This window comes from Nomascus leucogenys, chromosome 10 (genome assembly GCF_006542625.1).
Source record: "Nomascus leucogenys isolate Asia chromosome 10, Asia_NLE_v1, whole genome shotgun sequence".
Lineage (NCBI taxonomy): Eukaryota > Metazoa > Chordata > Mammalia > Primates > Hylobatidae > Nomascus > Nomascus leucogenys.
The window spans coordinates 135983-196930 of NC_044390.1; the positions used below are offsets into that span (position 1 = coordinate 135983).

Genomic DNA, 60948 nt, shown 5'->3' on the forward strand with positions numbered 1-60948 from the left:
GGAGGTCTGCTTTGGGAGAGGGCTGTTACCCTCTTTGTTTTAAACTATAAACCATAAGGTTATGAACTATAAGTTTCTCTCAAAGTTAGTTCAGCCAACGCGCAAGAATGAACTAGGACAGCTTAGAGGTTAGAAGCAAGATGGAATTGATTCAGTCAGATCTCTTTCACTGTCTTAGTCATGATTTTGCAAAGGCAGTTTCAGTAGCTCATCATATGCACAGGTCCTGGTATTCACTTCCTCACCAATACCTGTTATTGGCACCCTTTTTTTTTTTTTTTTTTTGAGACAGAGTCTTGCTCTGTCACCCAGGCTGGAGTGCAGTGGCGTGATCTTGGCTCACTACAAGCTCCGCCTCCTGAGTTCACGCCATTCTCCTGCCTCAGCCTCCCGAGTAGCTGGGACTACAGGTGCCCGCCACCACGCCCGGCTAATTTTTTGTATTTTTAGTAGAGACGGGGTTTCACTGTGTTAGCCAGGATGGTCTCAATCTCCTGACCTCGTGATCCCCTGCCTTGGCCTCCCAAATTGCTGGGATTACAGGCGTGAGCCACCGCACCCAGCCTTTTTTTTTTTTTTTTAATCATAGTCATGTTTATGCCTTTTTTTTTAATTGGCAGGGTTTTTAACTTGCTATTTTGAAGGCTGAGAAATCCATCATGTCATATTGATGTGTATCTTGTTTGTTAACAATGCTACGAATACCAACCAGTGCTATGAACAGGGTGTGTGGTCATGAGCAAGGCAGGTGAAGCCCTGCCCTCATTAGTGCTGGGGTTTCTCTGATTACTGCTAGGCATATAATGCTAAGCATGTTATCTTTCTGGTCTATCAGCCTAGTTTCTTCTGATGTGTATTCCTGCCTTATAGCCTTTCTCCATGTTCCTATCATGTTTCAGTCCTATTCATATTTATTTCTAGTTAATTTGTTTTTTGAGATGGAGTCTTGCTCTGTCAACCAGGCTGAAGTGCAGTGGCATGATCTCAGCTAACTGCAACCTCCACCTCCTGGGTTGAAGCGATTCCCCTGCCTCAGCCACCTGAGTAGCTGGGATTACAGGCGCCCACCACCACGGCTGGCTTATTTTTGTATTTTTATTAGAGATGGGGTTTCACCATGTTGGCCAGGCTGGTCTTGAACTCCTGACCTCAAGTGATCCCCCTGCCCCGGTCTCCCAAAGTGCTGGGATTACAGGCTTGAGCCACCGCGTGTGGACTTATTTGGAGTTTAAAAATACCTTCTGGGTTTGTTGAGGTTTTTTGGGTTTATGTTTTCCTTCAATAGTTTGCTTATCTTTTATTTATGTTTACAGTGTCTTTTCACAGAGATTTAAGTTCGATTTATTAAACTTACCAGTTGTTTCTTTAGTCGTGAAGCAGAGATGGACAGATTGCTTGAGACTAGGAGTTCCGGGTTGCAGTGACCTATGGTTTCACCACTACACTCCAGCCTGGGCAGCAAAATGAGATCCTGTCTCAACAAAACCAAACCAAAACAAAACAAAACAAGGGCAACTATGCCATATGACATCATCAAATCACAGGAGTGATAACTCTTCAACAGGTCCTCTTCTGTACTGCCTAACCAATACTTGTTATTGGCAGGGTTTTAGTGGTCTGTATACTTTTTGCGTTATTATTTAATAAATCATTTTTGGCCGGGTGCGGCTGTAATCCCAGCACTTTGGGAGGCTGAGGCGGGTGGATCACAAGGTCAGGAGATCGAGACCATCCTGGCTAACATGGTGAAACCCCGTCTCTACTAAAAATACAAAAATTAGCCGGGCACGGTGGCAGGCGCCTGTAGTCCCAGCTACTCTGGAGGCTGAGGCAGGAGAATGGCACGAACCCAGGAGGCGGAGCTTGCAGTGAGCCGAGATCGCACCACTGCACTCCGGCCTGGGCCACAGAGTGAGACTCCATCTCAAAAAAAAAAAAAAAGAAATCATTTTCAACTCTTGAGGTCATAAAATTTTTACTTTCAGCCTGGGCAACATGGCGAGACCTCATCTCTCCCAAAAAAAAAAAAAAGAAGCCGGGTGCGGTGGCTCACGCCTGTAATCCCAGCACTTTGGGGAGGCTGAGGTGGGCGGATCACCTGAGGTCAGGAGTTTTAGACCAGCCTGGCCAACGTGGTGAAACCCTGTCTCTACTAAAAATACAAAAATTAGCCAGGTGCGGTGGCAGGCACCTATAATCCCAGCTACTTGGGAGGCTGAGGCAGGAAAATCGCTTGAACCTGGGAGGCGGAGGTTGCAGTGAGCTGCGATTACCCCACTGCACTCCAGCCTAGGGAACAACAGCGAGACTTCGTCTCAAAACAAAACAAAACAAAACCGAAAGTTAGCTGAGTGTGGGCCAGGCACGGTGGGTCACGCCTGCAATCCCAGCACTTTGGGAGGCCGAGGTGGGTGGATCACGAGGCCAGGAGATTGAGATCCTGGCTAACACGGTGAAACCCCATCTACTAAAAATACAAAATATTAGCCAGGCTTGGTGGCACGTGCCTGTAGTCTCAGCTACTCGGGAGGCTGGGGCAGAAGAATCACTTGAACCCAGGAGTCGGAGGTTACAGTGAGCAGAGATCACACCACTGCACTCCAGCCTGGGCGACAGAGTAAGACTCCGTCTCAAAAAAAAAAAAAAAAAAAAGAAAGAAAAAAGGTTAGCTGAGTGTGGTGTGTGGTGGCACGTGCCTGTGGTCCCAGCTGCTCAGGAGGCTGAGGTGAGAGGATGGCTTGTGCCCAGGAGGTCAAGGCTGCAGTGAGCCATGTTCACACCACTGCACTTCACCCCGGTGACAGAGCGAGACTATCTCAAAACAAAACAAAGTTTTACATTTTCCTGATATTTAAAAATAAATATCAGGCTGGGTGTGGTGGGTCAGCCCGTAATCCCAGCACTTTGAGAAGTAGAAGGGAGGATTGCTTGAGGCTAGGAGTTTGACAGTAGACTGAGCAATATTGAGACCCTGTCTCTACCAAAAAAAATATTTAATAAATCATTAAAAATATCCTAGTATTTAATCTGGAATTTAATTTTGAGTGTGTGTAAAGTGGAAATCCATTTTCTTTTGTATGGGGGAGTTCAGTTTTCTCCAATATTCAGTGAACATCCACCCTGTCTTCACTGATTGGTTGAGTCATTTCATGTATATCAAGTTCCAAAAGGTCTGTTCCTAGATTGACCCAGTTGTCCACTCCTGTGCCAATACTACATTTTTTTTTTTTTTTTGAGATGGAGTCTCACTCCGTCACCCAGGCTGGAGTGCAGTGGCACGATCTCAGCTCACTGCAATCTCTGCCTCCCGGGTTCAAGTGATTCTCTTGTCTCAGCCTCCCGATTAGCTGGGATTACAGGCGTGTGCCACCATACCTGGCTAATTTTTTTGTGTATTTTTAGTAGAGACGGGGTTTCACCGTGTTGGCCAGGCTAGTCTTGAACTCCGACCTCAGGTGATCCACCTGTCTTGGCCTCCCAAAGTGCTGGGATTATACACATGAGCCACCGTGCCCAGCCACCACACTATTTTAATATTATGTAACTTAACAGTGTTTTTATTTACAATATGACAATTCTTCCCTACTTGTCCTTTTTTCCAAATTGTCTTAGCAATTCTTGGACTTTTCCACATGCATTTTATTTTATTTTATTTATTTTATTTTATTATTTTTTTTGAGACGGAGTCTCACTCTGTCACCCAGGCTGGAGTGCAGTGTTGCGATCTCGGCTCACTACAAGCTCCGCCTCCCGGGTTCACGCCATTCTCCTGCCTCAGCCTCCCGAGTAGCTGGGACTACAGGCGCCCGCCACTGTGCCCGGCTAATTTTTTGTATTTTTAGTAGAGACGGGGTTTCACCGTGTTAGCCAGGATGGTCTCGATCTCCTGACCTCGTGATCCGCCCGCCTCGGCCTCCCAAAGTGCTAGGATTAGAGGCGTGAGCCACCGCGCCCAGCCTCCACATGCATTTTAGAATCCTTTTGTTGGATCATATAAAATGTTCTTCTTTTTATTTTTCTGAGACGGTCTCACTCTGTTGCTCAGGCTGGCACGATCATGGCTCACTGTAGCCTCTGCCTCCCAAGGCTCAGGTGATCCTCCTGCCTCAGCCTCCCGAGTAGTTGGGACAACAGGCATGCACCACCACACCTGGCTAATTTTTGTATTTTTACTAGAGATGGAGTTTCACCATGTTGCCCAAGCTGGTCTTGAATTCCAGGGCTCAAGCAATCTCCCTGCCTTGGCCTCCCAAAGTGCTGGAATTACAGGAGTGAACCACTGCACCCGGCTGAAATGTGGTATATTTTATTTGCGTTTCATTTGCTTTATAGATTAACTTGGGGAAAATTGGCTGATTGGTTTTTTAAATTTTTTTAAAAAATTTTTTATTGAAAAAAAGTAGAGACAGGGTCTTGCTATGTTGCCCAGGCTGGTCTTGAACTCTTGGGCTCAAGCAGTCCGCTCGCCTTTGCCTCCCGAAGTGCTGGGATTACAGGTATGAGCCACCACATGGGGGAAGGGGCCATAAGCTACAGAATAATTTTCCCCCTAGTGTTTACAGAAGGAATGCAGCCCTGCCAACACTTTTTTTTTTTTTTTTTTTTTTGAGATGGAGTCTCGCCCTGTTGCCCAGGCTGGAGTGCAGTGGTGAGATCTTGGCTCACTGTAGCCTCAACCTCCTGGACTCAAGTGATCCTCCTGCCTCAGCCTCCCAAGTAGCTGGGACTACAGGTGTGCACGACCACACCCAGCTAAAACAATTGTTTTTAATTGTGTTTGCTTTTTTTTTGTAGAGATGGGGTCTCACTCTGTTGCCCAGGCTGGTCTCCAACTCTTGGCCTCAAGTGATCCTCCTGCCTCAGCCTCTCAAAGTGCTGGGATTACAGGAGTGAATCACTGTGTCCAGCCATTGCCAACACCTTAGTATTAGCTTGGTGAGATGGTGTCTAACTTCTGGTCTCCAGAATTGTACAATAAGTTTTTACTGTTTTAAGGCAAAAATAAATCTCACGTTCCCTGTAACTCACCAATCCCATTTTGAGAAATTTTCCTACAGAAATAGCCACAGTAGTATCCAAGTGTTTACTCAAGAGAATTAATCATAGCACTGGGTACCGTGGGATGAGGAGGGAACAAGAAATTCTTTGGTCTTGGTAGAAATGATGGTGCCAGCCAGAAAATGGAAGATTCATCCAGGCAAGAAAAAAAAAAAAAGTTCAGTGCTCGCTCACTTCTACAGCACATCCACTAAAACTGGAATGATTAGCGTGGCCCCTGTGCAAGGGTAAACACAAATTTGTGAAGCATTCCATATGGTGGGGTCATCCCTCTCCTATTTTGAATATTTACAGTTATTTCATCCATCATCCCTCCCTCTGACCTACCCTTCCGTCTCCCATTTCTGTATTTTTTTTTTCCAGACAGGGTCTCATCCTGTTGTCCAGGCTGGAGTGCAATGGTGTTATCAGTGCTCACTGCAGGCTTATCCTCCTGGGCTCAAGTGATTCTCCCACCTCAGTCTCCCAAGTAGCTGGGACTACAGGTATGCGCCACTATGCCTGGCTAATTATTATTATTTTTGAGACAGGGTCTCGCTCTGTCACCCAGGCTGCAGTGCAGTGGCGCCATCTTGGCTCACTGCAGCTCTGCCTCCCGGGTTCAAGTGATTCTTGTGCCTCAGCCTCCCAAGTAACTGGGACTACAGGTGCACGTCACGATACCTGGCTAATTTTTGTATTTTTTTTTAGTACAGTCAAGGTTTCACCATGTTGGCCAGGCTGGTGTCGAACTCCAAGTGGTCCACCTGCCTTGGTCTCCCAAAGTGCTGGGAATATAGGCATGAGCCACCATGCCCAGCCTACTATTATTTTTAATTTTTTTTTTTTGGAGACAGGGTCTCACTATGTTGCCCAGATTGGTCTTGAACTCCTGGTCTCCCAAAGTGAAACAACATAAGTTGCCTTACAAGAAACTTTACATTCAAACACTTCTGTATGTAAACTTCTGGAGTAAGCACTGCCATGAGACAGTTGAATTAGGGACCATTTTCATGATCTTCTTTGCCATCTTGTATATTTCAGATTTTTCTAAGTGAGCATAAATTGCTTCTAAATGTGAAAAAGTTTATTTAAAAACTGCCTTCACCCCCTGCAGCTTTTCTTGCATGATCTGGCCCTTTCACAGCCTTCTATACCCTGACTCTCCCTTCTGGGCTGCGGCCTAGCTGGAGCCCCTGGGTACTGCTCTGTCTTCTTCCTCTCTGTCCCCAGCACAGCTCTCGCCTCCTGCTTGCTCACAGATCACCCACCCCCACCTCCATCTCCAAACTGGCCCTGCTTCCGGAGCCCTGCATATGGGAGCAATGGGTTAGAAGGTCCTCAGAAAAGGGGATGGGGAAGATGGCCCTCTGAGGAGGGCCTCCCTCTCCCAGCTTCAGGCTGCAGCAGGGTTCCTGCCCCCTGTCCCAGGGAGCCCCTCCTGGGGTAACCACAGCCGCGGCTGCCCTCAACATCCACCTGCAACTTGTACACATGCTGCACATACCAGCAGCTGGCAAGGGCTCCTTCCGAGAGCACCCATTTCCTGAAACCATCCCCTGTGAAAATGCCCCTTGTTTTCAGAGTAGGAAGGAGAAGAGTGCTGAATCAAGGCCCCCAAAGATTCCCCATTCCAATCCCCAGAAGCTGTGAACATCTCATACGGCAAAAGGGACTCTGTGGTGTGACTAAGTGTGCAGGTAGGGGACAAGATATGATGAGGCTGCTTAAGAGAAGGAGGCCAAAGGATAGATTGGTGTCAGAGAGCTGGCAGCCTAAGGAAGACGTGACCACCCATGGCTGGCTTTGAAGATGGAGGAAGGGACCAAGAAAAAAAAGGGGGGAACGTGGGCTGACTCTAGAAGCTGGAAAAGGCAACAAAATGTGTGATTCTCTCCTAGAGCCATCAAGAGGAACCAGTCCTGTTAAAACTTTGATTTTGGCCGGGCGCAGTGGCTCATGCCTGTAATCCCAGCACTTTGGGAGGCCAAGGTGGGCAGATCATGAGGTCAGGAGATCGAGACCATCCTGGCTAACACAGTGAAACCCCGTCTCTACTAAAAATACAAAAAAATTAGCCGGGTGTGGTGGCGGGCGTCTGTAGTCCCAGCTACTCAGGAGCCTGAGGCAGGAGAATGGCGTGAACCTGGGAGGCAGAGCTTGCAGTGAGCCGAGATCGTGCCACCGCACTGCAGCCTGGGCGACAGAGCGAGGCACCGTCTCAAAAAAAAAATAAAACAGAACAAAAACCTTGATTTTAGCCCAGTGGGACCCATGTCAGAGTTCTGACCTTCAGAGCTGTAAGAGAATAAATCTGTTGTTTCAAGCTGCCAAGTTTGTTAAAGCGGCAACAGGAAACGAATACGGTGCATTGGTGAGTCCCCAGTGACTGCCCAGAGATCCGGTGCTTCCCAGGGAGCTGACCTTTTGCCCTCCTGCTGCATGACTAGCTAACTATGGAGGGTGCAGCCTGACCTAGAAGTACCCATGGCCTTGGCAACCCGTTTGCAGCCCCTCTTCTCAGAGGTCCCCCTTGTCCACGCGTACTTGGAAAGGAAATCCCCTTTGTGTCTCTCAAGCTGGGACTGATGAGTTCCAAGGCCAGTGAGGCTGGTGAGTGATGTGGGTGGCAAGGAGCAAGGGAGGCTGAGGACCTGGGACCTGGGTTCTGTGGCAACAGAGGTTTGGCTGTTCTGGGCTCAACTGCCCTGTGGCTCCAGCTACTGGGCAGAGACAGCAAACTGCCTATTTCCCGACCAGCAGAAGCCAGAACATCAGGATTCTTATTCAGAAACTCTGTATTATGAAAGTGGAATTTATGTTAAAATTCTAACACACACATGGAGCAGGAGAAACAGAAGCCAACTGTGCTTTCCTGGGTCTTCTGCTCTCCACGCTGAGACCTCAGGCCCAGCCTCTGCACAGACGGGTGGGAAGGCACAGTTTTTGAACACCCACCTGAGGCAAGGAGGTCCCAGGAGAGGGAGTGTTGTCAGCCCAGGCCATGTCACGGGGAGGGAGGGAGCCTGGTGCTTGGCAGTCACCCCACAGGCACTGGTCAGCCATAGAAGGGAACCCAGACCTCCCTCTAGGAGGCAGGGGCAAGAAGAGAGGGAGCAGCTCCTTTTCCTTGCACCCAGGTCTTTTGGGGGAGACCAGACCAGGGGCAGGGAACTGGCTTGGGACCCCTTGTTCACTCTGGCATCCCCTGCTGCCTCCAGAGTCTTCTGCTGGTGCCCCAGAGGCTGCATCCAGGCCCCGAGAACACTGAGGCCCCGAGAACACCGAGGGACTGTGCTGTCTGGCTGCTCATGGAGCCTCCGGCCGGTGGCCCTTGCGATGGATGACCAGCTGAGACTTCCAGTCGAAGGCGCGGCCACAGTCACTGCAGAAGTGGCGCCGCTGGCCTGTGTGGCTCTTGCGGTGGATGACCAGCTGCGACTTCCAGCTGAAGCTGCACCCGCACTCCTCGCACGGGTAGCTCCGGGGGCCTGTGAGTGAACGTCGGGGGTGGCGCGGAAAGGCCAGCTCCCCTTGTAGTGGCTTCTCTGTGCCTTCCCCGGTGGCTAGCCCTGGGGACTGCGCACCTGGCCCACTCGTGTGTGTCCGGTGGTGGATGACGAACACTGACTTCCAGTCGAAGCCGCGGCCACACTGCTCGCACGTGTAGGGCTTCCTGGGGGTGGCAGCCGGCTCCAGTCTCGTCTCTGCAGGTGTGAGCTGAGTGGGCACTGGTGGTGTCCCTGGGCGCACAGTGGGGGCAGGAGTGGCAGCCCCAGACAAGCCCTCCCAAGCTGCAGGCCCTGGGCCCTGGGGCGGCTGGGCCTCTGGGCAGCCGGGTGGACCCTCACTCTCATTTCCTGGGGGCAGGGGCAAACCAGGTGAGTCCCGGCACTCGGCACCCCCTCCCTCAGGCTTGTGGCTGTGGCACAAGCTCCCGTGTCCCCATGAGTGGGTGGCTCAGGTCCCACCCATACAGGAGGGGTGATGGTGTGGGGCACTCACCCGAGTGCAGGCTTCTGCAGACGCCTGTCCCCGTGAGCAGCATCCCCAGCTCTGACTGGGCTTGTGCCTCTGGCTGGTGGGGCGGTAACCCTGCCCAGGTGGGGGGCACAGTTAGGCGTGGGGTTTGCATGAAGGAGGGGTGGGGTCGGTTCTGGTAGGTGACAGGGTGTTCCTCTGGAAGGTGGGAGAGCTGGGTAGGGCTGGTAGCACAGAGGCCCTGCCCAGCTAGGCCTGCTGCAGGGTGGGTGTAGGCCCCAAGGAGAGGGGCGGGGTGGGGCTGGCTGGTCCTCACCCAGGGAGACCACCGTGCCGTACTTCTCCAGCATCGCGTCCCAGTACAGTTCCTTCTGTGACCGGTCCAGCAGCCCCCACTCCTCCTGCGGATGTGGCCCATCACTGTAGGCGTCCTTCCACCCCTCCCCTGCCCTGTCTGGTTCACATTCTTACCTATTAACCCGGGGGTGTCAGCAGGTTACCTAGGCCTCATCTGCCCCTCCTGCTGAGAATGATCTCGAGGTGGGTGTTTGTTAAGTGCTGGGTTCTCCTTCAGACCACCTGACCAGTGCTGCTGCCAGCACTCATCCCCCTCTACTACCCCCTCCTGCTGAGAGGGCAGGCTTGGCAGCATCACAGGGACCTGAGTGACTTTATCGAGGAATGAACTCCCTGATTGGGGGTCAGCCCTCCTTGCTGCCTGAGTCCCATCATCTGGGGCTTTGCTGGGTTGGGAAAAATAATACTGAGGGACAAGCTGTGGCAAGTCCAGGGGCAGGAAGGTGGCAGCTGTGAGGAGCCACAGCTAGAGATGGTGCTGGCTGGAGGTGAGGACACTGGCAAGTGCAGCCTACCCACCCTGCCTCACTTTCTGACTGTGCCATGGGGCTGTGGAGGGAGCCTGGAAGGACTTCTTAGCCTCGAAACACATCTCAGCCAGCAATGTTGCTGCTGAAGCTCCCCAGTGAGGTTGTCAGAAGCAGAGGAGCCGGGAGAGGAAAAGACCTCGCTACCCACACTTGGGAACCAAGTGATCCAGGTAGAAGGGGCCTCAAGCTGAGCTTCTAGGCCCACAGGTGGCCTCCGAGGAAACCCCTGGGAGAGAAGGGACTTAGGGCATTTCCCAGGGAGAGTGTCTCCATCTGGTCTCAGGCGTGGGGGCAGTCCTGCCACAGCTGGTCGTCTTGTCCCCTCCCCAGCTACACACGAAAGTTCAAATCCCCAGGTCTGGCTCAGGACCTCTGGGAGCAGCAAACCTCCCAAATGACTTCTCCGGAGGTGAGGAAGCCCACTAGTTCCAGCCACTCTAAACTGGGTTTCCATGGCTTGAGGCCCAAATCCTTTTTTTTTGTTTTTGACACAGAATTTTGCTCTTGTTGACCAGGCTGGAGCGCAGTGGCATAATCTCGGCTCACTGCAACCTCTGCCTCTTGGGTTCGAGCAACTGTGCTGCCTCACCCTCCCTAGTAGCTGGGATTACAGGCACCTGCCACCACTTCTGGCTAATTTTTGTATCTTTAGTAGAGACAGGGTTTCACCACACTGGCCAGGCTGGTCTCGAGCTCCTGACCTCAGGTGATCTGACCACCTTGGCCTCCCAAAGTGCAAGGATTACAGGTGTAAGCCACCATGTCCAGCCCCAAATCCTTTTCAATAATAGATCACCAGTCTGTCCCTCTGCCCCAGGTCCTGTGGAAGGGTACAGCTGTTACAGACTCCACTTCTGGGAAGCAAAGAGCCACTAGTCAAGGAGCCTGGAAAACCACCAGGCAGAGGGCAGCCATGGGGACAGTCCTTTCCCACACCTGGGGCCTACACTTCCCACTTGGGGCTGCTCACCTGCATCCTGGGTGGGTGGAAGGATGTGGAGGCTGGTTCTTGGTGTCCATGGTGCCCCTCAGGGGACTGCGCTGCAAGTGGAGGGCTGGAGGGTGCTGAAAAGTGGGGCAGATAGAAGGGTGGTGTCAGGGGCTGCCCACATGAGTCATGGCAGATGAGGAGCTCTTCTGCTGTGTGACACGGCACGTAGCCAGCCCTTGGCTCCTGCCTCCCAGGTCCCCATCCCAGACAGGGACATCCACATTCACTTCAGGAGTCCCAGCCTTGACACACCTCTCCTGGGACTCCCACCCTAGCCAGGAATGTCCACACTTCCTCCAGGAGTCCCTCATCTCTGGTGGGACCCCAACCTCACCCACTTCCTGTCCATCGACATTGGGCTCCTCCTTCACACTGCAGCTGAGCTGGACAGACCCCTCTATTCTGGTGTCCTGGGGACCCTCCCCAGGGGACTCCACTGTCCCTGAGGGGTGGGGGCTCCCCAGTGGTTCCTCTGTCTTCTGGGCTGCAGGGAGCACCTCCCGCTTCAGGACATGGGCTGTGATCTGAGGAGAAGAGGTAGGTCACAATGGCTCTAGCCAGGGTCTATCCCTCCAAGAAGCTGACGCCAGCCACACTCACCCAGCCCAACAGTTGCCCAGGGTCATGCTGCAGTCCTTCGACTAGGGCAGCGGCCTCCTCAGGACTGCCTGGCCGCTGACCGCGCACCCAGGCCTGGATCTCGGGAGGCAGTGTGCCCAGGAACTGCTCCAGCACCAGCATCTCCAGCATCTGCTCCTTGGAGTGTGCCTCAGGCTGCAGCCACTGGCGACACAGCTCACGCAGCTGGGCCAGGGCCTCTCGGGGACCTGCCACCTCCTGGTAGCAGAACCCTCGGAAGCGGAGGCGGGCAGTCTCAGGCTCCTCAAGGGTGGTCTCTGGGTCCATGAGGGGCAGGCATGGGGGACCCAGAGGGGATGGCATTCTTGCTCAAGGGGGTGGTCTTGGAATCGTCAGAATGGGCCTACAGAAAAGGAAGGGTCAGAATGTCAGCCAAGAGAATCTGGCCAGGGGAAGGCTGAGACCAGGACCAAGTGTACTCTGCGGCCAGAGGAGGTAAGGCCAAGAAAGCTTCATGGAAGGAGGAGGGTCACAGGACCTAAACAATGATGGCAAATGAGAGCAGGAGGAAGCCTCAGGGACAAACGCTTGGACGCAAAGTGTCCAGGGAGCTTCCTGGAAATTGCAAACAGTTGGGTCCAACAGGGGACTGCTGGGAGATGACGGTAAAGAGGTGGAGGACAGTCACCACAGAGTTCCAGCACCAGGCTGAGGTGCCACAGTGTCCAGCCGAGATGCGAGGAGAGTGGGCCAGGGCGGGCGGGTTCCCTGAGGGTGGAGGAGGCAGCGGGTAGAAGGTGGGGCCAGGCTGTAATTACGGGGACGAGTCTCCCTCCACAATCTCGGGGATGATGACTGGGTGGGACCTCCTTTAGGACTGGCTCTGGGGAGGGGGCACGTGGACATCGTGCTCGCTGACCACAGCGAACCGTGGACGACTCACTGCCGGGGCCCGTGCATGTAAAAACGAAGCGCAAAGGCCAAGAAAAACGGGGCCAAAGCTCCACGTTGCGCGGAGTCGAGGGATGGCCACAGCATCCCGGCCCTGAGGGTCTGCAGTGAAACACGCCCACCTGGACGGGCCTGAGACCAGGCCTGACACCCGGCCTCTCCGAGGGATGCTCGAACTTCGGGATCTGTCCCCAAAAGGGGAAGGCAAGAGGGAGGCGTTCCAAGAGGACGTGCTTGGCCCGGCCCCCCGGAACGGCGTTGAGGGGAGGAAAGGCCTGAGCGAAGGCTGAGGTGACGCGCGCGGCCTGTCGGGAAGGGGGCGGGCGGGCCCTCCAGGGCGCCGACAGCAGGAGCCGCTCAGGCCCCAGAGGGCGGCCCCAAGCCCTCCCACGGGGTGGAAAGGCTGCGCCCACTCTGGCAGCCTGCGCTCACCTCAACCCGGAGCCGTTGCTTGGGGGCCGCTTCCCGGATGTGGCGCCGCCGCGCTGACCAATCTCTCGCCTGCACCGAAGGCACCGCCCACGCCCTTTGAACTACATTTCCCATGAGCATCAGCAAGACAGGCACGACCGTGACCCGCCGACCCGCATTTGCATCAGTCTCTGCCTGAGAGGCGCTCTGTTCCTCAGGAGGTACGGCAGAGTCCCAGAGTTACATGGGCTCCCTCCGCTCTGAGAGCAGCTTTTCCCAGGTTATAAACCTGCGCGTCTGTACAGTGGGCCGGTTCCTATTGGCAGGTGAGGGGAGGAGGTTTTGCCCAATCAGAGGTGGCGCTTGCTTGGCCCCGCCGCCCCCACGCCATTCCCCGGGCCAGCCCCCAGATAACGCTAGGGCATATCCGCCCGCCTCCAGCTGTTCCCGTGGCAACGTTCAGGAGCGTTGCCTCGACTCCCAAAGAGGCTGGAAGTGGCGGCCCAGTGGTTTCCTGGGTGGAGTAGTTCGCTGGGACTCGCTCCCAAGTGGTCCCGGGAGAGGCGGTGGTGTAGAAGAGCACCCTGAGCCTGGGCTTTCTCCCGCCAGGAGGGTGCGAGGGCCTTCTTTGACCCGTTAAGCGCCCTGAGGAGGTACCGACGGTTGTGACCGCAGTCTCTGACGTCTTCAGATGTCAGTCCTACAAAGTCGGGGGTGCAGGTTTCCCTCCAGGCTGATGGGACGTGCTCAGCCGTTTATTTACCTTTTAATTTGGGGAGCTGAACTAGCCAGGTTTACACTAGTTTCTCCCAATAAGCAGTGTTACAGTTTTCTAAATCTGTGGGGTCAGTTTTGCTTCCACACTTAAGGTGGCCGAGCTATGACTTATTCAGTCCTAAATTACACCGCCTGTTTTGGTTTCTTTGGATACCCGGGAATCCCTGCTGCCTGCTCTGGATGAAGAGAAATGGTCTTAATCACCGATTGGAAGCACCGAGCATGTGCGTGGATGAGACTAGTCAACTCGGAGCTTTCCAGAGGCCTCCTCAGGTTGTTTTTGGGGATGAAGTGCTTACGCCTTTTCTCTGGGACTACGCAGAGTCCCAGGAAAAAAAAAAAAACTTTCACCCTTCATCATGTGGGGAGATCACTGGGGCGTTAAGGGCTTCTTCAGTAGTTGTTCCCCAGGCAGCTTTGTTACAGGTCTCCCATCTCTGGGCTGCTGGTTCTCAGCCTTCTGCGGTTCTAGAGTCAGCCTGGTGGGAACTCCCTCCTCTTCCCCCAAGTCGTCACGCAGTATTTGGCCTTCCTTAGTGACAGCTCTCATCCACTTCTAGCTTAGGAATGCCATTGCTCCTGACTCCTCTGTCACCATCCTCATACTTGTGGGTTTATGTGTTTTAAATACTCCCCTCTATGGTTTCAGTGGATTTCTGAGCCCAGTAAGATGCATGTGTTCGGTCTGACCTTTTGACATAGAAGCCCAGAGATACTTTTACAGTCACTACCTATTCAAAATTAAGAGCAGAGGGGGAGGTTGGAGGGAGGTCAGCTGAGGGGCCAAGACCTGCGTGGAGGCGGGAGCCTAGGTTTGGGGACCACTGATCAGTCATGGGTTTGGGGAGGAGGAGATTGGAGGAGGGTGGACAAACTGAGGGACAACAGGGGCACAAGCAGACGTGGAAAGGAGCCTGATGGAGGGAGGCGGCTGGTGGGAAGACAAGGTAGGGTACTGAGCCCAGCCTAAGGGGTCAGGCAGGCTCAGGGCAGAAACTTCGCTCAAGAAGCATCTATCAGAGGCACAGAAATGATTTCACGTGACTCTCTGGGTATCTACTTGTTTGACAGATGCTTTTGCTCCTGACTCCCATGGGCTCCCCAGAAAAGTGCTCTTTCAGGCAGGGAAGAGTTATTGTCTGCATTTCACAGCTCTGCAGACTTAGTGGGGGACAGTGGTTCAGGGACCTACTGGGATTCTGGTGGCCCAAGTCTTGCAGGCTCCAGGGGAGCTGGGTTCTGTGTGTCTCCACTCCCTGCAGGAACCTGTGAGGTTTCACAGGTGGAAGAGTCTGGCCCCAATATCAAGTGGGTGGGGCCTAGGTCTCGGCTCTTTGTGTATAGGGCACGATAGCTGCAAGATTTTGGAAGCCATAGGCTAGAGCGTCCACTGGTTGGAGTCAACCTTGCAGGGTCATCACACATGGCCACGCCCTCTATCTCAGCAGAAGAAACACAGCCCTGCCTTGGTTTCTCCACCTACCTTCCTCCCATTGCCAGGATCCACCAGGACTCATCTAGCAGAGCTGCTGCTCCAGACGGCCCCACTCTATCCCATTTCAGCCAGCTCCTGGCTACCCGGACCCACCTCTGGCCCTGAAAAGGATACAGGTATCCCACTCCCTCCCTGGGCTGCAGACAGGCTGTATCTCTACTCTGTGGCCTCTTGAGGGTACCCAGGTTGAAGCCAAGTCCAGGAACTTCTGTGATGATGACAAACGCTGATGGCATGTCAGGGTATGTTCAATACCATCTGCATTGTATGAGGGTGAAATAGGTGTCAGGTTGCTACCATTCACACAAATGTTTAAAAAGAAACCTTTATCAGAGAAGCTCTTCAACTGTTAAGACTGAACCATGCTCTGGAGTAGGGACAAGAGGCTGTGCTCTGGAGGTCCAAACTGCTGTACAAGAAACTGCAACACCTACTCTGAGTTGCAGATGGTAGTCTTTTTTTTTTTTTTTCCATTAAGGAGAACATGAATTTCCTTGGAGGTGAGGCTCCAGGTAGGGACAGGGACTGGTCTGCTGAAGGCCACAGGAAGCAAATGGCCCCCAGTCCATCCTTCTGTCCCTGCCATGAAGAGCCATTACACTGGGGTGGGGAGGTCCTCAGGAGGGTGTCACACATAGCCTTAGGCAATAGCAAGTCCTTCCTATTCAGCTCTGTCCAGCTTCCAATTGAGCGATAATGGGGGTGAGACAGGGTTGGGGGGGGGGGGAGTGGCCACCAAACCCGGCAAAAATGAGCAGCTCCATCTTGTTTGAAGTTAACATCATCCCCTCAGGTATAAAGGCTCCTCCTCACATCAACTTTGGTAAATGAGTCAGTGACCGGCCTTGGCCAAGCTGAGACTTGGGCAAAAACCTGAACGAGTGCCACTGGAAAGCCATCATCCTAGCTCTGTCCTTCCAATGCTGAGAGTCACATGTTCCCCCATGGGCATCCCTCTCCTGAGTTGGCTGTGTGTGTGAAGCCAGGCCAGGCCGTGCCTCAGTTTCCTCATCTTCCAAGTCGGGATACCAGCCACAGAGCCATCTCACAGGGCTTCAGAAATTTCCCAGTACTCAGGACGGGAGCTGGCAGTGAGCACGTGTTGGCTCTCATTAGGACCCCACCTGTCAGTGTCTACAAACATGATGTTCAGGGGACCCAAACCTTTTCTTTTTCCCAGAGGTGGCGGCTGACAATCAGAGCCCAGACCCTGATCCCCAGTCCCTTGTGGTCTCTTGTCTGCTAGGCTGGCCCCTAGGAAGCCTTGGATGAACAGAGGCAGTAGGTTGAGGGGAGGAGAATACCCTCAGCGGGCATCTATGCAGCGGCCAGTTTGTGTATAGCTGTCATAAGTTTCTCTGGGCCACCCCCAACCCATGCCCGCATCCCTCTCACCTTAGCATCCACTGTCGTATCACATGAAGCAGCACCACAGTGCAGTGCTGTGACTGTCGGCCTCCTACAGGCTCTGAATAGTCTTGGCCCCACTAGAGTTCAGCCATTACATCCTCCCCCTGATGTTTCTGCAGTGCTACCTCTTTGGGGATGGAGGTGTGATCTGTGGGTGAACTGTCCCCACGTGCAAATGAAATCACATCCAAAGGGCCTCCCTTGTCCCTGACTAGCAAGCACGGGACTTTTTCTCTGCTGTGGATCTGCAGAGGACATACGCCCTTTAGCTGTGGAAGGAATTCACAGAAGGCTAGGGCTGCAATCTGTGACCTCAGACCTCCGCTGGCTGCGAGACGGCGGCTGGGCCCGAGACGGGAGTGGGCTCGGTTTCCTTCACTAGTGCACCTTCTGATGATGCCCCGGAAACAGACCTGGCCTGGGGGTGCATGCTGGCCCTGGATCGCCGGACCGCCTTCTCGCCGGTATGGATCCTCTGGTGGTGGAAGAGGGCCGGGCGCTCACGGAAGGCGCGGCCACACTGCGTGCACACGAAGGGCTTCTCGCCTGTGTGAATGCGCCGGTGGCTGAGCAGCACAGCGCCCTTGGCGAAGGCCTTGCCACAGTCCACGCAGCGGAAAGGCCGCTCGCCCGTGTGCAGGAGCTGGTGCTGGGTGAGGTTGGAGCTGTGGCTAAAGGCGCGGCCACACTGTGGGCAGGCGAAGGGCTTCTCACCTGTGTGCACGCGCTGGTGTTTAAAGAGCGAGGAGCCCTGGCTGAAGGCGGCACCGCAGAGCGCGCACACAAAGGGCTTCTCGCCCGTGTGCGTACGCTCATGCTGGATCAGGTGCGAGTTGCGGCAGAAGCGGCGGCCACACTGTGCGCAGGCATAAGGACGCCCGCCCGCGTGGATCTTGCGGTGCTGGCTGAGGTTGGAGCCGTGGCTGAAGGCCTTGCCGCACTCGGAGCAGCGGAAGGACTTCTCGGCCGTGTGGATGCGCTGGTGCCGCACCAGTGAGGAGCTATGCCGGAAGGCCTTGCCGCACACGGGGCACGCGTAGGGCGTCTCGCCGCTGTGGATGCGCTGGTGCTGCGTCAAGTGCGACGTCTGGCTGAAGGCCTTGCCGCACTGGGCGCACTCGTAGGGCCGCTCCCCGGTGTGGGTGCGTAGGTGCTTGAGGAGGTCGGAGCTCTTCACGAACACTTTGCTGCATGCCCTGCATTCGAAGGACTTCTCCCCAGCGTGAAGAGCCTCGCCCAGCTCGTCCCAGGTCGACGGCTCCTGGCCACCAAGGAGTCTATGAGGCTCCTGCCAAGCCGCACCCATTCGGTGATGCCCCCGACCGCTGGCAGCCTCCAGGTCCTGGGCGCTCCCAAAGGCTCTCCCAGGGACCTCCTGTGCACATGGCTTCTGCCGCTCAGGCGTCCTGGGCTGTCTCGCAAGCAACGCATGCTCTGTGAGTGTCTTTTCCCTAAGCCGGCCGCCCTCGGGAGGCCTGAGTGGGGAGGTCAGTCGCAGGCTGACGCTGGCCTGGTCACTGCCTGAGCCTAGCAGGAGCCTCTCCCAGTAGATCACTGATACCCCTGTGGGTTTTCTCTCCCGAGATGGGGAGGCACCCCGCTGTCTTTGAAGGTTTTTTACACTGTGGCAGGCACCGGCAACGGGGAAGACGCTAGTAGTCATCCCAGGTGGGGTATCTGGGAAAGCTCGTGGCCATTCTCCAGAAACATCTTCATCCTCTGTCAAACTCCAGGAACCTAAAGGCAGAGAAACGGTGGTTGCTGGGGGCATCCTGGTTAGGAGAGGACCAGGGCATGCTGAGTGGACAGGCAAGAAGGAAGCCGGGAGCTGGCACAAAAGCTGAGGGGAAAAGTAGAGGTGAGGCTGGCCCTGCAGGAGGGACTGGGGTTTGGAGGAAGCATCTGCCCTGACAGGTGTGGCACTGACTACAATGGGGACTCCCATGATCAAGGTGGCAGCCCCCAGACACCCAGGATGTGACGCTGAGGAAAACGGAGCGGCTGCTGTATGGCACATACAGCTCCACACTGGCTATTCTGCCCACACTCTTTCCATTGCTCACCCCCTTCCCCCTGCCCGTCCCCCCTCTCAGGCACCCACTGCCCAAACTGCTCTTGCAATGACCTCCATCCAGTGCTCTAGACTATCCTCCTGAATCCTGCTTACCGACTGCCTCTCCCACCACACCATGAGCCCCAGAAAAGCAGGACTAGGGTCGTTCTGATTGAGGCTGTGTCTACATTGCCTGGAATGGGCCTGACCACTGTGAGCACTCAGGAAACGTTTGCTGAATACAAAGATGACTGATGGGTGAAAGAAATGACCCATTAATTATGGTAGTGACTAGCCGTGGAGGGTTTGAGGCCAGCCCAGCTGACAGCAGGACTCTGAGATGGTCTCACCATAGCCTGAGTGCCTTTCTATGTCAACCCAGCTCCTGTGCCCTTGGAGCTCCACCTTCAAGGGCAGCTAAGGCTGCAGCCTCGCCGGGCGCGGTGGCTCACGCTTGTAATCCCAGCACTTTGGGAGGCCGAGGCGGGCGAATCACGAGGTCAGGAGATCGAGACCACGGTGAAACCCCGTCTCTACCAAAAATATAAAAAATTAGCCGGGCGTGGTGGCAGGCGCCTGTAGTCCCAGCTACTCGGAGAGGCTGAGGCAGGGGAATGGCGTGAACCTGGGAGGCGGAGCTTGCAGTGAGCCGAGATTGCGCCACTGAACTCCAGCCTGGGTGACAGAGCAAGACTCCGTCTCAAATAAAAAAAAAAAAAAAGGCTGCAGCCTCCGGGAGGGGCTGATGATGGAAGGGAAGGGAAACGGGTGGGAGGGAGGGGAGGAGGGCGCTTCTGGGGAGTCTGGGAAGCAGGGACAGAGGCATGGCCACAGGTTGGTCCCGAATTCACCCCACCCTGAGCTCCCACTCACCAGGGTTGCGCCTCCTGTAGGTGGTCCTCGACAGGGTCGTGTCCGTTCCACTGGGAACCCAGGGCTCCTCGCCACGCTCCAGTTGGATGACCACACGAGGTCGAGAGGTGGAGAGTCCTGTGAGGAGGAGGTGCAGGTTAGAGTCCAGCCCCAGCTCAAGATAACCCACCTCCAAACAGACGGCAGGAATCAGGGCTTCATGGAAACAGAAAATGTCATCTGTGCAACTGGAGAATCTAAAGATGGCACAGGGCAAAGGGCTCACAGGAATAGCTCATTCATCCCCAGAGCAGCAACTGCGCCCAGAGCACCAAAGGAAGGGGACTGAACCCAGGCTGAGAGAGGCCACAGCCGGACAGGGCCACAGGGAGTGGTTGAGCCAACCAGACTGCATGTCTATAGGACCAGGCCCCTATTCCACATGGCCCCTGGCTGCAAGGTATGGGCCTGCTCGTCAGCCACCAGGGAGGTGAGGGGGCAGTCCTGGCCAGTCAGCTTGTTATCAGTTGCCCATTTCATGGAGTATCCAGACCTTACCCAGCGAGGCCACAAGTGCGAAGTTGTCTAGCATCACGCGACGGTACAGGGCCCTCTGGGCTGTGTCCAGGAGCCCCCACTCCTCCTGGGAGAAGTACACGGCCACATCCTCAAAGGCCATCTGGTCCTAAAAGAGCAGGGAGGAAGAGACGGCCATGGTCTAAGGCTGGGTTATCCAAGCTTTTGGCTTCCCTGGGCCACACTGGAAGAAGAATTGTCTTGGGCAACACATAAAATACATTAACACTAACAACAGCTGATGAGCTAAAAAAAATAAAAATTGCATAAACATCTCATGTTTTAAGAAAGCTTACGAACTTGTTCTGGGCTGCATTCAAAGCCATCCTGGGCAGTGGGTTGGACAAGCTTGGTTTAAGGTATGGCTGTGAGCCAGGACCAAGCTCCCCCATCCCAACAGCCACCTCCCATGATGTCCCTCAGACACTCACCCTCTTTCCCTGGGTTCTGCCCCATCTTCAGATGGCACTTCCCTCACATGTCTGGGACCCCTCCCCTCTGCCCTCCCTGACCAGACCCCAGATGCCTTCTTGGCCTCCCCACTGGCAACAACATACACAAGCAAGCTAGAACAAGTCCTGGCTGGGCCCTCAGCTGCCACACCAAGAGCAGCCCCAGGTGACCACTCATGACCCTCCCCAGATGCACCCTTCCTGCTCTTGTAGCAAGAAACTATGAGTCCCTTGGCCGGGCGCGGTGGCTCACGCTTGTAATCCCAGCACTTTGGGAGGCCAAGGCGGGCGGATCACGAGGTCAGGAGATTGAGACCACGGTGAAACCTCGTCTGTACTAAAAATACAAAAAATTAGCCGGACGTGGTGGCGGGCGCCTGTAGTCTCAGCTACTTGGAGAGGCTGAGGCAGGAGAATGGCGTGAACCCGGGAGGCGGAGCTTGCAGTGAGCCGAGATCGCGCCACTGCACTCCAACCTGGGTGACACAGCGAGACTCTGCCTCAAAAAAAAAAAAAAAGAAACTATGAGTCCCAGCTGGGGCTTCCCAGGCATACCCATCACTGGGACCCTCCCCTGCTGAGCCTGCTTGCCTGACATTTCCAGGCTGCTCATCCAGCCTGAGGGACTGGATGATTCTCACCAGTCGCCAGAGGGGAGCAGCCTCAACAACCTGTGAACACAGAGGAACTCAATCCCTTCCTCCTCCCACATGGTGTCCCCTCTCTTTCTTCCCCTCTCTGTTGCCACCCTCCCCTTCTCAGCTAGGTGCTAGGCTCTTCCCAATAACCCCAGGCATCCCAGCTGGTCTTTACCCTCAAGCCATAACTGCCCACACCTGGCTGAGTCCCTGCCCATTCCTCAGTCCAATTCATAGGCCCTGTCCACAGCCCAGGACACCAACAACGTCAGGTCCAGTGACATGACCAACCTGGGACATCCCAGACTCCTGATCTTTCCCCTGAAGGAAACCTGCTTTCCTTTCAATTCTCCTATCTACAGCAGCTCCCTTCTTCCAGGCGCTCAGGCTGAACAGCATGGGGTACTTAGTTCTTCAAACAGCCCGCACCTGATGCATCCGCAGATCCACCAGAATTCACCTGGTCGCCCACCTCCACTGCTGCCCAGACTGGGGCAGTCGGTTCTTCCCTTCATGCAGACACCCCTGCATGTCTGTTCTCCACGCAACAAACAGTGGAACCGTTTTAAAGTCCCAACTCAGAGAATGTCCTGATTCTGTTGAAAACTTCTATGTCTCCCGACGCCCTCGAGATAAAGCCCACCCCCTCGCCTGCTACTGCAGCCACACACGTCCCCTCTCCTCCAGCTCCACATCGAGAGCGCTCAGTCCCAGAAGCACCTGGGCTTCGGCTCCCCTCCCCGGTTTTGCACACGCAGGACTCTCCCCTCGGAGCTTCCCTCAGGACCTCAGCCCCCTGGCTGCCGGAAGTCGGGAGCTCACCAGTGCCCTGGACACAGGAGTTTGCACTGACCCCCGCAACCCCCCAGGGCAGGGAGAGGAAGGACGACTAGGCGAGGTCTAGGAAGCGGCCTCCCTCCGTGGGGGCGCGGTCTGTGTGAGCAGCGACTCCCCCGCTTCCCCAGCGCGGGCTTGTCAGCGCCACCGCCGCCAGCGGAACCCGCAACAGGGAGGGAAGAAAGGCGTGGACCACCCGGCACCGCCATCCCCGCCCGCAGCATCCCGGGGCCGCCCCGCGCCTCAGCCTCCCCGGCCGTCATGGACGTGGAACGCCCAGCGCGCAGCCTCCTGGGCTGCCGCACGGCGGGAGAGCGCATGGCTCCCGCCGCGGCCCGACAGTCCCCTGGACACCCACGACGCACTCTGAGAAACAGGCTTGGGGGCGCGGCCGGCGGCCGGCGCCCTTGGTCACGACGCGTGCGCAGGGCGGGCCCGACGCGGGCCCTCAGCCAGTACCTTCCTCGCCGCCAGCCTCGGGACCCGGGAACCTCCTGGAAACCGGACCCGACCCGCGGGCCCCAGCCCAGACCACCAGTGTGGCCTGACGCGGGCGGCGAAGTGACAGTCCCACCGCCGGAAGTCCAGCCCTTCGGTTCTCATTGGCCCAGTGCGCGCCGCGGACGCTTGCGTACAGCCTTCCGGGTCATGTGGTTCCCGCCTGTGTCCCTGCGTGGAGGCGGGGCCACCACCGGTCTCCTCGGCAACGTCCAAGCCCCCGCCGCGCGGGGCGCTGGGAAATGGAGTCGCGTGGCGGCCTCGGGTTTTCAAGGGCTTGGTGGCGCTGGTGGATTCGCCCGGTGTGTAGTTCTGCCTTCGGCATTCCAGGTGTCCTCCCAAGCAGTCCCGGAGACTAAACCCTGCAGATGCGAAAGCAGAAACTGCCGAGGTTCCAGAAGGCAACACCAGCAGGGAGCACGGAGGAGAAAACGCATCGGTAGGGCAGGTGGAGGTGGAGGAGCCGATGCCTAGAGCTCTGGTGTTCCCTTCCCAGCTCTGCCTCTCACTGACTGTGCGTCCTGGGCGCGGGTTTGACCTCTGTGTGTCAGTGTCCCGTAAAGGTTTAAGGTCAATTTTCAACCTTTACACGAAGAATTCTCAGCCCATAAGCCTACATGTGTCTTAAGTATGAGACTGTTCCTCGACGCTTGCCCAAAGCATCTGTTTTCCTTGTAATTTGGATGGGCAGAAGTTAATTCCCCAGCCTTGCTTGTCCTTAGACCATCTAGATCTTGTCTTGCCCCACACATCACAATATTGATTCTTTTTTCCTTTTTTCTTGGGAACCATTTAAGTTTTTTTTTTTTTTTTTTTTTTTTTGGACAGGGTCTTTGTTCTGTTGCCCGTGCTGGAGTGCAGTGGCACGATCTCGGCTCACTGCAACCTCTGCCTCCAGGTTCAAGTGATCCTCCTGCCTCAGCCTCCGTAGTAGCTGGGACCACAGGTGCGCGCCACCACGCCTGGCTAATTTTTGTATTTTTTAGTAGAGATGGAGTTTCACCATGTTGGCCAGGCTGGTCTCGAACTCCTGACCTCAAGTGATCCGCCTGCCTTGGCCTCCCAAAGTGCTGGGATTATGTGTGAGCCACTGCACCTGGCCTGAGTGATATTTTCTTTTTTAGTGTGTTTTTTATTTATTTATTTATTTTTTTTGAGATGGAGTCTTGCTCTGTGGCCCAGACTGGAGTGCAATGGCGTGATCTCTGCTCACTGCAATCTCTGCCTCCCAGGTTCAAGTGATTCTCCTGCCTCAGCCTCCTGAGTAGCTGGGATTACAGGTGTCTGCAACCACGCCCGACTAATTTTTGTATTTTTACTAGAGACGGGGTTTAACCATGTTGACCAGCCTGGTCTTGAACTCCTGACCTTAGGTGATCCACCCGCCTCGGCCTCCCAAAGTGCTGGGATTACAGGCATGAGCCACCGCGCCCGACCGCCTGAGTGATATTTTCTAACAAATTTTCTACTTCTCATCCTGGTGCGAGCTGTAAGATGACTGGTATATAGTATGCTATCAGTCATAATTATGATTATTGAGTTTTGGCCACAAAAAATAAAAGGACCAATTTTTTTTTTTTGACGATCACATCTTTAACCATGCCATTTTAAGTTTTGTCCTCTTCCTTCTTGGGGAATGGGACTGCCTCAGTTGGAGATCTGGAATGATCAAAGATGTCTACTCAAGCAGGATTGCATTTTTTTTTTTTTTTTTGAGATAGAGTCTCGCTCTGTTGCCCAGGCTGGAGTGCAGTGGCACGATCTCGGCTCACTGCAAGCTCCGCCTTCTGGGTTCAAGCCATTCTCCTGCCTCAGCCTCCTGAGTAGCTGCGACTACAGGCTCCCGCCACGATGCCCGGCTAATTTTTTTTGTAGTTTTAGTAGAGACGGAGTTTCACCGTGTTACCCAGGATGGTCTCGATCTCCTGACCTTGTGATCCACCCGCCTCGGCCTCCCAAAGTGCTGGGATTACAGGCACGAGCCACTGCGCCCAGCCATGGGCTGCATTTTTTAAAAATGAAAAATGTGAATCTGCTAGTCAATGCCTTTGAATTTAGCTTGCACAAGGATTAGTTAAGAATATCTGATATGCCTCCCTCAACTTCTTTTTTTATTTTGAGACAGGGTCTGGCTCTTGCCCAGGCTGGAGTACAGTGGCACAACCCACCTCACTGCAACCTCTGCCTCCTGGGCCCAAGCCATCCTCCCACCTCAGCCTCCCAACTAGCTGGGACTACAGGTGCATGCCAGCTAATTTTTGCTTTTTTTGTTCTTGTTGTTGAGATGGGGTTTCATCATGTTGCCCAGGCTGGAGTTCTCTTCAACGTGGTTGTAGGGAGTCCTTTATTAGATGGCATTTCTCATAAACAAAATCTCCAGGTTGGAGCCCTTGATCTTTGATATTTTTGTCTCCCAGGAGCTCACATTAAGGAGAGCTGGTTTGTACCTTCCTCCATTCAGGACCATTGGAAAAGCCTTAGGCCATGGAAGGTTAAAACTTTCTGTAAGCTTTGTAAATTGATTTTTTATTACCTTATTTGTACATTCCAGCAGTCTGGAAGACTGAGAGTAGTATGCAAAAGGGAAATTCTAAATAACCAGCCATATGTTAAAGTAGATTGAATTGTTTCATCAGTGAAGTAGATTCCTTGGTTGCTGTGAAGCTTCAAAGGAACTCCCCAAGAAGGAAGAGGACAAAACTTTTTTTTTTTTTTTTTTTTTTGAGATGGAGTTTTGCTCTTATTGCTCAGGCTGGAGTGCAATGGCTCAATCTCGGCTCACTGCAACCTCTGCCTCCTGGGTTCAAGCGATTCTTCTGCCTCAGCCTCCTGAGTAGCTGAGATTACAGGCATGGGCCACCACACCCGGCTAATTTTGTATTTTAGTAGAGACGGGGTTTCTCCATGTTGGTCAGGCTGGTCTCAGACTCCTGACCTCAAATGATCTGCCTGCCTCAGCCTCTCAAAGTGCTGAGATTACAGGCATGAGCCACAGCGCCCAACTGAGGACAAAACTTAAAATGTCCATGGTTAAAGATGCAATTGTCAAAAAATTTTTGGTCAATATTTTGTGGCCTAAAACTCAACATAGGCCAGGTGCGGTGGCTCACACATGTAATCCCAGCACTTTGGGAGGCCTAGGCAGGCAGATCACGAGGTCAGGAGTTTGAGACCAGCCTGACCAACATAGAGAAACCCCATCTATGTAAAAAACTGGCACAGTTGAAAGGCAGAACATCTAGAGCTTTAAAAATCAAGAATTCCAGGCCGGGCGCGGTGGCTCACGCCTGTAATCCCAGCACTTTGGGAGGCTGAGGCGGGCGGATCACAAGGTCAGGAGATCGAGACCATCCTGGCTAACATGGTGAAACCCTGTCTCTACTAAAAATACAAAAAAATTAGCCAGGGGTGGTGACGGGTGCCTGTAGTCCCAGCTACGCGGGAGGCTGAGGCAGGAGAATGGCATGAACCCGGGAGGTGGAGCTTGCAGTGAGCTGAGATCGCACCACTGCACTCCAGCCTGGGCAACAGCGAGACTCCATCTCAAAAAATAAATAAATAAAATCAAGGATTCCACTTTAAAATGGAATCTTGAGGCCCCCACAAGATGGAAATACCACAGGACAGGGCTGTGTTTCCACAGTGCACCTCACTGCATGGACATTCCCTGAGGCTGGTGGGAGACCCAGCACCAATTAGCCCACTCTGTGATCTGTGATCGGCCCATTTCCCACAGGATTCTTACCCCTTGGTGATGAGTGTTTCTATAAGTCTCCAAGTGTTCAAACCATGCTTTTCTTATTTAAACATGCAAAGGAATTAGTACACCCTGCAGTAATAACCAGTCACTGAAAACAACTGCTATCAGCCACGACCAAAACTGCAGCCCTTGCCAGTAACTTGCCAGCCACTGCACACCCAAAGATCATGTTCTTTCATAGAACAAAGTCACCCTTCGTACCCCCCAAGCCAAAAGGTCAGAGAACTCAGTGTGAAAGAGATCAGAGCTTTAGACCTCAGATAAACTGCCTGCTACTCTTAGGACTCCATCAGGAAGACAGAAGACTCCATAAAAGGTATATGTGACACTTTACTGTGTTCCTCAAAGGGTCTCAGAGACATTAGAAGACTCCTCTAGATTTCTTTATGTGGTATCAAAGATAGGTAAAGGAAGAAAAAGTAGAAGAAAATGGGAGAACAACTCTAAGCCAATTTGGAGAGATTTTAAGTTTTTCAGAAGGCCAATAAACTTTACATCATACTAACAAGAAGCAAACAAAGGGACTAAACCTATGTAAAAGGGAGTTTCCGTCAACAGAAAAAAAAAATTCCCAGAAACAGGATCCAAATGAGAAAATGCAGAAAGGTATTTTTTCTTAAAAAAAAAAAGCAAATGAATATCAGCTTTTAATTAAGCTGACATCTGACCATAGAGTTCATTTTATTTTATTTACTTACTTTTGTGACGGACTCTCACTCTGTCGCCCAGGCTGGAGTTTGCTGTGGTTTGATAGCTCACTGCAACCTCCGCCTCCCAGGTTCAAGTAATTCTCCTGCCTCGGCCTCCCAAGTAGCTGGGACTACAGGCACGCACCACCATGCCTGGCTAATTTTTGTATTTTCAGTAGAGATGGGGTTTCGCCATGTTGGTCAGGCTGGTCTCGAACTCCCAACCTCAGGTGATCCACCCACCTTGGCCTCCCAAAGTGCTGGGATTACAGGCATGAGCCACTGTGCTTGGCCTATAGAGCTCTTTTTAAAAAACCTTTCAAATATCTTATCAGAGTATAGCCTGCACAAACAGAAAGTAGGCCTCCCATCCAATTTGTCTGGTTTTAGAACAAACATATTAAGTTTCCTATTGTGCACACAAATATATTAATTTAGGAATTTCAAAAGATCTCCGTTTCGGCCATTGCATTTTAGGGTCGTCTCGAGTGACCTGGGTCCATTTACCTAAGTTTTTGGAAATAGGATCTCCATAGGTTTCGAAGGGTAGGGGGGTTTGCTCCTTAAGGGAAAGCTCAGTTTTGATGAGCAGTTTCCCATAGTTGGAGAAATACCTTTTCAAAAGCGACCAAGGTTGGTACAGTGTATTTAGATGAAGCGTGTTGCTTTGTGAACATCACTCCTCAATGAGTCACCAGTGAGTCGTAATTCACTCTTTTATGTGTCTTAGAATCTATGATCACCTGTGTTAGCAGAGTGCTCCAGGTACCAGATGACCAACCTTTATGTGAATCTTCTGGCTGAGCTGAAAGCCCCTGAAGGTGTTCTTCTTGCAGAAGAAGTAGGGAGACCCTATGAGGCCACTACGCATCATGAACAAACATCCCAACACCTTCATAAATCTCTAGTCACCTAGAATTGGGTTTAGAGGGAGCGAGTGCCTCTTCACTTAGGGACAAGAGAACTGATACGTGTGGGGAAAAGAAAGAGAGATCAGATTGTTACTGTGTCTGTGTAGAAAGAAGTAGACATAGGAGACTCCATTTTGTTCTGTACTAAGAAAAATTCTTCTGCCTTGAGATGCTGTTAATCTGTAACCTTACCCCCAACCCCATGCTCTCTGAAACATGTGCTGTGTCAAATTCAGGGTTAAATGGATTAAGGGCTGTGCAAGATGTGCTTTGTTTTTTTTGTTTTTTTGTTGTTTTTTTGAGACGGAGTCTCGCTCTGTCACCCAGGCTGGAGTGCAGTGGTGCAATCTCGGCTCAAGCTCACTGCAAGCTCCGCCTCCCGGGTTCACGCCATTCTCCTGGCTCAGCCTCTCCGATTAGCTGGGACTACAGGCGCCTGCACCATGCTCGGCTAATTTTTTTTGTATTTTTAGTAGAGACGGGGTTTCACCATGGTCTCCTGACCTCGTGATCCGCCCGCCTCGGCCTCCCAAAGTGCTGGGATTACAAGCGTGAGCCACCGCGCCCGGCCCAAGATGTTCTTTGTTAAACAGATGCTTGAAGGCAGCATGCTCGTTAAGAGTCATCACCACTCCCTAATCTCACGTACCCAGGGACACAAAAACTGCGGAAGGCCGCAGGGACCTCTGCCTAGGAAAGCCAGGTATTGTCCAAGGTTTCTCCCCATGTGATAGTCTGAAATATGGCCTCGTGGGAAGGGAAAGACCTGACCGTCCCCCAGCCCGACACCTGTAAAGGGTCTGTGCTGAGGAGGATTAGTAAAACAGGAAGGAAGGCCTCTTTGCAGTTGAGACAAGAGGAAGGCATCTGTCTCCTGCCTGTCCCTGGGCAACGGAATGTCTCGGTATAAAACCCGATTGTACGTTCCATCTACTGAGATAGGGGAAAACCGCCTTAGGGCTGGAGGTGGGACAGGCGGGCAGCAATACTGCTCTGTAAGGCATGGAGATGTTTATGTGTATGCATATCTAAAGCACAGCACTTGATTCTTTACCTTGTCTGTGATGCAGAGACCTTTGTTCACGTGTTTATCTGCTGACCTCTCCACTATTATCCTGTGACCCTGACACATCCCCCTCTCCGAGAAACACCCAAGAATGATCAATAAATACCAAGGGAACTCAGAGGCCGGCGGGATCCTCTGTATGCTGAACGCTGGTCCCCTGGGCCCCCTTATTTCTTTCTCTATACTTTGTGTCTTTTTCTTTTCCAAGTCTCTCGTTCCACCTAACGAGAAACACCCACAGGTGTGGAGGGGCAACCCACCCCTTCAAATATGGTTTGGATGTGTGTCTCCTCCAAATCTCATGTTGAAATGTGATCTCCAATGTTGGACATGGGGCTTAGTGGAAGGTGTTGGATCATGAGGTATATTAGGCCATTCTTGCATTACTATAAAGAAATACCTGAGGCTGTGTAATTTATAAAGAAAAGAGGTTTAATTGGATCACTGTTCTGAGGGCTGTACAAGCATGGCTTCAGAATCTGCTTCTTGCAAGGTTCTCAAGAAGCTTACAATCATGGCAGAAGGTAAAGGGGAGAAGGCCTCTCACCTGGTGAGAGCAGGAGTGAGAGAGAAAGGAAGGAGGTGCCACAGACTTTTAAATAACCGAATCTTGTGAGAACTCACTATCTTCCGGACAGCACCAAGAGATTCATGAGCGATTCACCCCCATGACCAAAACACCTCTTACCAGCCCCATGTCCAACATTGGGGATTACATTTCAACATGAGATTTGGAGGGGACAAATATCCAAACTATAGTATGGGGGCAGATCCCTCATGAATAGCTTGCCACCATCCCCCTTGGTGAGAAGTGAGCTCTTGCTCTGAGTTCATGAAAGATTTGGTTGTTTAAAAGTGTGTGATGGCTGGCTGCAGTGGCTGACGCCTGTAATCCCAACACTTTGGGAAGCTGAGGCGGGTGGATAACTTGAGGCCAGGAATTTGAGACTAGCCTGGCCAACATGGCAAAACCCTATCTCTACTAAAAATATTACACAAAAATTAGCTGACGTGGTGGTGCACACCTGTAATCCCAGCTACTCAGGAGGCTGAGGCAGGAGAATCACTTGAACCCGGGAGGCAGAGGTTGCAGTGAGCTGAGATCGTGCCATTGCACCCCAGCCTGGGCAACAAGAGTGAAACTCCATTTCAGAAAAAAAAAAAAAGTGGGCCAGGCGCAGTGGCTCATGCCTGTAATCCCAGCACTCTGCTGGGAGGCCAAGGCGGGCAGATCACAAGGTCAGGAGATCGAGACCATCCTGGCTAACATGGTGAAACCCCGTCTCGACTAAAAATATTAAAAATTAGCTGGGCGTGGTGGCGGGCGCCTGTAGTCCCAGCTACTTGGGAGGCTGAGGCAGGAGAATGGCATGAACCTGAGAGGCGGAGGTTGCAATGAGCCGAGATCGTGCCACTGCACTCCAGCCTGGACGACGGTGAGACTCCTTCTCAAAAAAAAAAAAAAGTGTGTGACACTTCCCCCCCTCTCTCTTGCTTCCTGTCTTGCCATGTGATATGCCAGCTCTTCCTTCATGTTCCATCATGATTGCAAGCTTCCTGAGGTCCCACCAGAAGCCATGCAGATGCTGGTGCCATGGCTGTACATCTTGCAGAACCATGAGCCAATTAATCCTCTTTTCTTTATAAATTACCCAGCCTTAGGTGTTCCTTTATAGTGACACAAAACAGACTAATGCAAGAACTCACCCTCATGCACCTTTCAGTTTGAAACAGAAATTGGTTACCATTGAGAAGACAAGACTGAGTTACAAGCAATAGGAAACAGCTGCAACTTTACAATCATGGTATGTAGGCAGGGCAGTGGCTCACGCCTGTAATCCCAGCACTTTGGGAGGCCAAGATGCGCCCATCACTTGAGGTCAGGAGTTTGAGACCAGCCCGGCCAACATGGTGAAACCCCGTCTCTACTAAAAATACAAAAATAAGCCAGGTGTGGTGGCGCAAGCCTGTAATCCCAGCTACTGGAGGGGCTGAGGAAGAAGAATGGCTTGAACCCAAGAGGCAGAGCCGAGGTCGCTCCACCGCACTCCAGCCTGGGTGACAGACTGAGATGCTTCATCAAAAAACAAACACGGTGGCTCACGCCTGTAATCCCAGCACTTTGGGAGGCCAAGGTGGGAGGATCACCTGAGGTCGGGAGTTCGAGACCAGCCTGACCAACATGGAGAAACCCTGTCTCCACTAAAAATACAAAATTAGCCTGGCATGGTGGTGGGCGCCTGTAATTCCAGCTACTCAGGAGGCTGAGGCAAGAGAATCGCTTGAACCTGGGAGACGGAGGTTGCAGTGAGCCGAGATCGCGCCATCGCACTCCAGCCTGGGCAAGAAGAATTGCCTTGAGACTCCGTCTCAAAAACAAACAAACAACTGAACCTTACCCTGGAATAGAGACAGGAGGCTGTGCTGTGGAGGTCCACATGGCTATAAAGGAAACTACATCTATTTTAAGTTGCAAATGCTAGTCTTTTTTTTTTTTTTTTGCCCCATTGAAAAGACCATTAATTTCCTTGGAGGTGAGGTCTCAGGTAGGGATGGGGCCTAGTAGGCTTAAGGCCACAGGAAGCAAATGACCCCCAGTCTACTCTTTTGTCTCTGCCCTGCAGGCCCATCACACTGGGGTCGGGAGGTCCTCAGGAGGGTGTCACACACGGCCTTAGGTAACGGCAAGTCCTTCCTATTCAGCTCTCTGTCCAGCCTCCAATTGAGGAGGCATAACAAGGGAAAGGTGAGATGCAGGGGGTTGGGGTGGGGGTGGGGGCGGGGAGTGGACACCAAATCCAGCAGAAATGAGCAGCTCCACCTTATCTGCTCTGAAGCTATCACTGTACCCACAGGTGTAAAGATGACTCCTCACATCGACTTTGGTAAACGAGTCAGTGACAGGCCTTGGCCAAGCTGAGACGTGGACGAAAACCTGAACGAGTGCCACTGGAAAGCCATCATCCTAGATTTGTCCTTCCAATGCTGAGAACCATGGGCATCCCTCTCCTGAGTGGGCTGTGTGACCCCAGGCCAGGCCCTCACACCTGGCTGACCAGAGCGCAGCCCAGGAGCCGGCAGTGAGCACACATGGACTCTCATTAGGGTCCCATGTGTCAGCATCTGCAAACATGATGCTGAGTTGACCCAAAGCTTTTCTTTTTCCCAGAGGAGGAGGCTGACACTCACAGGCCACACCCTGATCCCAAGTCCCCTGTAGTCTCCTGTCTGCTGAGACGGCCCCCAGGAAGCCTTGAATAGAGGCCTCAGGGGGAAAATGTCCTCAGCATCCATCTAGCGGCCAGTTTGTATGCACGTCATAAGTTTCTCTAGGCCACCCCTACCCCATGTCCGCATCCCCTCACCTCAGCATCCACTCTCATAACACATGAAGTAGCACCACCATGCAGTGCTGCCTTTGTCGGCCTCCTATGGGCCCAACTACAGCCTCAGCCCCACCAGAGTTCCAGCTGACATGTCCTCCCTCTGATGGTTCTGCAGTGTTACCTCTTTGAGGATGGAGGTGTGAGCTATGGCTAAACTGGCAAATCCTGTCCCCACCTGCAAATGGAACCACAGCCAAAGGGTCTCCCTCATCCCTGACTCTCAGGCACAGAGCTTTTCCCCATCGTGGATCTGAAGAGCACTCGGACCCTTTAGCTGTGGAAGGGATTCACAGAAGGCCAAGAAAGGGTGGGGCTGCGACCTGTGACCTCAGACCTTCGCTGGCTTCAGGACTGGGCTTGGCTTCCCTCCCCGGCGCACCTTCCGATGATGTCCCTGAAGGAAACCTGGCCCCGGGGTGCAGTCTGGTGCTGCAGCATTCGTCTTCTCTGTGGTGTGCATCCTCTGGTGGTGCAAGAGGGCCGGGCGCTCACGGAAGGCGCGGCCACACTGCGTGCACACGAAGGGCTTCTCGCCTGTGTGAATGCGCCGGTGGCTGAGCAGCACAGCGCCCTTGGCGAAACCCTTGCCACAGTCCCCACAGCGGAAAGGCCGCTCGCCCGTGTGCAGGAGCTGGTGCTGGGTGAGGTTGGAGCTGCGGCTAAAGGAGCGGCCACACTGTGGGCAGGCGAAGGGCTTCTCGCCTGTGTGCACGCGCTGGTGCAAAAAGAGCGAGGAGCCCTGGCTGAAGGCGGCACCGCAGAGCGCGCACACAAAGGGCTTCTCGCCCGTGTGCGTACGCTCATGCTGGATCAGGTGCGAGTTGCGGCAGAAGCGGCGGCCACACTGTGCGCAGGCATAAGGACGCCCGCCCGCGTGGATCTTGCGGTGCTGGCTGAGGTTGGAGCCGTGGCTGAAGGCCTTGCCGCACTCGGAGCAGCGGAAGGACTTCTCGGCCGTGTGGATGCGCTGGTGCCGCACCAGTGAGGAGCTATGCCGGAAGGCCTTGCCGCACACGGGGCACGCGTAGGGCGTCTCGCCGCTGTGGATGCGCTGGTGCTGCGTCAAGTGCGACGTCTGGCTGAAGGCCTTGCCGCACTGGGCGCACTCGTAGGGCCGCTCCCCGGTGTGGGTGCGTAGGTGCTTGAGGAGGTCGGAGCTCTTCACGAACACTTTGCTGCATGCCCTGCATTCGAAGGACTTCTCCCCAGCGTGAAGAGCCTCGCCCAGCTCGTCCCAGGTCGACGGCTCCTGGCCACCAAGGAGTCTATGAGGCTCCTGCCAAGCTGCACCCATTCTGCGATCCCTGCCACCACTGGCGGCCTTCAGGTCCCGGGCATTCCCGAAGGCTCTCCCAGGGACCTCCTGTGCACATGGCTTCTGCCGCTCAGGCGTCCTGGGCTGCCTCCCAGGCACCCGGTACTCTGCGAAGGTCTTTTCTCTGGGCCGGCTGCTCTTGGGGGGCCTGAGTGGGGAGGTCAGTCGCAGGCTGACGCTGGCCTGGTCACTGCCTGAGCCTAGCAGGAGCCTCTCCCAGTAGATCACCGACACCCCTGTGGGTTTTCTCTCCCGAGATGGGGAGGCACCCCGCTGTCTTTGAAGGTTTTTTACACTGTGGCAGGCACCGGCAACGGGGAAGACGCTAGTAGTCATCCCAGGTGGGGTATCTGGGAAAGCTCGTGGCCATTCTCCAGAAACATCTTCATCCTCTGTCAAACTCCAGGAACCTAAAGGCAGAGAAACGGTGGTTGCTGGGGGCATCCTGGTTAGGAGAGGACCAGGGCATGCTGAGGGGACAGGCAAGAAGGAAGCCGGGAGCTGGCACAAAAGCTTAGGGAAAAAGAAGAGGTGAGGCCGGCTCTGCAGGAGGGACTGGGGTTTGGAGGAAGCATCTGCCCTGACAGGTGTGGCACTGACTGCAGTGGGGACTCGGATGATCAAGGCGGCAGCCCCCAGACACCCAGGATGTGAAGCTGAGAAAAACTGAGCAGCTGCTGCGTGCCACCCAGGTCTCCACCCTGGCTGTTCCACCCCCTGCCTTTCCATAGCTCACTCCCTTCTCCCCTGGTGCCCCATCTCGGGCACCCACTCCCAAACCTGCTCTTGCAATGACCTCCATCCAATGCTCAAGACTGCACTCCTGAATCCTACTTACTCACTGCGTCTCCCCTAGCACCATCAGCCCCACAAAGGCAGGACCATGAGTGTCCTGGTCAAGGCTGTGTCTACAATGCCCGCAAGCCCTCAAGAAACATTTGATGAATACAAAGATAAATGATGGGAGAAATAAATACCTATCAATAATGGCTGCTAGTTGTGGAGGATCCAAAGCCACACAGCCCAGCTGAAGGTAGGCCCTTCTGTGTGAACCCAGCTCCTGTGCCCTTGGAGCTCTCCCTTCAAGGGCACCGACTAAGGCAGCAGCCTCCAGGAGAGGCTGATGATGGAAGAGAAGGGAGTCAGGTGGGAGGCAGGAGAGGAGGATGTGTTTCCAGAGTCAGAAAAGCAGGGACATGGGCTTGGCCACAGGTTGGTCCTGAGTTCACCCCACCTGAGCTCCCACTCACCAGAGTTGAGCCTCCCGTAGGTGTTCCTGGCCAGGGTCATGTCCTTTCCACTGGGAACCCAGGGCTCCTCGCCACGCTCAAGTTGAATGACCACACGAGGTCGGGAGGTGGAGAGTCCTGTGAGGAGGAGCAGGTGAGAGCCCAGCCCCAGGTCAAGACAACCCACCTCCCAACAGACAGCAGGAGTCAGGGCTTCATGGAAATAGAGTTATCTGTGCAACTGGGAGAATCTAAAGATAGCACAGGGCAAGGGGCTCACAGGAATAGCTCATGCGACCCCAGAGCGGCAACTGTGCCCAGAGCACCAAAGCCCAGGCCTGGGAGAGGCCACAGCTGGACAGGGCGGCAGGGAGTGGTTGACCCAACCAAACTGCATGTCTACAGGACCAGACCCCTGTTCCACATGGCCCCGGCCAGATTTGATCCTGCTCATCAACCAGGAGGGAAGTGAAGAGGCAGTCCAAGTGCACTTTTCATGGAGCACCCAGGGCCTTACCAAGTGAGGTCACAAGTGTGAAGTTTTCCAGCATCACGTGGCGGTACAGGGCCCTCTGCGCTGTGTCCAGGAGCCCCCACTCCTCCTGGGAGAAGTACACGGCCACATCCTCGAAGGTCATCAGGTCCTACAATAGCAGGGAGGTGGAGGTAGGCATGGTCTAAGGTATGGCTGTGAGCCAGGACCAAGCTCCCCATCCCAACAGTCACCTCCCCTGGTGTCCCTCCTTCCCTGGGTTCCACCCCAGGATTATCTTCAGGTGGCACTTCCCTCACCTGTCTGGGACCCCTCCCATCTGCCCTCCTGGTCCAGGCCCCAGATGGCTTCTTGACTTCCCCACTGGCCACCCCTACATAAGCAGGCTAGAGCAAGCCCTGGCTGGGCCCTTAGCTGCCACACCAAGGGCAGCCCCAAGTATCCACTCATGACTCAGCATGACCATTCATGACCCTCCCCAGATGTGCCCTTCTTGGTTTTGTAATAAGCAATGGTGTAAGTCCCAGCTGCGGACCGCCCCCCGCCCCGCCCCTCCGGCATGTCCATCACTGAGACCTTCCCCTGCTGCGCTTGCCTGACACTTCCAGGCTGCTCATCCAGCCGGAGGGACTGGATGATCTCCACCAGTCATCATAGGGGAGCAGCCCCAAGAACCTGTGAACACAGAGGAACTCAATCCCTTCCTCCCTCCACATGGCGCCCCCTCAATTTCTTTCTTTCTTTTTTTTTTTTTTTTTCTGGAGAGGGAGTCTCGCTCTGTCACCCAGGCTGGAGTGCAGTGGCGCAATCTCGGCTCACTGCAAGCTCCGCCTCCCGGGTTCACGCCATTCTCCTGCCTCAGCCTCTCCGAGTAGCTGGGACTACAGGCTCCCGCCACCAAGCCTAATTTTTTTTGATTTTTAGTGGAGACCGGGTTTCACCGTGTGAGCCAGGATGGTCTCGATCTCGGCGCTCCCTCAATTTCTTTCCCACATTGCTGCCACCCTCTCCTACTCAGCCACCTGCCGAACTCCTCCCCTGATAGCCTCAGGCACCCCAGCCGGTTTTCTTTACCCTCAAGCTGTAACTCCGCACGCCTGACTGCTCATCGCCTTCCTCAGTCCAGTTTACAGGCCCTGTCCTCAGCCCAGGACACCAACAACGTCAGGTTCAATGACATGACCAACCTGGGACATCCCAGACTCCTGATCTTTCCCCTGAAGGAAACCTGCTTTCCTTTCAATTCTCCTATCTACAGCAGCTCCCTTCTTCCAGGCGCTCAGGCTGAACAACATGGCGTACTTAGTTCTTCAAACAGCCCACACCTGATGCATCCGCAGATCCACCAGAATTCACCTGGTCGCCCACCTCCACTGCTGCCCAGACTGGGGCAGTCGGTTCTTCCCTTCATGCAGACACCCCTGCATGTCTGTTCTCCACGCAACGAACTGTGGAACCGTTTTAATGTCCCAACGCAGAGAATGTCCTGATTCTGTTGAAAACTTCTATGTCTCCCGACGCCCTCGAGATAAAGCCCACCCCCTCGCCTGCTACTGCAGCCACACACGTCCCCTCTCCTCCAGCTCCACATCGAGAGCGCTCAGTCCCAGAAGCACCTGGGCTTCGGCTCCCCTCCCCGGTTTTGCACACGCAGGACTCTCCCCTCGGAGCTTCCTTCAGGACCTCAGCCCCCTGGCTGCCGGAAGTCGGGAGCTCACCAGTGCCCTGGACACAGGAGTTTGCACTGACCCCCGCAATCCCCCAGGGCAGGGAGAGGAAGGACGACTAGGCGAGGTCTAGGAAGCGGCCTCCCTCCGTGGGGGCGCGGTCTGTGTGAGCAGCGACTCCCCCGCTTCCCCGGCGCGGGCTTGTCAGCGCCACCGCCGCCAGCGGAACCCGCAACAGGGAGGGAAGAAAGGCGTGGACCACCCGGCACCGCCATCCCCACCCGCAGCGTCCCGCGGCTGCCCGCGCCTCAGCCTCCCCGGCAGTCATGGGCGCAGAATGCCCAGTGCGCTGCCTCCTGGGCTTCCGCGGGGCAGGAGAACGCGTGGTTCCCGCCGGGGCCCGACCGCCCCCGGGCCGCCCACGTCATACTCGAAGATACCGAGGCTTGGGGGCGCGGCCGGCTGCTCGCGGTCCGTACCTTCCTCGCCGCCCGCCTCGGGCCACGACCCGCGCGCCACAGCCCAGACCACCTGTGTGGCCTGACGCGAGCAGCCAAGTGACAGTCCCAGCGCCGGAAGTCCAGCCCCCATAGCTCACATTGGCCCAATACGTGCGCAGACGCTTGCGCACAGCCTTCTGGGTTATGTGGTTCCTGCCTGTTTTTCGGCGTGGAGGCGGGGCCATTACCAGTCTCCATGGCAACGGCTAAGCGCCGCCGCGCTAGGCGCCGGGAAATGGAGTAGCGCACCTGCTGCGGGTTTCCAAGGGCTCCGTGGCACTGGTTGAGTCGCCGGCAGGTTGTCCCGCGTTGGGTATTCCCAGTTCCTGGCGCCCACCTAAGCAGCCCTGGAGACTAAACCCTGCAGATGTGAAAGCAGAAACTGCGGAGGTTCCAGAAGGCAACACCAGCAGGGAGCACGGAGGAGAAAACGCACCGGGTAGGGCAGGTGTAGGTGGAGGAGCCGATGCCTGGAGCTCCGGGTTCCCTTCCCAGCTCAGCCTCTCACTGACTGTGCATCCTGGGCGAGGGTTTGACCTCTCTGTGTGTCAGTGTCCCGTAAAGGTTTAAGGTCCGTTTTTCAACCTCTACACCAAGAATTCTCAGCCTGTAATGACGCTACCCGCTTGTCATTTGTCTTGAGTCTGTTCTTGGACACTCGCCCAAAACTTGTTTTCCTTGCAACTTGGACGAGCAGAAGGTAATTCCCCAGACTTGCTTGTCCTTAGACCATCTAGTTCTTGCTTTGCCCCACACATCACAACATTGATGCTTTGTTCCTTTTTTCTCTGGACCAATCTAAGTGTCTTTGACACATAACAACAAAAGGCAGGGCAGTCTCAATGTAGACTGACCATGTTGTTGGCAGAGAATAAATGGTTCTCTCTTTGTTGCTTCCCTGTGAGAGTCTTGTTTTTAGGACCCTTAGACAGTTCTCAGATGTCAAGTACGTTAATTCATCTTGTCTTCCTCTATACCCACCTCCATCTATAAATATCTGTCTACTGTCAGCTATAACTGTCCACAGAATTGATTCTACTTGTAGATCCCTGTAGTGTAAGATAGCTCGACAATTTTTGAATGTTTTTATTTAAATTTTTCCTGCTTTGAAAGAATTTAAGAACACTTAAGTACTATTGTGATTTAATCAAATTCTTAGAGGCATTATTAACATTTCAAGCAATTCTTTTTTACTTTTTTTTTTTTTTTTTTTTTTGAGACAGGGTCTCACTCTGTTACCCAGGATGGAGTGCAGTGGTGCATACTCGGGTCACTGCAACCTCTGCCTCCCATGCTCAAACAATCCTCCAACCTCAGCCTCCCAAGTAGCTGGAACTACAGGCAGGAGCCACGATGCCTGGTGTATTAGTCTGTTTTCACGTTGCTGATAAAGACATATCTGAGACTGGGTAATTTATAAAGAAAAAGAGGTTTAGCGGACTCACAGTTCCACGTGGCTGGAGAGGCCTCACAATCATGGCAGAAGGTGAAAGGCATGTCTTACATGGCAGCAGGCAAGAGCAAATGAGAGTCAAGCAAAAGAGGAAACCCCTTATGAAACCATCAGATCTCGTGAGACTTATTCACTACCACAAGAACAGTATGGGGGATGGCCGGGCACAGTGGCTTACGCCTGTAATCCCAGCACTTTGGGAGGCCGAGGCGGGCAGTTCACAAGGTCAGGAGATCGAGACCATCCTGGCTAACACGGTGAAACCCCGTCTCTACTAAAAATACAAACAAAATTAGCAGGGCAAGGTGGCGGGCGCCTATAGTCCCAGCTACTCGGGAGGCTGAGGCAGGATAATGGCGTGAACCCCGGGGGGCGGAGCCTGCAGCGAGCCGAGATTGCGCCACTGCACTCCAGTCTGGACGACAGCGAGACTCCATCTCAAAAAAAAAAAAAAAAAAAAAACCAAAAAAAAAAACAGTGTGGGGGAAACTGTCCCCATGATTCAGTTTTCTCTAACTGGGGCCCCTTCCACAACATGTGGGAATTATGAAAGCTACAATTCAAAATGAGATTTGCGTGGGGACACAGCCAAACCATATCATTCGCTCCTCGCCTCTCCCAAATCTCATGCTCACATTTCAGAACCAATCATGCCTTCCCAACAGTCCCCCAAAGTCTACTTATTTTAGCATTAGCTCAAAAGTCCACAGTCCGGAATCTCATCTGAGACAAGGCAATTCCCTTCTTTCTATGAGCCTGTAAAATCAAAAGCAAGTTAGTCACTTCCTAGATACAACTGGGGTACAGCCATTGGATAAATAAACCCGTTCCAAATGGGGAAATTGTCCAAAACAAAGGGGCTAAAGGCCCCATGAAAGTCTGAAATCCAGCAGGAGAGTCGAATCTTAAAGTTCCAAAATAATCTCCTTTGACTCCATGTCTCACATCCAGGTCACGCTGATACAAGCAGTGGGTTCCCATGGTCTTGGGCAGCTGTGGCTCTGTGGCTTTGCAGGGTACAGCCTCCCTCCCAGCTGCTTTCATGGGCTGGTGTTGAGTGTCTGTGGCTTTTCCAGGTGCATGGTCCAAGCTGTTGGTTGTATCTACCATTCTGGAGTCTGGAGGATGGTGGCCCTCTTCTCACAGCTCCACTAGGCAGTACCCCAGTGGGGACTCAGTGTGGGGTGTTCAACCCCACATTTCCCTTCGGCACTGCCCTACCAGAGGTTCTCCATGAGGGTACTGCCCCTGCAGAAAACTTTTGCCTGGTCCAAATCCGGGCATTTCCATACATCTTCTGAAATCTAGGTGGAGGTTCCCAAACCTCAATTCTTGAGTTCTGTGCACCCACAGGCTCAACACCACGTGGGAGTTGCCAAGGCTTGAGGCTTGCACCCTCTGAAGCCATGGCCTAAGCTGTACCTTGGCTCCTTTTAGCCATGGATCAAGCAGCTGGGATGCAGGGCACCAAGTCTCTAGGCTGCACACAGCAGGGGGAGCCCATGAAACCATTTTTTTCTCCTAGGACTCTGGGCCTGTGATGGGAAGGGCTGCCACAAAGGTCTGTGACATGTCCTGGAGACATTTTCCCCATAGTCTGGGCGATTAACATTTGACTCCTGGTTACTTATGCAAATTTCTTGAATTTCTCCACAGAAAAATGTGTTTTTCTTTTCTGTTGCATGGTCATGCTGCAAATTTTCTGAACTTTTATGCTCTATTTCCCTTTTAAAACTGAATGCTTTTAACAGCATCAAAGTCACCTCTTGAATGCTTTGCTGCTTAGAAATTTCTTCCACCAGATACTTTATTTTTATTTTTATTTTTTTTGAGATGGAGTCTCACTCTGTCGCCCAGGCTGGAGTACAGTGGCGCAATCTTGGCTCACTGCAAGCTCTGCCTCCTAGGTTCATGCCAGTCTCCTGCCTCAGCCTCCTGAGTAGCTGGGAACTACAGGCACCCACCATCATGCCTGGCTAATTTTTTTTGTATTTTTTTAGTAGAGACGGGGTTTCACCATGTTAGCCAGGATGGTCTTGATCTGACCTCGTGATCCGCCCACCTCGGCCTCCCAAAGTGCTGGGATTACAGGCGTGAGCCACTGCACCCGGACCAGATACTTTAAGTCATCTCCCTCAGATCCAAAGTTCCACAAATCTCTATGGCAGGGGCAAAATGCCACCAGTCTCTTTGCTAAAACATAGCAAGCATCACCTTTACTCCAGTTCCCAACAACTTCCTCATCCCCATTTGAGACTACCTCAGCCTGGAGTTCATTGCCCATATCATTATCAGCATTTTGGTCAAAGCCATTCAACAAGTCTCTAGGAAGTTCCAAACATTCCCACATTTTCCTGTCTTCTTCTGAGGCTTCCAAACTGTTCCAAACTCTGCCTGTTACCCAATTCCAAAGTTGCCTCCACATTTTCAGGTATCTTTATAGCAGTACCCCACTCTACCAATTTACTGTATTCATCTGATTTCACATTGCTGATAAGGACATACTCGAGACTGGGTAATTTATGAAGACAAAGAGGTTTAATGGACTCACAGTTCATGTGGCTGGGAGGCCTCACAATCATGGCAGAAGATGAAAGGCATGTCTTACATGGCAGCAGGTAAGAGCAAATGAGAGCCAAGCAAAAGAGGAAACCCCTTATAAAACCATCAGTTCTCTTGAGACTTATTCACTACCACGAGAACAGTGTGGGGAAACCGCCCCTATGACTCACTTATCTCCTGCTGGGTCCCTCCCACATGTGGGAATTATGGGAGTTACAATTCAAGATGAGATTTGGGTGGGGACACAGCCAAACCATATCACTTGGCTAATTTTACGTACTTTTTTTTGTAGAAATGGGGTTTTACCATATTTCTCAGGCTGGTCTTGAACTCCTGTACTCAAGCAACCCACCTGCCTCAGCCTCCCAAACTGCTAGGATTGCAATCATGACCCATCATGTCCAATCTCAAGTAATGTTTAATGTTTGGAGATGTTTAACTTCTTAAACACTTTATTTTTACATTATCCATCTAATGTGTAATTCTTTAGACTAGGCAAATGTTAATTACTTAATACTTAGAAAAATGCTAATTGTTTGAAACATTCTTAATGAATTGGACATGAAATAAAAATAGCAACAAATTGCCTTCTGTACACACAAGAGCCTCCTCTTTTTGGCTCAGACCCCTACCCTGCACAGGATTAGCACTAAGGGTGGTCACCTGGGGCAGCTGATTGAACCTAGCCAACGTGGTCCTTTGGTTAAGCTCCTGCATTGTCGGCCAGGCACGGTGGTTCACGCCAGTAATCCCAGCACTTTGGGAGGCCGAGGCAGGCAGATCACTTGAGGTCAGGAGTTTGAGACCAGCCTGGCCAATATATGGTGAAACTCCGTCTCTAGTAAAAATACAAAAATTAGCCAGGCATGGTGGCACACGCCTATAAGTCCAGCTACTTGGGAGGCTGAGGCAGGAGAATTGCTTGAAACCAGGAGGCAAAGGTTGCAGTGAGCTGAGATCATGCCACTGCACTCCAGCCTGAGCACCAGAGTGAGACTCTGCCTCAAAAAAAAAGAGAGAAAGAGAGAAAAGAAAGGACGAGAAAAGAAAGAAAAGGAAAGGAAAGCAAAGGAAAGGAAAAGAAAGAAAAGAAGAAAAGAAAAAAAAAGAAAAGAAAAAAGAGAGAGGCCGGGTGCAGTGGCTCATGCCTGTAATCCCAGCACTTTGGGAGGCTGTGGCGGGTGGGTCACGAGGTCAGGAGATCGAGACCATCTTGGCCAACATGGTGAAACCCCGTCTCTACTAAAATACAAAAAATTAGCTGGGTGAGGTGGCATGTGACTGTAATTCCAGCTACTTGGGAGGCTGAGGCAGGGGAATCTCTTGAACCTGGGAGGTGGAGGTTGCAGTGAGCTGAGATCGCACCACTGCACTCCAGCCTGGCGACAGAGAAAGACTCCGTCTCAAAAAAAAAAAAGAGAGAGAGAGAAATAAATTATCCAATCAGGCTCCTTGCTTGGAATGGGGTCATGTCCATGTCAAACCCCATCATGAGTGAGCATGATACCACCGCAATGCATGCAAGGCCCCTACCATCCCTCCAAGGTAGTATAAACAGGAAACAGGGAGTGACTTACATTGAGCAACTGGGAAGTCACCATAAAACACAGATGGGCTTCCACCATAGGACCCAGTGGTGTGACAGCTCTGCCAAGGTCCCTCAGCGGGTTGCAAAGTACAACATGGGTTCTGTCGGCTTCTCCACATGCAGGGCCATCATGGAGTGTCTCCTCAGGGAGGAATCCTTCTACACAAGGTTTAGCTGTGGCTGAAGGCTTCTCATGTAGGGCCGGGTTTTTTTTGTTTTTTTTTTTTTTTGGATGGAGTCTCGCTCTGTTGCCCAGGCTGGAGTGCAGTGGCATGATCTTGGCTCACTGCAATCTCCGCCTTCCAGGATCAAGTGATTCTCCTGCCTCAGCCTCCTGAGTAACCGGGATTACAGGTGCCTGCCACTAAGCCCGGCTAATTTTTGTTTTTAGTAGAGACAGGGTTTCATCATGTTGGCCAGGCTGGTCTCAAACTCCTGACCTCAAATGATCCGCCTGCCTTGGCCTCCCAAAGTGCTCGGATTACAGGCATAAGCCACCGTGCCCAGGTGTGTTTTTTGTTTTTGGTGAGGGAGACAGGGTCTTGCTCTGTCACCCAGGCTGGGGTGCAGTGGCTCTAACTCAGCTCACTGAAACCTCTGCCTCCTGAGGTCAAGCAATTCTCCTGCCTCAGCTTTTGGTGTAGCTGGGATTACAGATGTGCATCACCATGCCCAGCTGGTTTTTGTATGTTTTGTAAAGAGGGGGTTTTGCCATGTTAGCCAGGCTGGTCTCGAACTCCTGACCTCGGGTGATCCCCCTGCCTCAGCCTCCCAAAGTGCTGGGATCACAGGCATGAGCCACCACACCCGGCCAGTGTGAATTCTATAATACTAAATAAAGGAGCTGAAGACTTTCCTATGTTTACTATAATCAAAAGGCTTTTCTCCAGGGTGAAGTTTCTGGTGCCAAGTAAGGCAGGAGCTGTGGCTGAGGCTCTCCCATGCTGGCTGCACTCATAGAGGGTTTTTCCAGTGTGAATCACTTTGTGCACATCAAGGCAGGAGCTGCAATTTTTTGCTCTCCTACATGCTACACTCACAATGCTGTAAATCGCTGGTGCTAAATAGGATTAAAATTGAGAAGAGGCTTTCCAACATTAGCTGCGTGCACTGGGCCCGTCTCTGATGAGAATTCTGAAGGATGAGGTTTCATATTTCACTGAAAGCTTTCATGTAGTTATTGCATTTGTACAACCATTCTCTGGTGTTAATTTGTTTATGCTAATGAAAGCAGAACTCCGAATATAACATGTATGAACCTCAGGTCAGGTACCAGGGCAGCCACCAGGACAGCTGGCAGTGCCCCACATTCCCTGAACTTAGGAGTCCTTCATAGGGTATGACCATTTTGGTACAGAAGAGAGTTTTGCAAAATTTTGCTCACGGCTGGGCCACACTCCTTGCGCTTATGGGGACTTTCTCTGGGGTGAACATTTTGGTGCTCAAAGGAGGTAGAGTTCTGGCTGGAGGATTCCCCATGTTACTACATTTGTAAGGCTCTTTGAAGATGTGCATGTACTCCTGCTTTCTGGATGAAGACAAAAGTGAAGGCCTTCCCATGCTCATAATACACTTGCAATTTTTTCCACTGTGAAGTTTTTTGGTAGGAGAAAAGGTTTGCTTCTCCTCAAACACCTTTCCATATGTTGTGTATTTATCAGATATCTCTTCAGTGTCAGTTCTCTGTAGGTTCGGCAAAATGTGGAGCTGCAGGGCAATAGTGTCTGGTGACAGGCCAGTACCATGCAGTGAGAGAAGTCCAGGTCTTGAACCATTGACACCTATGCCCATACTCCTCAAATGGAACAAGCCAGTCTCATGGAAGAAGAGGTTTTCAAAAACTATTTAGGTATTTATGTATTTATTTATTTTAGGGATAGGATCTCATTATGTTGCCCAAGCTGGACTCAAACTCCTGGGCTCAAGCGCTCCTCCTGCCTCAGCATCCCAAGTAGGTGGGACTATAGGTATGGGCCACCATATGCAGATAACAACTATTTAAAGATACATTATCAGTTCAAGACACATTAAAGGGAGGCCAATGGTAGAAGACCTGGCCATTGGAGGGGAGGAGGGGAGAAGGGGAAAGAATGAGTCTTGGAAGACAGAGAGGAAGCCATCCAGGGAACAGGAGTCAGGGGAAAGTAGGATCGAGTGTCAGAAGGAGGCCAGGAAAAATTCTTTTAAAAGGCACGGCTATACATCCTGGTGCCAGGACAACAGAGGGCACAAGTCAGCTACCACGTGAGCCACCAGAGCACTGTCAACAGCTCTCCCACAGCTGTCTTCCACTCAACAGAACTGGTGCACCATGGGGCCTCTCTGTCCATGGCCTAATTCAAGCCACCCTGTCCACCAGCCAGGCCTCTTCATTTGTTCTAATCAGGTGATCACATGGCAGGGGTGGCAACAGTGATCCTATAGAGCTCTCATCAAGTGGTTTGTGAGAAGGTAGCCCATGTCAAGGTGATCCACCCCATGACAAGCCACTGTAGGTGAAGATCACCTGTGCAGGTATATAGCTGGGAAGAAATGAACCTCACAAAGTCAATGCTCAGTGACCCCACAATCAATGACCATGTCAGTGCCCACTGGGACTCACAAGGGACAGCTGGCAGAAAACTTCTACTAGAGTGAGGGGATGTGGCAGAAGGGACAGAAAAGTCACAGATCCTGACAGGGTAACCTAGCCAGGAAATGACCCAGCTGCATGTGATATGCTACACAGGGTTTGAGACTTCCGATTCCAGGCAGGCGTTGAGGGGCGAGACTTCCGGCACCGCCATAGTGGTCCCCATTTTGCAGCTGGTGGGTTGGGCTACAGGAGGCCTCTATAGCCGGACAAGGGCATGGGAGTGGGTGCAGGGACCATCACTGCAACTTCACAAGGTTGTCAAGATCCCAGGGCAGAAGGTGTGGGGGTTGTTTGTGCAGCAGCCAGGGATAAGTAGCAGTGAGAGGTGAAGCCGGCTGGGCTTCTGGGTCCAGTGGGGACTTGGGGAACTTTTCTGTCTAGCTAAAGGACTGTAAATGCACCAATCAGCGCTCTGTGTCTACCTAAAGGTTTGTAAACGCACCAATCAGCGCTCTGTGTCTCACTAAAGGTTCGTAAACGCACCAATCAGCACTCTGTGTCTAGCTAATTGGCTGGGGACTTGGAGAACTTTTCTGTCTAGCTAAAGGATTGTAAATGCACCAATCAGCACTCTGTGTCTAGCTAAAGGTTTGTAAACTCACCAATCAGCACTCTGTAAAAATGGACCAATCAGCGCTCTGTAAAATGGACCAATCAGCAGGATGTGGGCAGGGCCAAATAGAATAAAAGCTGGCCACCCAAGCCAGCAGCGGCAACCTGCGTGTCCCCTTCCATGCTGTAGAAGCTTTGTTCTTTTGCTCTTCACAATAAATCTTGCTGCTGCTCACTCTTTGGGTCCACACTACTTTTATGAGCTGTTAACACTCACCACGAAGGTCTGCAGCTTCACTCCTGAAGCCAGTGAGACCACAAACCCACTGGGAGGAACAAATAACACTGGACATGCCACCTTTAAGAGCTGTAACACTCACTACAAAGGTCTGCAGCTTCACTCCTGAAGTCAGCTAGACCACGAACCCACCAGGAGGAATGAACAACTCCAGATGTGCCACCTTTAAGAGCTGTAACACTCACTGCGAAGGTCTGCGGCTTCACTCCTGAAGTCAGCAAGACCATGAACCCACCAGAAGGAAAAAACTCCAGACACATCTGAACATCTGAAGGAACAAACTCCAGACACACCATCTTTAAGAACTGTAACACTCACCACGAGGGTCCGTGGCTTCATTCTTGAAGTCAGCGAGACCAAGAACCCACTGGAAGGAAACAATTCTGGACATAGCAGGACACTGGCCAGTGCCAGGGCCAGCAGCACCTCCCACAGGGAACAATGGAAAGGCAGAGGAAAACCTAGATTTCACGTGTAGGGGAAAGAGGAGACGCAGTAGCCTTACCTGCTGAGCACAGGAGTACAAAGCTCTGTAGGATCATGTCACTGTAGAAGCCCCCTTGGACCTCACTAAGGAGCCCCACATTTTTGGAAGATGTACTGACCCTGTCCTCAAAGGTCACTAAGCCCTGCAACACCAAGCCAATGGGCAGACAGATGTGATCTAAGCACTGGGCATGAGCCCTAGCCACTGGTCCTTAGTTTCAACACTTCGCCTTGTGGGCCCATCTGTAACTCCAACCTAAAACCCTCCTTCCCAAATCCTATCCTCAGGCCCTTCACTGGTCCAGGCCACCAACATAATGCAGTCTGGACGTCCTGAAGCCACGCCAGAATTCTATATATTCAGAGGCCCATTTGACACGTCCATTCACAGGTCTCCAGACAATTCAGACTCTATACCTACAAAATCCATCGCTAATCTTCCATGAAACATCCTCCTCCTGCCAACCGCCAACCTCTATTCTCCACAGGAGGCCTCCTAATTCTTCCTGACTACTTGGGATGGTCCTTCACCCCTACTCATGCTTATTCCACTTATCTAAGGTAGCAATAAATTCCATTAGCTCTATCTTGAAGATCCATTGGGAATCTGATCACTTCTCCCATCCTTCTTGCTTCGGTTCTGGACAGGCCACTATCATAACTGTCTGGAACAATACTGCAATAACCTCCCCCATAGTCTCCCTGCTTCCAGCCCGGCTACAACCACCTTCTCCGGTAGTGTGTTCGTTCAGCAGCCACTGAAATACTTTCCAAATTCTAACTCAGGTCATGTCCATCCCTTTTCTGTTCAACACCTTTCATGACTCCCAGGCGCCCTCAGTGTGCCAGGAGAGGCAGGACTCCTCTTACGCTCTCCACCCGCTGCCAAGGGGGCACGAGAGCCTTCCTGAACGCTCAGGTCAGTGTCAAGTCCAAGTCTTCGCATATGCAGATCCCTCCTCCTGTACCCTCCACGTCTCAACAAACTGGATTCTGAAATAGTGACCCCCCAACCTGTGAACGCTCCACACTGTTCAGTGGGGCCCACAGAGGACCTGGGGCAGATACTTCTCAATTGGAGACTTAGGACAATGGTGCTGAGTCCAGCCGAGTGGGTGCCAGGAGACCTTTGGCGCACGTTCCATGCCTACAGCTGGGCGCACGCTGGGTCAAGACCTCCCAACGCGTAGCTTTTGTTGGCATCGGCCTCGCGCTCCGTAAAGCCGACACAATGCCAAGGGCGACGACTCCCGGGAGCCGCGGACACCTCCGCGCGGTGCGACCTGAGGGTCCCATTGGGCGGGCTTTATCTAAGGCGGGGGGGGCGGGGGCGGCGAACACTGGGGCTCAGGGGCGATATTCGCCGCGGTGGGGGCGCTTATATGTCACGAAGGCGGAACTTCCCCGACTCTCGTGCCTTCCTCGCTCCTGTTTCCATGGGCCCAGGGAGCCTCCAAGATTCCGTCCCTCGCCTGACAACGCGGTCCGTTCATAAGCAGACAAAATCGAGAAATGCCAACGTGATGGTCCGAGGACGACGACAGAAGTCCCGCTTCCAGGCTGTGATTGGCCAGCGTCTTACACTCCGCCCAGAAGTGCCCGTCTTCTGGGCTGCCTGTGGCCAGCACTGAGGCACCGCGAGGGTCCTTCTGGATAATGTAGTTTGCGTTCCGTGAGCGGCGACGCGATAAACGCCGCTACTCAATCACCTTGGCAACGACCTAGCGGTAGCGTGAGGGGCATAGGGAAATAGCGTCATAGACGGCGGGGATCTTTGAGCCAATGAAAGCTCGGACCAGTGGCAAGACCGAGCTGTCATTGCGGGGCGGGACTTCCGGCGCCGCCATTGCGGTCCTCATTTTGCGGCTAGTGGGTTGGGTTACAAGAGGCCTCTGGAGCCAGACTAGGGCGCGGGAGTGGGTGCAGGGACCGTCATCGCGCCTTGACACGCACCATAGTCCCCGGCTAATTACTCTGCTTTTATGAGCCAAGGTGTTCCCGAAAGTGGAGCCAGCGCCACGCGTCTCCAGGGTCCCCATACCCAGCCTTCGTCCCTGCGGTGCCCGGAGGCCTTGCGCGCATTTTGTATTCGGGAAGACAGGTCCTGAGTGCGACCGTCACCCAGCGGAAGTGTGAGGGTTCGGCCCAGCGGCAGGGCTAGCCCTGGCGCCTCCTGTTATGGCCCTGCCCAGCCCACAGGTTCCAATGGGGTTGCCAGCGTCGCTGATGGGCCCGGCGCAGGTGAGTGGAGTGTGCCCCAGGCCCTCACCCGCTGGGATTCCGGCCCTCTGGATCCTGAAGCCCAAATAGAGGGGATGTTGGTGTCCTGGGACTCTTGATCGCGTCCTGTCCTCACACGTGGGTCTTGGGCCCTGCCCTAGGAGTCACTTACCCTTACCATCCTGAATCCAGGCCAGGGGTTATATCGAGGGATTCCCATTTCTGGAATCCTATGGAATGAGATCTGGAAGGCTGTCCCAGGCACAGTGACCAGCATGTGTACCTTGCTTAGTGGTGATGAAATGGAAGCATTCCGGGGACTGCAGGTCTCCATTTAGTCTGGTGGAAACAGAGCAGGGAAACCAGAGTTAGGCCTGGAATGGCAGCCTAAGGAGCTAGGCCTCTATTCTGATGGTGGTGGGAGCCATGGAAGGTTTGGAGCAGAGGAAGTAGGTGCTCTGACTCCAGTCTTAACGGACTCCCTATGGATGCCTAGTGGGCAGCAGACTGGAGGGGTGGTGATGGTGGAGCAGGAAGGCCAGTGAGGAGCTGACAGACGTGGTCCAGATGTATGCTTTGGGTAGCTGGACAGAGGGGTGCCCGTGAGGTAGGACAGATGGTTGGCTTCTGAATCTGCCCAAATTGGGCCATGGATTACCTGATGTGGGACAGTGAAAGAAAGTGAAATGTTAAGATTGACCTTAGGCTGAGCTCGGTGGCTGACACCTGTAATCCCAGCACTTTGGGAGGCCGAGGAGGCCGGATCACTTGAGGTCAGGAGTTCAAGACCAGCCTGGTCAACGTGGCGAAACCCCATCTCTACTAAAAATACAAAAACATTAGCCAGGGCATGGTAGTGTGCACCTGTAATCCCAGCACCTTGGGAGACTGAGGCAGAAGAATCGTTGGAATCTGGGAGATGGAGGTTGCATTGAGCTGAGATCGTGCTACTGCGCTCCAGCCTGAGTAACAGAGCGAGACTCTGTCTTAAAAAAAAAAAATTGCCGGGCGCGGTGGCTCACGCCTGTAATCCCAGCACTTTGGGAGGCCAAGGTGGGTGGATCACTAGGTCAGGAGATTGAGACCATCCTGGCTAACACGGTGAAACCCCGTCTCCACTAAAAATACAAAAAATTAGGTGGGGTGGCGGGTACCTGTAGTCCCAGCTACTCGGGAGGCTGAGGCAGGAGAATGGCGTGAACCCGGGAGGCGGAGCTCGCAGTGAGCCAAGATCGTGTCGCTGCACTCCAGCCTGGGTGACAGAGCGAGATCCCGTCTCAAAAAAAAAAAAAACATTGACCTTAGATCTTTCAGATGTGGAAGTTGGTGTGAGGAGTAGACTTCAGGGGGAAGATAAAAGAGTTGGATTTTGGCCATGTTGTATTTGAGATGTCCCAGACACTACCAAATTGAGGTGCCAAGTAGACCAAGTAGACTACTAAACATGTGATTATGAAATTATGTGGGGTTTAGGCTGGAAACATCCAAGGGCTGAATGCTTGTGTGTGGACACTGCATGCAGTTGTGGGTTGGGTTCAAGATAGTGGCTGAGCCTCCTGAGCAGAGAGTAGGTCTAGGACAACAGTGAAGCATAGCGGCAGAAGTAGGATGAGAGTTGGGCTTTGGTTTAGGTTGATTTACCTCTCTATGGCTCACTACATTGTTGCGGCCATCCTTCTTGTGGTCAGGGCATGTTATCTCTTCTTAAGTAGGGTCCTGGGGTTTTTGTCAGGCTGGTGGAGTGGCAAGATCAGAAAGGGTCAGCCTAAGCTGAGTCCCCAAGCCAAGGTGGGGGCCAGTGGGTCTTGGATTTGAGTGTTAGGAAGAGCAAGGACAGCTATGACTGGGGAGGAGACAACACATACAAAGGCAAAGATACAAGAGGGAAGAGATATTTGAGATCTGCTTATGGTTCTGGGCAGCTGATGGTTGAAGGAACAGGGCAGGCAGGGGAGGCATTGACTTGAGGGGCTATGACTGCCTCTGGCAGTGGGGTTTTTGGAGCTCTGTAGCTGGCTTGGACCAGGATTGGATCCTGGTTGCATCTGTCAGGTATGCCATATGAATGGTGAGATGCTAGGGAGAATGCCTACAGTGTGAACAGGGAGGGGGTGGAAATATAAGAACTGTGTGGTCTGAGGAGTGACATGTAAAGGTGAGGGAATGTGAACCATTGGGCCCATGGCCCTGGTACAAGAGGCTTAAGAGAGAAAGGGAAGCCCAACTTTTCTTATGTTTGGGAGGTATGAGCCAGAAGACACAAGGAAAATTGGCCAGCAGGAGGGAGGAGGCAGCATCCATCTGCCCACGTGCCTGTTGTCCCTCTAGGTTGGGTTGGCCTGGATACAGTGACCAGTGGGACTGTTAGGAGAGAGGGGCACCATTAATTCCAGGGCATGTTAGGTGGGGGCCCTGAGGAAGAAGATAAGCTGTGGATGGGTGAGTAGTGGATGGACTGAGAGGGTCATAAGAAAAAGAGATGTTAGTGGTAGATGTATCAGGATTCTGAGTCACACAGCAAGGTCCTGCGTATTTCCATTTGACCAATTGTTTGTTTCTTTGTCAGCATACTTGTTGGCCCTGTGGCTCAGCTGTCCACACATTGAAGAGCCTGGTAACCTTTGAAGATGTGGCTGTATATTTCTCCCAGGAGGAGTGGGAGCTCCTTGATGCAGCCCAGAGGCACCTGTACCACACTGTGATGCTGGAAAACCTTGAGCTCGTGACCTCACTTGGTAATGCCCTGTCTCAGCATGGTGATGACCACCTTATGCCCTGTGTCTTTTCCCCATAGAAAGCTCTGTTCATCCAAAAGCCAGATCATGGGTACTGCTTCCTTCTCAGGTTTCCTGTTGTAGGTGCTGAGGTGCTGAGATTCTGCTGTGTGTACTTCCCGTCTCTCTGAGCAGCCTCGTGAGCTTTCCTAATAGCTGTTGCCCAGGAGCCTTGTGGAGGCAAAGGTTGGGGATCGGACATCTTCAGTCTGCCTAACAGATCCCACTGAGCTTCACCAATCCCTGGTTGGGTTACCCAGTATGAGGCCATGCCCAGATTCTGTCTCTTTCCCCAATGAGGTTTTTTTTTTTTTTTTTGAGATGGAGTCTCGCTCTGTCCCCCAGGCTGAAGTGCAGTGGCGCGATCTCGGCTCACTGCAAGCTCTGCCTCCCGGGTTCACGCCATTCTCCTGCCTCAGCCTCTCAAGTAGCTGGGAGTACAAGTGCCCGCCACCACACCCGGCTAATTTTTTTGTATTTTCAGTAGAGATGGGGTTTCACCGTGTTAGCCAGGATCGTCTCAATCTCCTGACCTCGTGATCCACCCGCCTCAGCCTCCCAAAGTGCTGGGATTACAGGCGTGAGCCACCACGCCCAGCCCCCAGTGAGATATTTTTTAAAAACAGCTTTATTAAGATAAACCATACAATTCACCTTTTAAAGTACACAGTTTAGTGATTTCTATATGTTTCACATGGTATAATCATTGCTATAATGTAATTTTAGCATGTTTTCATCACCTAAAGAGAAACTGTAGGTCCCATTAGCAGTCCCATTAGCTGTCACTCCCCATCTTCCCTTATCCCTTCCCACCCCCCAGTCCTAGGCAACCACTAATCTACTTTTTGACTATATAGATTTACATTTCCTAGACATTTTATAGAAAACTATGTGTTTTTCTGTGACTGGCTTTCTCTTAGCATGTTTTTGAAGTCCATCAATGTTGTAGCATGTATCAGTATTTCATTCTTTTTTATAGCCAAATATTCCAGTGTATAGAAAGACTACAGTTTGTTCATCCATTTATCAGTTGATGAGCATTTGGCTTGTTTCCATTTTTTAGGTGTTAGAAAAAAATGCTGCTTTAGAAGCTGGGCGAGGTGCCTATAATCCGGCTACTCAGGAGGCTGAGGCAGGAGGATCACTTGAGTCCAGCAGTTTGAGACCAACCTGGGCAACATAGCAAGACCCCATCTCAATTTTTAAAAAAATTATGCTATGAACAGTCTTGTACACATTTTTGTGTGGATGTTTTTAGTTCTCTTGTGTAGCTTTGTAGGAGCAGACTTGCCAAACTGTTTTCCAAATTGGCTGCACCATTTTACCTCCCTGTCTGCAGTGTATAAGTGCTCCAGTTTTTCTACTTCATCTTCACTTGTTGTTGTTTATTTTTTTTTATTATAGCTGTGCTAGTGGGTGTGAAGTGGTATCTCATTGTGGTTTTGGTTTGCATACTCCTCATGATTAAGGATGCTGAACTTCTTTTCATATGCTTATTGGCCATTTGTGTATATATCTTCTTTTAGATAAATGTCTATTTAAGTCCTTTGATCCATTTCTGTGTCCTTGCCCCTGGTGAGGTCTCCCTTATTCTGTTGCTTGGCTGGTCCCTATCCTGCCAATAGTAATGGGCCCTTCTTCACCCTGATGATGGCCCTGTTGGCCTGTCAGCAATCCCTGGGACCTCTTCTTGGGTGTGAATTCCTGGGTAACATTTCTAAGGAAGTCATCCATTCCCACCAAGTGGAATACTTAGTTAACTGGCATTTCTCTACTTTCAGGTTGTTGGCATGGAGTAGAGGGTGAGGAGGCCCATCCTGAGCAGAATGTTTCTGTAGAAGTGTTACAGGTCAGGATCCCTAATGCAGATCCTTCCACCAAGAAAGCTAACTCCTGTGACATGTGTGGGCCATTCTTGAAAGACATTTTGCACCTGGCTGAGCATCAGGGAACACACTCGGAGGAGAAACCCTACACATGTGGAGCATGTGGGAGAGACTTTTGGTTGAATGCAAACCTTCACCAGCACCAGAAGGAGCATAGTGGAGGGAAGCCCTTTAGATGGTACAAGGACAGGGACGCACTTATGAAGCGCTCTAAAGTCCACCTGTCAGAGAACCCCTTCACTTGCAGGGAAGGTGGGAACGTCATCCTGGGCAGCTGTGACCTCCTCCAGCTTCAAGCTGTTGACAGCGGGCAGAAGCCATATTCCAATCTTGGGCAGCTTCCAGAAGTCTGTACCACACAGAAACTCTTTGAGTCCTGCAACTGTGGAAAAGCCTTCCTGAAGAGCTCGACTCTCCTCAACCATCTGAGAACTCACTCTGAAGAGATACCATTTACATGCCCAACAGGTGGAAATTTCTTAGAGGAGAAATCAATCCTTGGTAATCAAAAATTTCACACTGGAGAAATACCCCATGTGTGTAAGGAGTGTGGGAAGGCCTTTAGTCACTCATCTAAGCTGAGAGAGCACCAGAAATTTCACACTGAAGTAAAATATTATGAGTGCATTGCATGTGAGAAAACCTTCAACCACAAACTCACATTTGTTCATCATCAGAGAATTCACTCAGGAGAAAGACCTTATGAGTGCAGTGAATGTGGGAAAGCCTTCAGTAACAGATCACACCTCATTCGGCATGAGAAAGTTCACACTGGAGAAAGGCCTTTTGAGTGCCTGAAATGTGGAAGAGCCTTCAGCCAAAGCTCCAATTTCCTTCGGCATCAGAAAGTTCACACACAGGTAAGACCTTATGAGTGCGGTCAATGTGGCAAATCCTTCAGCCGAAGCTCTGCTCTCATTCAGCACTGGAGAGTTCACACTGGAGAAAGACCGTATGAATGCAATGAGTGTGGAAGAGCTTTTAACAATAACTCCAACCTTGCTCAGCACCAGAAAGTTCACACCGGCGAACGGCCTTTTGAGTGCAGTGAATGTGGAAGAGACTTCAGCCAAAGCTCCCATCTCCTTCGACATCAGAAAGTTCACACTGGAGAACGGCCTTTTGAATGCAGTGATTGTGGTAAAGCCTTCGGTAATAGCTCCACCCTCATCCAGCACCAGAAAGTACATACTGGGCAAAGGCCTTATGAGTGCAGCGAATGTAGGAAATCCTTCAGCCGCAGCTCCAGCCTGATTCAGCACTGGAGAATTCACACTGGAGAAAAGCCTTATGAGTGTAGTGAGTGTGGGAAAGCCTTCGCTCATAGCTCCACTCTCATTGAACACTGGAGAGTTCACACAAAAGAAAGGCCTTATGAGTGCAATGAATGTGGGAAATTCTTTAGCCAAAACTCCATTCTCATTAAGCATCAGAAAGTTCATACTGGAGAAAAGCCTTATAAATGCAGTGAATGTGGGAAATTCTTTAGCCGAAAATCTAGCCTTATTTGTCACTGGAGAGTTCACACTGGAGAAAGGCCTTATGAATGCAGTGAATGTGGGAGAGCCTTTAGCAGTAACTCCCACCTGGTTCGTCATCAGAGAGTTCACACACAAGAAAGGCCCTATGAGTGCATCCAGTGTGGAAAAGCGTTTAGTGAAAGATCTACGCTTGTTCGGCACCAGAAAGTTCACACTAGAGAAAGGACTTATGAGTGTAGCCAGTGTGGGAAACTCTTCAGCCATCTTTGTAACCTTGCACAGCATAAAAAGATTCATACCTGAGTGGAGCTTTATGGAAGTGGTCTTTGTGAGAAAATCTTCAGCCAAGTCAAACTTCATGCAGCAGAATCCCCATACCAGAAAAATTACCTACATGTACTGCTAATGTGGAAAAGCCTTCAGAAGCTACTCTGTTTCTGAACAGCCCAGGAACCTTTGCAGGGCCATCTTACCCATGCAGCATAAGGCAGAAGCCATAGTCACTTTCCATCTTGCCTGGATCCAAAAACTTGCAGCAGTCCTGTCCTCATGCATGGGGAAAACAGTACCCTGAGCCTTCCTTCCCGTGTCCTGTAGGGATTCAGGACTGTCCTCAGCTCAATGGAATGGTTTAATTCCCATTGCCTCTGAGAGGGTTAGGCAGTGAACTGAACCGATGCTGGTTGAGGGACCTTGAGGGAAATCTAATTTGAGCTCAGGAAGATGCACATTCCTTGTGGATGTGGTCAAGTCTGTGTTTAACCCCTAAGATGTGTCCATTGAGGCCACAAATCACCCTCCACTGGAATCACCTACCTTGCCTGCACTAACTGGTGATAATAAAGACCTTATTGATCAGGTCACCTTTAATCTTAGGGGTTCTGTTGGGATAGGTTGAGAAAATGAATGGATAGAGTGGGGTGTGCCTTTTGGGGGCACAAAATCTGCCTAAGGGCACAGTAGAAGAGTGGGTAGTTGCTCTGTCCTATTGTAGCCTACTTTGCATTGCTATATGAAAGAGTGGGAAAGACTGAAAGGCTCTGGATTGAACATAGTGGCCTGTTTCAGTTACCGTAGGGCCCAGAGCTTACCCAGAGGAAAAATAAATTCATCTACAACACTAAAATAGTCACAGGGTCACTAAGGCAAAGACCTAGAGGGGTCCAGGGAGGACTCTTATGTGCATAGAGAAACACTGGATGTGAGGTAATAACTAGGGATTTGGGGAGACTGGTGAACTAGGGCACATGCCATCATGGACAAAGGAATAGCCATAGTTCCCCATCAACTGGGACTGTGCAGGGTGAGGGTGTGCAGAACAACTCCAGAGCTGCAGACCTTTGTATTTGCCGTGTTAAAGTTTTTGCCACAGTTAAAGCAGATAAATGCAATGTCATGTACCTTCACTTCACCTCTCTCAAACTGTATCTTGGCACCCATCACTCCCCAGGTAGGAACTGGGAGCTGAGAGAAGCGATAGCCTGATGTCCAGGAAAGTGGTTTTTGTAGTCTGGCCAGGGTTTCTGGTCACTAACACACAATTCATGCCTTCACAGTCTTGCTGGCCAACAGAGTGGGCACAGGCAGATGGGGGCATTGAACACAGTTGACAGACCTGGTATTTTAGAAGGAGCTAGAGATCCAGAACCTTGTAGAATATGGTGTTTGGCACCTTTTTTTTTTTTTTTTTTTGATATGGAGTCTTGCTCTGTCGCCCAGGCTGGAGTGCAGTGGCGCGATTTTGGCTCACGGCAAGCTCCACCTCCCGAATGGCTCACGCCATTCTCCTGCCTCAGCCTCCCGAGTAGCTGGGACTACAGGCGCCTGCCACCACACCCGGCTAATTTTTTTGTATTTTTAGTAGAGACGGGTTTTCACCGTTAGCCAGGATGGTCTCAATCTCCTGACCTCGTGATCTGCCCACCTTGGCCTCCCAAAGTGCTGGGATTACATGCATGAGCTGCTGCGCCTGGCCGGCACCTATTTTTAAAAGCTTATTTACCATGTAATTTCAGCATCATCACATGTGAGCTGTTGCTGTTTGACCTCCCTCATACAAGGAAGTACTCATGAGAGCATTGGCTGGGATGTGAACAGGAGTCCCCATAAAGGAGAGGCCTGGCCAGGTGCAGTGGTGCACACCTATAGTCCTAGTCGCTTGAGAGGCTGAGGCAAGAGGATCTCTTGAGCCCAGGAAGTTGAGTTCATCCTGGGCAACATAGCAAGGCCCCATCTCTAAAAAAGAAGAGTGGCCTGGGCTCATATCACTGAACAGCAATTTCAGCAGCCACTGCTGCTTCCACATCTGTCCTAGATCCCTCTCTGTTCTCCCTGCCTATGTGAATGTCACCTAACAGGCTCAGCAGTGGGATATGTGACAGGACTAGTACTCCATGACTGGTCGTTCCTCACCCTGACCATGGCACCCTTGCCCTGCCAAAGACTGTACTCCTGGCTGAACGTTAGGCAGTGTACTCCAGGTAGAAACCCCACACGGGAGTGGATCAAACCTTCACCAACAATAGACCATTCATGGTGAAGACCACCTTTTCAGATGTGACATGGCTCACAGTAAGAGCACTTTTTAGTTCATGCACAGCAGAATTCATAAGTGAGAGGACTGGAGGGCCAGGCATTTGTGAAGGCTTTCCAGGGTAACTACCCCCTTCCGGCACTGGAGTACCAGAATAATGAGAAGCTCAAAAGAGAATGTGGAAAGGCCTTCCTTTCTCCATCACCAGAGCACTCATGGCACAGGGAAGCCATGAAGAAGAGCTGAGTGAGAAGATGCTGCCACACAGCTCTAACATCAGATAACACCGGGCAGACCATGATAGGGAGAAGCCCTTCAAGAGCAGTGGCTATGGGAAGACATGAAGACTTTTGCCCTCTTCAACCACCTAAGAACCCACACTGAAGAGAGATCTTTAAATACTTGGTATGAAGAAAGATCCTCAAGAAGAAATCAATTCTTATCTATAATGAAAAAATTCACAGTAGAGAAAACCCCTGCATGTAACGGATGTGGGATGGTCTTCAGTCACCTCTCCTATGTGAGAAAGCAATATAAAGTACCTATGGGAAAAAGGCATTACAAGTGCAGTGAAAATGCGGAAGCCTTCAGCTATAGACACCTCCTTTTAAGAAAAATCACCAGAGAATTCACAAGAGAGTTATGGGCAACAAATGTGGGAAAGCCACAGCTCCCAGAATCTTAGGTGGCACTGTATTACTGTTATTGCAGAAGCCATCTGTATTAGTTACCTATTGCTGTGTAACGAATTACTCAAAACCTAGTGGCTTAAAACAGTAGTCACTATTTCACCGTCTCTATAGGTCAGGAACTTTGGTGCAGCTAGCTGACTCCTCTTCAGGGTTTCTCACAAGGCTAACATCAAGATGTCAGCTGGGGGTGTGGTCATCTGAAGGCTTGACTGGGGAAGGCTCTGCTTCCAAACAAACTCACGTAATTGGCAGCATTCAATTTTTTTGTGGGCTGCTGGACTGAGGGCCTGTCTGTTGGTCTGAGACCTCCTCCAGTTCTCTGCCACATGGGCCTCTCCAAAATGGCAGCTTGTCGATCAAAGCTTGTAAGCTGATAATGCAATGGAGAATACCAACAAGTCAGTCATTTGTAACCTAATAACAGAAGTGAGATCCCATCATCTTTGCTATATTTTATTTGTTAGAAGCAAGTCACTTGGTCCAGCCCACAGTCAAGGGGAGAGGATTACACAAGAGCATGAATATCAGAGGCAAAGATCATTGGAAGCCACGTCCAAAGCTGCCTGCCATACTGTCTCATCTCTGCCACCTGGCAAGATCTCATGATGTGTATCAGCCTCCCTCACCGTGCTAAGGGAAAGCAGACTATACTCCCTTTTCCATTCTCCAGAGAGAATTACATATAGTCTGAGCCTTTGAGTACCCTCATTTTCTTTCCCACTGATGGCTTTAGATTTTGGTATGATAATTCTTGCTAAGATCTGAGATGGTGTCTTCTGGAGCTTTCCAGAAAAGGTTTCTTGGCCAGGCACAGTGGCTCACACCTATAATCCCAGCACTTTGGGAAGCTGAGGCAGGCAGATCATGAGGTCAGGAGATCGAGACCATCCTGGCTAACATGGTGAAACCCCACCTCTACTAAAAATACAAAAAATTAGCCAGGTGTGGTGGTGGGCGCCTGTAGTCCCAGCTACTTGGGAGGCTGAGGCAGGAGAATGGTGTGAACCTGGGAGGCAGGGGGTGCAGTGAGCCAAGATCGCGCCACTGCACTCCAGCCTGGGCAACAGTGCAAGACTCCGTCTAAAATTAAAAAAAAAAAAAAAAAAAAAGGTTTCTCTTCGTGGACATTGTTTGCATCTACATGTGACACTTAGGAATGATTTGTTTGGTCTCAATCACCCAGTCCTGGATCTGCCTGTCTCTCTCTGAGATAATAAAGGCCTTAATGTGTAGCCACTTGCATCAGAGGCGGTGAGGTGGTTTGAAACAATTCATCCTAATATAAAAAGAACAGCTTTTGTGGGGGGCACTGAGTGTCTCAAACAGCTGCATGGGCAGGAAGAGTGCTCAGTCCAGTTTTGGTTGAATTTGCCTTGTTGCCCTAAGGCCTCCTGTGAAAGACTGACAGGCTTGGACTGAATCTTGTGATCTGGACACCAAGGGTCAACTGTGGGCCCAGAGCTAGCTCTGAAGAACGGGGTAGTTTCTTTGAACCTCCACAGCAAAAGTTTGGTCCTCTATTCCCAGTGCATGTCCCACTTTACTAGCTATCTCTCCCAGTACCTGCCCATGGCTCATGACTCATGAAATATAGAACTCAGTAGGCAGGTATAACTGGTTCAGACCTGCCAGGGCTATGTGGAAACTATCATTGTTACAAAAACCCTAGGTGTGGAGAAGACTGTGGTAGACAAGAGGGGACATGTCTATTCTAAAGGCACATCAGAAACTTCTAATGACTATGGCCAAGTGAGATAAGGGTGTATAGAACTTCTCAGGACATGCAGACCTATGTGTCACTCATAACTGAAATTCAAATAAATGTTTTGTGGATTTCCTGTGGACTCCCTGGGCTGTTCATCTCATGGCCATCACTGCACAGGTAGGCACCTCAAGACAGCGAAGACAGAAATCATGGTCTGGATTGGCTTATGTGAGTAGTCAGGGTTTCTTGACAGTCATATGGCCATGGCCTTCATAATTCCACTTCTGGTGGCCACCAAGCAGGTCTTTCCCTCTTAAGGGGTGGGGAGACAATATGGTGGAGTCAGTACAGATTTCCCATATCTCCTGGTTTTCCAGGAAGAGCCAAATATTCAGATTTTTATGTGGCATGTGATTTTATAAACTTTGAGAATCATTTCCAAAAACATTTCAATGCAAACTCAGTTCACCAAAACTATAGGTTGGCTTTAGATATTTCCCTGGGTCCTCCTGAGGCCTAGGGGAGAAAAGACCAGAAATCCTCTGACATGAGAATCTTTGGCCTGTGGTGTCCATCCATACTGTATGATGGATCAAAGGCCACTGCAGCTGCCACGTCTCCTGGAAGCCCCTGAGGGGATGG

General features: G+C 52.1%; 4 protein-coding genes across 12 annotated transcripts; 1 reads left to right on the forward strand and 3 right to left on the reverse strand.

The window, feature by feature from the left end:
- Positions 1 to 7785: 7785 nt before the first annotated feature.
- Positions 7786 to 13129, reverse strand: ZNF446 (zinc finger protein 446). Of its 6 annotated transcripts, none has more exons than XM_012500203.2 (7): positions 12859 to 13129; positions 11497 to 11878; positions 11231 to 11420; positions 10876 to 10970; positions 9335 to 9419; positions 9043 to 9132; positions 7786 to 8897 (listed from the first exon to the last, which is right to left on the reverse strand). In XM_012500203.2, exons 2-7 carry the CDS (start codon positions 11836 to 11838, stop codon positions 8347 to 8349), a joined length of 1353 nt encoding a protein of 450 aa, XP_012355657.2. In that variant the 5' UTR covers positions 11839 to 11878; positions 12859 to 13129; the 3' UTR covers positions 7786 to 8346. The 6 variants fall into 6 exon arrangements, with proteins under 6 accessions (XP_012355657.2, XP_030675294.1, XP_030675295.1 ...); XM_030819437.1 differs by having other exon boundaries at positions 7837 to 8897; positions 12549 to 13129; XM_030819434.1 differs by having other exon boundaries at positions 7786 to 8780; positions 9043 to 9419.
- A 447-nt stretch (positions 13130 to 13576) lies between these two features.
- Positions 13577 to 23210, reverse strand: ZNF324 (zinc finger protein 324). Of its 3 annotated transcripts, XR_004031879.1 has the most exons (5): positions 22387 to 23210; positions 19983 to 20109; positions 19446 to 19562; positions 16505 to 18256; positions 13577 to 15367 (listed from the first exon to the last, which is right to left on the reverse strand). XR_004031879.1 is itself a non-coding variant. In XM_003277300.4 (4 exons), the coding sequence occupies exons 1-4, from the start codon at positions 22528 to 22530 to the stop codon at positions 16833 to 16835; spliced, it is 1812 nt and encodes a 603-aa protein (XP_003277348.4). In that variant the 5' UTR covers positions 22531 to 23210; the 3' UTR covers positions 15421 to 16832. The 3 variants fall into 3 exon arrangements, 2 of the variants coding, with proteins under 2 accessions (XP_003277348.4, XP_012355654.2); XM_003277300.4 differs by lacking the exon at positions 13577 to 15367 and having other exon boundaries at positions 15421 to 18256; XM_012500200.2 differs by lacking the exon at positions 13577 to 15367 and having other exon boundaries at positions 15421 to 18256; positions 21811 to 22480.
- Positions 23211 to 31318: 8108 nt separating this feature from the next.
- On the reverse strand, positions 31319 to 50423 carry ZNF324B (zinc finger protein 324B). Of its 2 annotated transcripts, XM_030819440.1 has the most exons (5): positions 50390 to 50423; positions 49408 to 49574; positions 35299 to 35425; positions 34803 to 34919; positions 31319 to 33962 (listed from the first exon to the last, which is right to left on the reverse strand). In XM_030819440.1, the coding sequence occupies exons 2-5, from the start codon at positions 49567 to 49569 to the stop codon at positions 32566 to 32568; spliced, it is 1803 nt and encodes a 600-aa protein (XP_030675300.1). In that variant the 5' UTR covers positions 49570 to 49574; positions 50390 to 50423; the 3' UTR covers positions 31319 to 32565. The 2 variants fall into 2 exon arrangements, with proteins under 2 accessions (XP_030675300.1, XP_030675301.1); XM_030819441.1 differs by lacking the exons at positions 49408 to 49574; positions 50390 to 50423 and adding an exon at positions 37421 to 37530.
- Positions 46850 to 56239, forward strand: ZNF132 (zinc finger protein 132). The gene is made up of 3 exons (XM_030819439.1): positions 46850 to 49256; positions 51802 to 51970; positions 53791 to 56239. Exons 1-3 carry the CDS (start codon positions 49194 to 49196, stop codon positions 55677 to 55679), a joined length of 2121 nt encoding a protein of 706 aa, XP_030675299.1. The 5' UTR covers positions 46850 to 49193; the 3' UTR covers positions 55680 to 56239.
- The last annotated feature ends 4709 nt before the right edge of the window (positions 56240 to 60948 follow it).

Coding starts and splice junctions, on each gene's coding strand:
- ZNF446 (XM_030819436.1), bottom strand. CDS start 11,838: ATGCCATCCCCTCTGGGTCCCCCATGCCTGCCCCTCATGGACCCAGAG. Junction 10,971..11,496: donor CTGGGCAACTGTTGGGCTGG/GTGAGTGTGGCT, acceptor CCCACTTTTCAG/CACCCTCCAGCCCTCCACTT. Junction 9,420..10,875: donor TCCACCCACCCAGGATGCAG/GTGAGCAGCCCC, acceptor CCACATCCGCAG/GAGGAGTGGGGGCTGCTGGA.
- ZNF324 (XM_003277300.4), bottom strand. CDS start 22,530: ATGAGAACCGAAGGGCTGGACTTCCGGCGGTGGGACTGTCACTTCGCC. Junction 19,563..19,982: donor CGCACTTGTGGCCTCGCTGG/GTAAGGTCTGGA, acceptor TCCTCCTCACAG/GACTCTCCACCTCTCGACCT. Junction 18,257..19,445: donor CTACAGGAGGCGCAACCCTG/GTGAGTGGGAGC, acceptor CTCTGCCTTTAG/GTTCCTGGAGTTTGACAGAG.
- ZNF132 (XM_030819439.1), top strand. CDS start 49,194: ATGGCCCTGCCCAGCCCACAGGTTCCAATGGGGTTGCCAGCGTCGCTG. Junction 49,257..51,801: donor CGCTGATGGGCCCGGCGCAG/GTGAGTGGAGTG, acceptor TTTCTTTGTCAG/CATACTTGTTGGCCCTGTGG. Junction 51,971..53,790: donor TGAGCTCGTGACCTCACTTG/GTAATGCCCTGT, acceptor CTCTACTTTCAG/GTTGTTGGCATGGAGTAGAG.
- ZNF324B (XM_030819440.1), bottom strand. CDS start 49,569: ATGGAGACCTGCAGTCCCCGGAATGCTTCCATTTCATCACCACTAAGC. Junction 35,426..49,407: donor CTGGATTCAGGATGGTAAGG/GTAAGTGACTCC, acceptor CTGCTATTGTAG/GACCTGATGACCTTCGAGGA. Junction 34,920..35,298: donor CACACTTGTGACCTCACTTG/GTAAGGCCCTGG, acceptor TCCTCCTCACAG/GACTCTCCACCTCCCGACCT.